The sequence below is a fragment of the Cupressus sempervirens genome, chromosome 10 (genome assembly GCF_028749045.1).
Source record: "Cupressus sempervirens isolate cs-2001-9-10 chromosome 10, ASM2874904v1, whole genome shotgun sequence".
NCBI lineage: Eukaryota > Viridiplantae > Streptophyta > Pinopsida > Cupressales > Cupressaceae > Cupressus > Cupressus sempervirens.
In genome coordinates, this window is record NC_143127.1 from 165,963,223 (window position 1) to 166,035,311 (window position 72,089).

General features: G+C 35.1%; 3 protein-coding genes across 3 annotated transcripts; 2 read left to right on the plus strand and 1 right to left on the minus strand.

Moving 5' to 3' along the window:
* Positions 1–13,830: 13,830 nt before the first annotated feature.
* Positions 13,831–15,054, plus strand: LOC149533122 (uncharacterized). Its single transcript, XM_089805808.1, has 4 exons — positions 13,831–14,245; positions 14,361–14,513; positions 14,655–14,998; positions 15,043–15,054. The coding sequence occupies exons 1-4, from the start codon at positions 14,032–14,034 to the stop codon at positions 15,052–15,054; spliced, it is 723 nt and encodes a 240-aa protein (XP_089661934.1). The 5' UTR covers positions 13,831–14,031.
* A 169-nt stretch (positions 15,055–15,223) lies between these two features.
* LOC149533123 (uncharacterized) lies at positions 15,224–16,409 on the plus strand. The gene is made up of 2 exons (XM_089805253.1): positions 15,224–15,603; positions 15,719–16,409. Exons 1-2 carry the CDS (start codon positions 15,252–15,254, stop codon positions 16,042–16,044), a joined length of 678 nt encoding a protein of 225 aa, XP_089661379.1. The 5' UTR covers positions 15,224–15,251; the 3' UTR covers positions 16,045–16,409.
* Positions 16,410–18,533: 2,124 nt separating this feature from the next.
* LOC149533124 (uncharacterized) lies at positions 18,534–28,784 on the minus strand. Its single transcript, XM_089805809.1, has 17 exons — positions 28,528–28,784; positions 24,872–25,012; positions 24,616–24,757; positions 23,785–24,010; positions 22,734–22,834; positions 22,426–22,470; positions 22,305–22,321; positions 21,524–22,192; positions 21,326–21,432; positions 21,160–21,219; positions 20,709–20,797; positions 20,509–20,577; positions 19,816–20,235; positions 19,641–19,715; positions 19,272–19,342; positions 18,911–19,007; positions 18,534–18,587 (listed from the first exon to the last, which is right to left on the minus strand). The coding sequence occupies exons 1-17, from the start codon at positions 28,782–28,784 to the stop codon at positions 18,534–18,536; spliced, it is 2,640 nt and encodes an 879-aa protein (XP_089661935.1).
* Positions 28,785–72,089: the final 43,305 nt, after the last annotated feature.

Consider the following 72,089-nt stretch of genomic DNA (forward strand, 5'->3'; position numbering starts at 1 on the left):
AAATGCCACCTCGATAAATGGAATAACACCTTTTTTCTATTTTTTCTATTTATGACACCTATGCACTTTGAAAATAGAAATTCCTCTTTTTTTCCTCCTTTTCCCTTTTTTTATTTTTATTATTTCTCCTCTAATTTTGGTCACTTTCTCTCTCCATTTTTTCCTTTTTTAAAAAAATTTCCCATTCAAGGTGCTCCTACATTAGACTCCCCGGGTAGACAGAAGAAGTGTGTCCCACATTTTGATGTCAAAAGAAAGATATACAACCATCTTCATCTTCACCAAAGGTTTCCACCTCAACAGGGACAAGAAAACCAACATGCAAATCTTCCACATCTGCATCCATCTATCAAATACCAGAATATCAACCATCCATTCAACATGCTCACTCCAAAGAACAAAATGAACATAATGCTTCATTAGCAAACCCTCATTCACATCAACAACTAGGGAATCCAAACCAATAGCAACAACCTTCATATTAGCAGCAATATGTAGATTTCCATCAACACAAGCCAAACTCCACCTACCAACAATCTCATTGCTCACAACAAGATGCTCTGCAACATACAATTCATCACCAACAACAACTAGATCATCCTCGACTGAGTGCTCCACAATATCCATGTCAGGCTCAACCAACTGATCATGAAAACCAATCTCCATCCCAACATCAACAAGGTTAGGAATATCTTCGGCAAAGTTGCTCTGCAGGTTCTGAATCAGACTCCACAAACTCATCAACAAAACCAAACTCTTCCTCCTTGACCTTGGTATGCCATCTTCTCTCACGAACAAGTCTCTTAACCGGCCAAACAACTCTCTTCTGGATCGGTAGACTCCAGCTCCACAAACATCTACAGAATGCCTTCCTCATCCTTTCCTTAGCCGAACTAGTTTCAAACTGATCAACCTCCTTCTTAGTTTGATCAGCCAATCTAGCTTCAAACCAAGCAGACATCTTAGAAAAATTCCTCTCCACCACATCACGGAGATTTGCAATCATCTCAGGGTCCAATCTTCTTAGAGCCATCCTCCAAGATCTTCACAAACCCGCTGTAGAAAATCAACCAAATCCAACCTTCGCTTAGATAAATCCACCAACTCACAGTCCTGGTGCAAACTGCCACAACTTTGGCGATCTGTCTATACGCTTAGGAACAACTGTGATTTGATAAACTTCGCCCAACCAAGGTTCTGGTACAAACTGCCTCACACTTTGGCGATCTACTTGTACACTTAGGAACTCCTGCTCTGATACCAATTGATGAAGGGCCACACCACCCTACCAACTCATAATCAAGAATGCAACAATATGGAGACAAAGAGAGATAAAATGCTTCCCAAGCAATTTTATTAAATTCTCCAAATGAAAGAACTCCAAATTCTTACAATATAAGAGAGCTTCCTCACTAATAGCTTCCAACTAACTTGCACACCAAGAGCTCTACAAGAAGAGCTTACACTTCCCGAACATCCACCCAAGAACTTCTACTTCAAGAGCTACACCTTGAGAGCTTGCTTACAAATGTTCATATGGCTTGCTTAAATAGGCACTTCCAACCCAAGACATTAAAAACACAACCAATGTGGGATAAAAGGTAAATACAACTACCTTAAAACAAATATTAAATTCCCACCCAAATACAACTAAGCACCAACATGTGGCCCAGTTATAAAATTACATTTCTTTTGTGGATCACAACAAATATTAAATGCATGATTTAAGGAACTTTCCACAAATTTCTAAAATGCCACCTCGATAAATGGAATAACACCTTTTTTTCTATTTTTTCTATTTATGACACCTATGCACTTTGAAAATAGAAATTCCTCTTTTTTTTTCTCCTTTTCCCTTTTTTTAGTTTTATTATTTCTCTCTCCATTTTTTTTTTAAATTATAAAATTTTCCCATGCAAGATGCTCCTGCATCAGATACAGTGATGGAGTGGATTGTGGGGATGGAAAATCACTTTGAGTGTGAAGGTGTCACGAAGGCACAAAAGGTAAAGGTTGCAAAGTCAAGAGTAAGGGGTTCAACATTGACCTGGTGGAAGTACATGCAAGATGAAAGAGTAAGTATGGGCAAGAAGCCTATAGCTAATTGGGATGCCATGGTGACTAAAGTGAAGGAGAATTATCTACCAGAAGATTATGAAGTGCAATTGCATAGGAAGAGGCAAGGTCTGAAGTAGAAATTCTTAGATGTGGCCTCTTATACAGAGGAATTTTAAAAACTATGCCTAAGGTCCAAGATTCAAGAAGAGGAAACTATTAAAGTGGCAAGGTATTTGGGTGGACTAAAGTGGAACATACAAGAAGAATTAAGCCTATGGACCCCTACCAGTGTTCAGAAATGCCATCAGTTGGCTCTTAAGGTGGAAGAAAATAATAGGAAGAAGGGGGACTATAATTTCAAAGGTAGAGGTAGAGGAAGAGACCAAAGAGGGCATAGAAGTGGATACTAAGGCAAAGGCAATGAAGGTGAGTTTAAACTTGCCGAGCAAGGTAGTGAAACTACTTCAAGAGGGGGTTATACGAGAGGAAGAGGCACTCAAGGAGGCTCAAATAGAGGAAGAGGTACAAGTAGGAGTAACTCATACTTTGCAAGTATGAAGTGTTATACTTGTGGACAGTTGGGTCATGCTAGCTACAGATGTCCTGACGAGCCTACTTCTTCAAGCAATGACAAGAGAGTTGCACATGGTCATGAGGACGCAATGAGTTCCAAGGTATCTGAGGTGGATCATATTGAGTTAGAGAGAGGGGAGAACTTAATGATCAAGAGGATGTTGATTAGACAACCAATCAAGGATGAACCCAAGCGTAGAAGGGCCTTGTTCAGAATTTGGTCCAAGATTTTGGGCAAGATATGTGAAGTCATTGTGGATTCAAGCTCCACAGATAACATCATATCAGAAGAAGCAGTGGAAAAACTCAAGTTGACAAAGATACCTCATGTTCACCTATACAAGGTCACATGGTTGAACAAAGGGCAAAGTGTGTTGGTGAATGAGCAAACTTGGGTTGAGTTTTCAATTGCAAGCTATAAGGACAAATTATTGGGTGATGTATTTCCTGTGGATGCATACCATCTGTTGTTGGGTAGACCTTGGTAATATGACAGAGGAGCTGTCTATGATGGAAAGGAGAATTCCATTTCTTTTAAGAAGAATGGAAGAACTTTCGAGATTCATTCTTTGTTGGAGGAAGATGAATCATAGCCCAAGACTCCTGGTGTATTGTTGAGTAGTGGGAAGGAGTTCATCAATGCCCTTAAGCATGAAGGTAGTGAAGGGTATGCTATTCTTCTTTAGCCTAAGGAAGAAGAGAAAACTAAGCAAGAACCTTTACCGAATGAGATCCAAGAAATGCTTATAAAGTATAAGGATATTGTCAGTGATGGGACTCCTACAACTTTACCTTCAAGAAGAGTAATAAGTCATTAGATTGACTCTGTACTTGGTGCATCATTGCCTAACAAAGCAGCATATAAACTTACTTTAGATCAAAACAAAGAGGTAGCTAGGCAAGTGCAAGAACTTCTAGATTAGGGTTTGATAAAGAAGAGCATCAGCCCTTGTGCAATGTCAGTAGTTTTGGCATCCAAGAAAGGAGGAAAATGGAGGCTTTGTACAGACTTGGGCAGTAAACAGGATCACTATAAGATATAGGTTTTCCATACCTAGAATTGAAGACTTAATGGATTGTCTGGAGGAGCTCAATATTTCACAAAATTGGACCTCAAAAGTGGTCACCATCAGATAAGGATAAAGAAGGGTGATGAGTGGAAGACAGCTTTTAAGACCACAGATGGATTGTATGAATGGCTTGTGATGCCATTTGGACTCTCCAATGCTCCTAGCATATTCATGAGACTCATGAATGAAGTGTTGAAGAACTACACAAGGAGATTTGTGGTGGTATATCTTGATGATATACTCATCTTTGGTAAGACAAGAAAGGAACATCTCAAGCATGTGGAGATGGTGGTAAGGAAGTTGTAGGAAGAGAAGTTGGCAATCAACTTGGAGAAATGTGAGTTTTTGAAGCAAGAACTTGTATACGTGGGATTTGTAGTAGCCAAGGGATCTTTGAAGATAGACCAAGACAAAGTTGTAGCTATCTTAAACTGGCCACCACTCACCACAGCAAAAAAGGTAAGAAGTTTCCACAGGTTAGCTCAATTTTATAGAAAATTCATTGAGAACTTCAGTTGTATTCATGCACCATTGCTAGACACCATTAAGGGTGGGATGAAGACCAAGTTTAGGTGGACTTCTGAACGAGGGAATGCATTTGAAAAATTGAAAGAACAAGTAGCAACACAACCTATCCTTAAACTACGTAATTTTGACAAATTGTTTACCCTAGAGTGTGATGCAAGTGGGATGGCAGTAGGGGGTGTGTTAAACCAAGAAGGTAGGCCAGTAGCCTTCTTCATGAGAAACTAAATGAGGCCAAGAAGAAATATTCTTCTTCTGACATGGAATTGTATGCTTTAGTGCAATCTCTTAGGAAGTGGAGGCATTACCTTCTACCTAAAGAGTTTTTAGTGTTTACTAACAACCAAGCCCTTAGCTACATAAATACCCAAGACAAGTTGAGCAATAGACATTTGAAGTGGATGGAATATCTTCAAGTATTCACATTCACCATCAAGCACAAGAAGGGGCAGCTAAACAAGGTTGTAGATGTACTAAGCAGGAGGATGTTGACCATTCAAGAATTTCATCTACATAGCATTGGTATAGAGAGTTTCAAGGACCTCTACAAGGATGATGAAGATTTTGCTGAAGCCTACAAGGTATGCTCTAAATTTCAGACCATTTTCACGGTTCTTTTGCTGATTATACCTTGCAAAGTGGATTGTTGTTCAAAGGAAACCAGTTATGTGTTCCTAAAGGTTCCATGAGAGAACCTTATTCAAGAAAAATATAATCGAAGCTTAAGTATCAACAAGACCCTTGAGTTAGTTAAAAGTTTCTACTATTGGCCAAAATTGTCAAGAGATGTGACAAGACATGTGGAACAATGTATAGTGTGCATGAAGGAAAAAGGAGGAGCTAGCAATGCAGGTTTGTACCAACCTTTACCAGTCCCTAATAGGTCATGGGAGTGTGTTAGCATGGACTTTATTGTAGAGTTACCTTAAATAAAGTAGGGTTGTGATAGCATCTATGTTGTGGGGACAGATTTAGCAAAAAGGGTCATTTTTAACCTTGCAAAACTATCCATGATGCTAGCCACATTGCACATCTATTCTTTAAAGAGATGGTGAGGATCCATGGACTACCCCTAAACATTGTGTCAAATAGGGATGTCAAGTTTATGAGCCATTTTTGGAAAACCTTATGGGGTAGCTTGGAAACTAACCTATCATTTGGTTCAGCTTACCACCCTCAAACTGATGGCCAAACTGAGGTGGTTAATAGGGAATTGGGTAACTTGTTAAGATGCCTAACCAAAGAGTATGGTTAGACATGGGATGTGGTTATTCCTCAAGCAGAGTATGCATACAATGATAGTGTGAACAGAACCACAAGTAAGAGCCCATTTGAGATTGTTTATGGGATGCATCCAAGGGGTGTGTGTGAGCTTAGAGACCTTGGAGCTATGGAGTATAGGAGGGGACAGGCTGAAGACTTCACTCAAACCATGAAGGAGATTCAAGAACAACTAAAGAAAACTATACAAGAAACTACACAAAGATTAAAGGCTAAAATAGATGAGAAGAGAAAGGATGTATAGTTTGTAGTAGGTGATTATGTCATGATCCATTTGAACAAATCTAGGTTATAAAAAGGAGTACCTACTAAACTACAAATGAAGAGAGTGGGACCTTGTAGGATCCTAGCTAAGTATGGAGCTAATGCATACAAAGTGGATCTACCTAGCGATTTGAACATCTCACCTGTCTTCAATGTGGTAGACATAACCAAGTTTAAGGGGCCTTTAACTGAGATGGATATGAATAGCAAGGAGGTTGACAAGGATGTACAAGCTGATGTCTTACCTCCCAAGATGGAACTAGAGGCAGAGAAAGTGTTGGATTCAAGAGTCAAGAAGACCACTAGACACAAGGTGTACATGGAACACCTCATCAAATAGAAAGTTAAGCCAGAGTCAAAGGCAACATGGGTTGCAGCTACAGACTTCAAGAAGTTAGGAATTACTGATGAAATCTTACCCACAGGAGTGACATGACTTACTTTTGTGGGGAGCATGATGCAGGATCACCTAGGTAAGGCTACACAGTAACCTAGGGTTCCTGGTCAAGTTTTCGCTTGTAGTGGCCTTAGCCAAGCCACTAGTGAAATAAGGGGGGCTAATGAGTCCTAGTGAGTGTCTTAGTTATTAGGAGGTCTAATTAGGTCCTTGGAAGTACTCAATATTACTTGTTTGTCCAAAGTTGTTGGGTAGTGGGCAATTGTTGTCAAAGTTCTCAAATATGACATTTGGGCATTTAGAGGGCTAGATTGGACAAAGGAGGGGTGGAATGATGATTTCATTTCCCAAGGCTTATCGTTAAGCATTTTATAGAGTTTCATGAGGCTTTGACTAAGTTTGGTCTAGATATGCAAACAATTGTCAAGTTGCATGACAACATTGCAAAATTGCAAAAGTTGTCATGACAATTTTTATTGCAAAAGTGCATTTTTTGACCAGTAAGTGAAATAACCACCTCAAGGAGGTTGGAACATGTGTTAGACCTATATAAGGCCTCCCTTGACCTATGAAAAGGGTTGGATGGCATTTTTGTGAAAATTGGTTTATGAACAAACAATTTTGCTGAGCAATTGTACCACATTCATAGCATTTTTGTTTCTTGGGGTCATTGAATGGATTGAAATCTGTATTGTGACTTGTCTATGAGTTAGTAGATGTAAATACCAGGTTCTATGTGTCATTAGATAGTACTTTTAGTCTCATTCCTTTGCATTTTGAAAAATCTTTGTTTTCGTCATTGTCATTGGCCTAAACTAGGCAGTTTTTTAATATGGAGCCATAACTCACCTTTCCACCGTGGCATCTATACAGTCTCTTGGAATGTGTGAGATGACTCCTTGTACTATAGGTGTGCAAGTGCATGGGCCCTAGAAAGCATGTTTGGCATTTCTATGGTGATGCCCTAGGCAAGCCAAATGAGCATGGTTAGGGATCACAATGATTGATACAACATTTGATGGGATTGAGTGCATTAGTTGCTTCAATCCAAGTTGATGGAGAGAAGGATATAAGAGTGGAGAAGTCCTATGCCCACTAGGAAGTTCTGGTGACATGTTTTGTTAGGGATCTGATCAAACCCTTATGAAAACTGTCAGTACATTGGTGAAACCCTTAATTTAAGGCTTGAAAATAGCAACCCATTGTACAGACAGTTTGGGAAAGTGAGACTAGGCGAATTTGAAAGGTCTTCTAAAAGGGTATCAGGATATGAAGTTTATTTATCACCTTTTTAAGCCATTTTCTAAGTTTTGTGCCAAAAGGTGAGTTTGGAGACCTAGTTTCAAGCAAATTCTTGAGATCGATAAAGAATTGAATGTATTTTGGGTTGATGATCAATGTCATGGACCCTATGACCTAGCAGCAAACCTTCCTCTCCTTTGTTGGTTAGTTATGGTCATCTTTGATCATATGATGTGGATGAACCAAGAAGGCATCCATGAAGCATGTTGGGGTTGAGTGGATTTCATGATTGGTGTGGACAAGTTGAAAAGTAGAAGGATTGGGAATAGAGTCCTTCAGAGCTAGGGTTAGAAGAAGAACCCTAATAGGCTAGAGAAGTAGCCTAGAAACCCTAAAAGAAGACAGGACCAGGAAGCAAGACTTGTTGTTACATCAGACTCATGGGTTGAGACAAGGGTGACAATTGTTGTAGATGGGTGGAAGGATTCCAAGAACCGTCCTTTGATCAATGTCCTTGTGGTGTCCCCTAAAGGCGCAATATTTCTAAAAGTAGTGGATTGTATGGGCCAAGTAAAAAATAGGCCATTTATTGCTAATATCCTAATTGAGGCAATTGAACAAGGGGGTGCTAGAAATGTTGTCCAAGTCGTAATAGACAATGCAAAGAATTGTAGAGTTGTTGGTTTGTTAGTTGAAGAGCAATATCAACATATCTTTTGGACACCTTGTGTGGTCCATCACTCAATCTTATGCTACAAAATATTGGGAACCAAATTGAGTGTATCAAAACAGTGAATCAAGAGGCTGAGGACATCCAAATGTTTGTCACTAACCACCACATGACTCATTCTCTTTTTAGAGACCCATTAAAAATTGGAGCTATTGAAGGTAAATGAACTTGAACTCAAGTTAGCAATTTAATCTAAGTTGTCGATTTGGGTTCGGGGACGGATTCAGGTTCAGGGTTCGAGTTTGTGGGTTCGGGCAAAAACAAAATTTCCAATTTGCGTTCATGGGTGGGTTTGTGAGTAAATATATATAATTTATACAAAAATTATATATGCATTATATATACAAAAAAAAAGAGAAACCCGCGAGTCCTCTTGGGTTCACATGGGTCCTCCTGCGTTTGCTATGGGTCCTCCTGGATTCGCCACAGATCCTCCCGGGTCCACTGTAGTTCCGTCTGGATTCACCCAATGCAAACCTAGGTGGACCCACAATCCAAATTAAGGACTCTGCCTAGACCCGTGCAACAAGGTCCAAACCCAGTAACTAAGAATTTAATTTTTAATATTTGAAAATTTCTAATTTTTCATATTTTGCTTGTGTAATGTATATACTTTTCTAAAATATGTATCTGATAGTTGTTTTTTTGCTCTAATTTATGTCACAAGTCGTTGAGACCCATTTTGTATCACATATAATGCTAGAGGTCTAAGTAACAATGCTCTTCATCATTGGTTCAGGAAGAATGCTCATAGTTGGTCGTGCCCCCATGGCAAAAGATTCCAAACATTGCAGCCCCTTAAAATCAAAGTTATATCACAAGTAAGTTTCATTTGAAAAAATTAACTCACTTTATTTTCAAAAGAATCATGATTAGAAAGTAATTTTAATTTTTTTATAAGATTGAATTAATTCTTTTTTAATTGCTTATCGTGTGTTGTCTTCATAGGTTGCTAGTTCTTTTGCATCATAAAGAAATTGAAGCACCTATTCTTTCATCCATTCAGTGAAGCGCAATATGTTGCAATCAAAAAAAGCAAAGAACCTGGTATTTGTGCATTACAACTTGCACCTTCTTTCACACATGAGTAAAGAATACAAAGAAGTGGGATATAGGTGCAGAGATTGCAGACTTAAGTGCTTTCTCTGCTCGGCTTACAATGGATGATTTTGATGACTTTGATGTCAATACTATTGTTGCTTCTATTGCCAATCCCATTGGCCATAGCTCAACTAATACCAAAGAAGATGAAGAAGATGAATATGAAGAAGATGAAGATTGAAGAACTTAGAATATTAATAGATTTTTATTCCATTAGTTCAACAATGATACTTGAATTTGATGCTATGATTTATTTTTTATGTTTTGAATCTTTGATGTTGAACTACATGATGGTATGATCACTATGATTACAATTTTATGCTGTTTTTGTTCTTTAAATGTGTTTATGCTACTATGTTACATTCTAATTTTAACTCATGCTTCATAAATATGTGTCTCTCTCTCTCTCTCTCTCTCTCTCTCTCTCTCTCTCTCTCTCTCTCTCTCTCTCTATATATATATATATATATATATATATATATATATATATATATATATATATATATATATATATATATATATATATATATATATATATATATATATATATATATATATATATTTTACATGTTTTTGTACTAACAAACCCAAACCCCTTCCCAAAATTTTGGCAAACTGGTTTTTGAACTTCAAACTTGGAGCCGAACCCAATTCCAAAAATTTTGGGCTTGTCGCATACTCTTCAAGTCCGAGTCTACAAACTATGGCAAACACATTCAAGTTATGTGTACAAGACTTGTTTTTGCCTCCGGACCAAACCCTTGATTTGGCAAGGAGACTAACATCTAAAGTGCTATTGCAAACAACTCAAATAATCCATATCTTTGACCCATATAAACTAGGAAAAAAGTCATTAAACAAAATCACAGAAACTCCCGCACAAGTGAATGAAAATCAATGAGAAAGAAGGATGGAGGTAAATCCCTCATTGTGTTACATACTGAAGAAGACAAAGAGAGAAGCTATAAATTTCAATAGACTATATTACGAAGTAATTGGTAAAATACTTGCTTGTTATTAACAAAGACCAAGAGGTCTATATATACAAAAGAATAAAGCTAGAGAATTATTTAGAACAAAATTCTCTCCCATTGTCTAACCTAAGATTTCCCAAACTCTTTTTCAACTAAAGGTTTGAACTTCTGAAATGCATCTGATTTCTTTTTAAGAAAATACTCTCACATTTTTCTATTGAAAACATCAACAAACAATAGAAAATACCTGGAACCAAGAACAGGAGTGGCCATAGGGCCACAAATATCAACATGAACAAGCTGAAGTACCTGAGAAGCTCGCCATGAATCGCCATTGGGGAAAGGTGTGCGATGTTGCTTCCCAGCCTGACATGCATCACAAACTCCAAGCTGTTGAGTCTAAATCTTTGGCAAACCGAGGACAAGCTCTTCCTGAGAAAGTTGAGAGAGATAATGCACATTTTAAGTGCCCATACCGCTAATCCCAAAGTGTGCAAATAGAAGACCACCAAGCAGCCATAGCTAAGTCCCAAGAATCACTAGAATCAATTAGTCGGAGAAGACCATGATCCTCACAACCCATTGCAACAATAGATTGAGTCACGCTATCAACGATGGTACACTGTGTGAACTAAAGGTGACATCCAACTGTGGAGAATGTCGCAACAATTCACTGACTGAGAATAGATTTAATTCCATCCCATGAACGTAGTACACATTGAGAAAAATGTGATTCCTCCCAACAGACTGAATTTGAATGTTGCCTTTGCCGACAACAGTGTACTCTTCTCCTCCACCAAAAATAACAAAATCTAAATAAGGCAGGTAGTCAATGAACCAATCCTTGCGGCTGGGTGAAATGATGATAGGCACCTAAATCAATGTACCAGGCAGTCGACTTTACATGATCTACTAGTCTTGTAGCCATGAAGGTGTAAAAAAAAAATTTTGTCTACTTAGTGTGTCATGTCCCCTTCTCAGCACTAGTAATTTGGGTGCCAATTTAATCTATCTCCACATCTGGATAGATTAATGACATTATCTAAGAGGATGCCTACCAGTCACAATGGGAATTTAATTTAATTTACTTTAGAACTTTATTAAAATATGTCGAATTAAGTCATTTTAAAGTTATAAAGCTATTTACTTTATAAAATGGCTTTAAGTGACTACAAGACAAAAATGAAGTTTAATTCCACATTCCTTGCTCCTTGTGTTTTCCCTCACTGCGAGGCTATAAATGAGAGCTTGTACTGGGATTAACGAACACACAAGAATTTATGAAATCTACACACATTCTGATTCTGGTTGCTTTAATGTGATTGGTTTTTGGGATTGTGAGGATGAAACCCCTCAAGTCCGGTGATTCAAGGGAGTTGGACGTCACCCCAATCTTCCTACTTTCAGTATTGCATTGGTAGAGGGCATAAATCGGCAAACTGAAGTAAGTACTTGGTTTATTTATGAAGTGAATGATGGTGTTGGTCTACGAAATAGGAAAATGGGGGTCAAGTTGCTGAAAAGGTGAAGGGAATATGGCAAATAGATATAGAACTACATTTTTGAAGGGAGCATAAGCTAATGCAGACTGAAGGTAATAATATACTGGCAGAGTACAGGGAGGTGTTTTCTATCCAACATCATACGTAGGGAAATATGTCGACATTAAAACGTTTATCCACAAGGTAGCAGAAGGGTTAGCCGTAGTTGGAAGTCAATTGGAGGTACAGTCAGCGTGAGAGTAGAGTGGTCGGGCAAAGTAATAACAGTTGGGTGTTGAACGTAGGTCTGTCACTAACTACCAATAGTCAAAGTTGAGTCGGCTTCAAGCTTCCACATTCAGGCTAGCTGCATCCCCATTTTCCCTATGGCGTGGATGAGTTTGGCATCGATGGCATGTGGATGGAGTCAGGTTTCCTTAACCGACTGAGCTCGTAGTCAATGTGAGCATTCAATATCATTCTGCAAATACACGGGTCGATTTTCCATCTCTACACTATTTAACATATTGTTACGTGGGTGTCTTAAATTGTTCACTATTTTTCTAGCATTTATGTGAGTTACATTTATATTGGTCATTATAGAATCATTTTTTGTCGTCAAGTTCGTGGGCTTTGAATGAATGTGTACGAGCTAGTTTTAATGTATCAGATTTCATAACTTTATTTCGGTAAACAGTAAACTATATTTGTATGGCTAATTCAAATGTGAGAAATTGAGCTCTTATACACTCTAATCAAATACATTGAGTTGTTTGGAATTCTCTATGCACTGAATCAATAAACAACCATACAGCGGTTTTGGGTTTTGTCTCAGAAGGTCTGTGAACTATTTGACAAAATTATATCTTAGCCATAGTTCCAAAAATCGCCATGAAATCACCGAAATCGTGATAAGATTCATGGCTCCCGATTTTTTTGGAATCGGAAATCCCTGGTGGCAATTTTTTCTTTTGAATCGCCTGAATCGCCAAAATCGGCGATTCATGGCAAAAATCGCCAAAATCGCCATCGTGAATCTCTAGAAATCGGCCGCGGCAGCAAGGATAGAAAGTTCAATTTTTTTAAAAAAACACATGTTTTATTTGCTTTCTAAGTTGACTTTCCTCTTTGTTATAACCCTAAAGAGCCTTCTATTTGCTTAGTATGAGTAGAAGAGAGGAAGAGTGAGAGAGAAGAAGAGAAAAGAGAATCCATAGGTTTCCAACCGGCAAAAAGGAAGAGCACCAAAGAGATCAGAAGTCCATTTGGGGATGCCATAAATTGCATTGGGAGCATTAAGGAGTCAATATCAACACTCCTCAACTCATTTGCAAGAGGTAAGTGTTGGTTTTTTTTTTGCATGTTAGTGTAGTATACATTTTTTGTTAAATTTTTTTAGTGTTCATTTGCAAATTTTGAATGTTTTTTATTTTTACTAAATTGCAAACTAGGGTTTGTTGTTTTGTAGTTTTTGTTTATTAGTTGCAAACTTTGATTTTTTACATGAATTTTTTTATTGCAGCAGCCCTTTGCTTTCATTTTCCAATTTCCACAATGGGTAAAAAAGATTAACGCTGGAAATATAATGAAGAGTTTCCTAGGAGAACCAAATATCAAACAAAATGTATATTTTGCAAAGAAAAAATAAATTCGAGAGGTATCTATAGATTGAAATACCACATTGCTAGCATACCTGGCCATGATGTCACAGTTTGCACTCAACAAACAGCTGAGGCAAAATGCTCTTGTTTAGTGGCATTAGAAAAAATTGAACAAGACAAGTTGACTAAGAAAATGCAACTTGAAGGGTTAAGAGGTATTGGCTCCCGTGCTCCCACATCCGCAACCGCATCTACATCTGCAAGTGCATCTGCATCAGCTTCCGCATCCGTAGGTTGTGTTGGAGAGGGTTCTTCTAGGCCTCCTTTTCATCCTAGTGCTAGTGCTCATGTTAGTGTTAGTGGTAGTCGGTCTCATACTGAGACAGAGTCCAACACCAACCTATCGCGGCCTAGAGTGCGAAAAAGCAGAATGGATAGTTACTTTGTGCCCCGCACTACTCCTGGCTCCCAACCCACGCTTGAGGGCATGGGTTTGAACAAGGAGATTCATGATGTTACCAGAAAAGAGATTTGCAAATTCTGGTACTTTTGCAACATTCCATTTATTGCAGCCAGGTAATTGATTCTTTTTTCTTTGTTATCTTCAAAGTTAAAGTTAAAAGTAAAAGTAAAACTTTAATTATATCTACTTGTTTTATGATTTTAGTTTTTGACATCTAAATTTCTAATCAATATCATTATCTATTTGTGACAAGACTCCTTATTGGCAGAACATGATAGATGCAGTTACCATTTGTGGTCCGGGGTTTAAAGCCCCAACTGAGGCTGAGTTGAGTGGATACCTCCTGGAGGAAATGGTTGAGGATATGAGGCATGAGCTTGAGGACAACCGAAAGGAGTGGATCGAAAAGGGTTGCACCATCATGACTGATGGTTGGACAGATAGGAGGGGAAGAACACTCCTCAATTTTCTTGTATCCTATGGAGGTGATTAATCATTCTACTTTCCTACATACATAATTTTGAATCGTGATTGACTATTTCAAATTTTGATTTGTTGATTGCTAATAGTAATTATAATTCGTTGTTTTGTTACTTGTAGGATATACCATGTTCCTCAAATCCATTGATGCTTCTGCTCATGTAAAAAATGCCACATACTTATGTGAGGTTATTGAGGAAGTTATAGCAGAGGTGGGGGAACAACATGTGGTGCAAGTGGTGATGGATAATGCAGCAAGTTATGTTGCTGCAGGTAAACTTTTAACTTTTTAAGTTTTGAAAATAAATTTATTTGAATTTTGAACTTTTTCTAATTCCAACTTAGAATTTCTAAGTTTCCTAAGTTCTAACATGTTTGAAATTTGAATTTCTAATTATCTTAAAATTGTTGTAGGCAAACTTTTGATGGAGAGACACCCCACCATATTTTGGTCCCCTTGTGCAGCACACTGCCTTGACCTCATGTTGGAGGAAATTGGCAAACTTGAGTGGGTCAAGTCATGTGTGGAAAGGGCAAAAAACATATGCAAGTTTATTTATAATCATTCATTTGTCCTTAGCACAATGAGGAAGTACACAGGAGACAAAGAGTTAGCTCATCCAAGGATCACAAGGTTTGCCTCGAATTTCATCACCTTGCAGTCCTTGTTGACATCAAGGGATGATTTGAGGAGCATGTTTGTTGGGCGGGAGTGGATTTCATTTTCCTATGCTACGACCACTACAGGGATAGATGTGGTGGATTGCATATTTGATGATGATGGTTTTTCGAAACCTGCTAGAGAAATCCTTAAGGTAATTTTATTGCAATTTAACATTTAATATTTTACAGTTTACTATGCTAATTGTTTAATGATTTAGTTTTACCTTAAGTTATATTATTGAATTATTCTATGTTTAAGTTTTGACTCAAATTTTTGTTTTACTTTATATGTAGGCCACTGAGCCTCTTGTATCTCTCCTACGAACTGCTAATGGGGAGAAGCCCTCTATGGGCTCCATATATGAGGGCATGGATAGGGCCAAGGAGGCCATTAGAGCTCAGTATGCAGGAGTGCAGGAGAAGTATGCCCCTATTTGGGACATCATTGATAGGAGATGGCAGAATCAGCTCCACAGACCCATCCATGCAACAGCTTACTTTTTGAATTCGGCATTTCGTTTCCGTCCTGACTTCAAGGTGGATGAGGAGGTTCTCACCGGATTATATACAGTGATCCAGAGGTTGAGTACTGATGAGGATAGCAGTGCTGCAATTATTGAGCTTGATAAGTTCAATAATAAAGAAGGGCCACTTTTCTCTAGCAGGGTAGCCATAGATGCTCGGGAAACAATACAGCCAGGTAAAAATTAATGAATCTAGATTCTAAACTTAAAGTTGATTATGTAATTTTAGAGTTAACTTGTAATTTGTAATTTGTAAATGAGACTAATTATTTTTATTTTCCCTTATTTCAGATAGATGGTGGCAAATGTTTGGGGCCACAACCCCAAAACTTCAAAAAATTGCCATTCGTATTCTGAGTCAGCCAAGCAGCGCTTCTGGATGTGAGCGCAGTTGGTCCATGTTCGAGCACATCCACTCGAAGAGGAGAAACAGGTTGACAGTGCAGAGGTTGAATGATCTTGTCTTCGTTCATTACAACCTCCGTCTTAGGATCAGACAGATTTTGGGCACTGACTCCTCTCCGATCATTCTGGAGGAGATTGATCCAGAATCAGAGTGGCTCACAGAGGTTGTAGATCCAGTCTTCACTGAGGAAGACCGTGCGTGGATTGACTAGGTGGATATAGAGGCTGAGGCAGCTAGAGCACGTTCTTCAGGCATTGGTAGACGCACACGTGCACGCACAGACACAGGCCCTAGCGACATTCGTGAGCCCATCTTATATGCGGGAGATATGGCTCGACAGTCGTCTAGGACCTACATTAGACGCCTTGCTACTAGGCAGACTGGATACTCAGAGGCTGAGGCTGAGGCTGTAGCCGAGCTTGAGGATGATGATGACTATGAGCTTGAGGCTTGAGCTGGAGCCTTGTTTTTATATTTTGTTTACAGATATTGATACTGAATCATTGATAGACATATGTTTCAAACTTTCATGGATCTTCATCTTAGATTCTTACATAAATTTATGATTTGATGTCTTATGGATCATCTTACATACATTCTATGATTTAAATCATTATGATCATTTGATTTCTATTTACTTCAGCTAGCCTACAATTTACATTTTAGATAACATAGTTACGTATGTGATGGATTTTATGTTCCATGTTTATGTATGTTAAGTTTTAACTTCTATTTGATGATGTTATAGTGTGCTTAAGTTATATTCAATAAAGGGTGCATGAAATAATTTTTAAGTTGTTAAAATATTTAAATTTAAAGGGTTTTTTCAAATTTGCCGATTCATCGCCGATTCATTGCCAATTCACGATTCGATTCGGCCTTGCCGATTCCGATTCACGTTTCTTTGATCTCAGTTATTCCATTACCTGTTGATATAAGAAAAAAAAAAGGAATAGGTTTCAGAATATTACACAGTGTGCTTTGCACTCTTTGCTTTGGGCTACGAACTTGATTTCTTAGATTGGGCCGCTAAGCGTTTCCGACATTCAACCTTCATGTGACCAAACTTGTGGCAATAGTTGCATTGAATGTTCTTCCGATAGCCTTCTAAATTTGGAGCAGAGGATTTTTGCTAAGACTTGCCTTTATCCTTCTGAAAGGATTTAGCATTAACGGCTTGCTCTATGGAGGTGGAGGTGGCACTGGAACCACTATCAAACTTTTGTTTCCACTGATCTTGTTGAAGCAGAAGTGTGTAGAGATCGGTGAACTTCATATCAACACTAAAAGATGTGATGGTGAGAGTCTCGATAAAATGCTCGTAGGACTTTGATAAACTACGGAGAGTGATAACCACAATATCCTCTTCCTCCATCTTGCGACCAATGGCAAGCAACTGATCATGGATTTCGTGAATCCTATTCAGGTGAGCCTAGAGCGGCATTTGTTCATCCATGATAAAAGAAAACCAAGTGTTCTTCACGAAGAAAGTTCTGCTTTTGTCAGAAGTCTTGTGAAGATTTTTGAGATGTGCCCATATCTCGGCAGTTGTCTTTTCAGATGCAATTTGAGAGAGTTGCTCATCAACTACGGATATTTTGAGAAGCATCACCTCCTCTTGATTGTTCAGATCCCATGTATCCTAATCAATACTAGGGGTGGTTGGACACTGTAACACCCAGAACAATCTTATCGGTATTCTCATATTCAAAAATTGCTATTATCCATTGCACATTGAATTTTGAATTGCTCTCGAGCATAATATTAGTCAATGATGCCATAGCACATTTTTCAATGGAAAAGCGTGAAAATATGTGAAGGTGCGTTCTTCAAGGCAAAAAATGGAAGACCCAAAAAAATGAAGGGGTACCCAAAAGAGAGCTTGAAAAACACAGAAAGAATATGTTGTCAGTTTTTGGATCCACTGACTCAAAAATCGAGGCACCCGGGAAAATCGGACAACCCAGTTGAGCTCTCGAAAAACCCATCAAGAATCTGTATTTTGAAACTTGTTTTGAGTCCAAAAATTAGGGTTTTGAACAAAATAGCCCTGCTGCAAAAAACCACAAAAAATGGTGGAAATGTGCAAAAAAAACAGACGGCAATTGCAGAAAAATGGTTGTAAGAAGCAGATGTCACAGAAAATAATTTCAAAAAATATTGTTCTAATAATTTCAAACAAGAAATTATAATATTTTTTCGAAAAAATTCAAAGATTTGACTCTGATACCATATTAAGAAGTAATTGGTAAAATACTTGCTTGTTATTAACAAAGACTAAGAGGTCTATATATACAAAAGAATAAAGCGATGTTTCCTTAGGAAACAATCGTAAAGAATAGAAATATTCTATTATAGCTAAAAGAAAGCTAAAGAAAGCTAACAGATAACTACAACTAACTAATATTAGAAACATTGTAATATTTACAATAGATTACAAATAGATAACCATTAACTAATAATAGAAGCTTTTCTATTATCATAATAGACTGCACTTGTTATCTCTATGAATGACTATTACTAAATTTATGATAAAAATATATTTATGAAGAAACTGTATTTTTATGATTTACTATTTAAAAATGCATGCTTTAATGTTATAATAAGAAGTGGGTGTGTGTGTGTCTTTGTTTGATTTTGTTTTTTATTTTATTTTGTATACACAAACTCCGAAATATATCCAATCCCTCTAAAAAGACTTTAGTTAGATCCCGGAACCAAACCCACAAATCCAAACCAGAATTCAGACCTTAACTGGAAATTTGGATAGATAAGACATAATGCTAAATGCTATCATCATTGAAGGCATTATATTTAAGTATCACTGGTGGTCCAATTTTTTATAGCTCAGACTGTCATCATTGAGTAAAGCATACATAGAAAAGGCAATAGTCTTCTTTATGAATCCAGAAAAAGAAAATAATAGACATCAAAGTGCTATAAAAGGAACTCTATACAATTTAAAACCATAAATATATGCATAGGTTATGCTGAAAGAAAGGCATAAATCTCTTGAACTGATTTGCATTTAACAGACTTATATCTAATAATAAATCATAATATTAATTGACGCTTACCATGTGCCTATTATATGTTGATTCCAATAGCTTGTTCATGGCAAGAATTTCACGCTCTCTAAACACATCATCAACAAAACAGAAAATATTAGGCACTCTAGAAAAACATGAAACCAACCAAAAAATTCCTTATGATTGAGATACCATAAATTTAATTCAATGCCGTGTTAAAAATACAGAAAGTAGAGGCATTGCAAAGCATATTTTCACACCAAATGAAAGCCTAAATATCCATTATTGCAGAGTACTGCTTAGCCAAGCAAAAATTGAACTGATGAAGTGAAGAACATCAAGATTCTTCAAATACCATGTTTTTTAATAAACATCTGGTGCTAGCAAACAAAATTTTTAATCAAGGTACCTTTCTTCAACTTTCTGTCTTTTGCAGACAGCCTTCTCCAGTTTGTGAAGATGATGTTTGTTCTTGGATACCTACAGTCACAACAAAGCATTGGTAAGACACTTGTTTTGACATTCGCCAAGTATAATAATACATACCATACTCAAATGGAAAATATCCAATGGTACCTCTCTTGACTAAGATCATATTAAAGAAAACCAAAAATCACTTAATGTATAGGATAATGCAGATCCTATGATTTCTTGTGGATCTATCAAATATAGGCACTTTGCCATCAGTCTTTCTGAATTGGCAAGACATTTCAACTTTTAGTAAATCAAGAAATGAGAAAAATATTGATGTACTGCAAGGGATATTTTGAGAAATTACTTGTTGCTGGAGCTCATGCTTAAGCTTACAAATCTCCATTTTTATTTCCTCATCTTCCCTGTATGATATATCTGGCTGAAAATGGGAAACTGAAGAATATTACAAGAAAATTGACAAAGAAACTAAAAATCTTCAATACACAATGATAGAGAAATTATCAGAGTAAGAAAACTACCACTGCTTCTGTAAATAATCCAATGCTTTTGAGTTCCAATAAAATTCGTTGGTCCAAGTCCAACTCTTCTGATTGGATGTCATATGCATTTTCACTATCATTTTCAATCTGAGTACAATTACTACAAGGAGAATCCTCGGTTGTGCAATGAAGACAGTCATCTTGTGGTTCATCATGCGATTTTCTATTCGTTTCCTCAGAATATTCTTCAACAATTAAGGCTGAAAGAAGTCTTTGAGAAAGTGGAATCATCCTGTCAAAACATCTGAAATTACCAGGTCTCTTGATGTCCTCTTTAGCATTCAACTTGCTAGAAGGCTTCAAGGACTCATTATCATCACACACATTCCCCAAACTTCTTTGATTACACAAAATAACTGGACAAGAGTCTATTGGCAGCTTACTACGGATAAGATCCACCTGTCAAGAGAGAAACTATTTATCAAAAGTTACCAATAACAAAAATTATGGAAAAAAACCTGATAATAAAATCAATACTAACGGGCCAAGGCAAATGCAAACCATCAAAACCTCTACATTTTAGAACAACATTGAGCATAAGCCCTACATGTTTAGCAGATATAATTTAATACAGTAAATGAGCCATTTTAGAGACTCTAAAAGGTCAGTTAAACTTGTAATCTCATGTAACATATAAACTGAGATATTAAATGAATGAAAATAGTCTTGCACCTCTCCAGTTTGATTACTGCTGGAATTTATCAGAATTGTGTCTTCATTCTCTACCTCTCTGACCTGCATCTACCAACCCACATTTATCAAACACATAAGCTCAAACAAGAATCCAATTGAAGAAAATGATCTAATAATTTTCCAGAATGGAATCCTTGAATATATTTGCTGGCAGCAGTCATGCATGGTAAAACTGTTACCTGGTGCTTGAGAAAATCAAGGTCGGCTTGAGTGAGAGATGCAAAAAATGGTTCCATTTGCTTCCAAAAATGCCCTGAGCATGCAACATCTGCAACAAGTACTTCCAGGTCAATCTACCAAGTTTTGAACATAATTCTTCTATGCAGCAGAGACTATTTTCAAAAACATTGGCAAACGTATAAAACTCTATTCACCTTAATTAAAATCTTACGGAAACGAAAGGAAACTTCCTCGATATTTTCAATCAGACAAACTCTATTTCAAAAAATTAGGAATTGAAATAGAATCATCATGTCCAACTTTTATTTTTCTCAAGGAAAATTGAAATTCACCAAAATGATGAAACATAGTATACTATTAGCATTTCCAACATCAGGTCTGACTATGTATCAATATCCTGGATTATTGCTGATTTGCTGATCCTTAATCAAGTATGAATTGAAACCATACCACTTGCATTATTAGAAGCATTTACGGCTGATATGAGTTCTTCAGTATTGTCCAAATCCCCTACAAAGATCACCATCCAAATATATTAACATTATATGATAACATAGAACTGTGATTCAAAAGTTACATAGAAACACTCAATTTTTGAAGTACAACAACATCATGCCTGTAAAATCTGACAACCCATTATTCATTTGACACCTTGACCATGTAACTGGCTTTCGGTCCAATGAAGTTTTCTTGCTTGGAGGTTGGCCTGTCTTACTGAACAAACTAACATGCATATATAACAGCCAATACTTTTCAATGAATCTTGAGTATTTAATCATGGAAATATATTATGCTATAAATATAGCCTACTCACCTTGCTACTTTATTAGTATCAAGCCTTGTACTTCTTAGTGGCTTGTTTGTTACAAGATTTTCAAGTTTTCCACTTAAAGAAGCATTCATTCTAAGAGGAGTGCTATCTCTCCCACTCCTTTGCCTTCCTGACCTAAGTGCAATTTTTCTATCAGCATCTCCTTGTTTCCTCATCTTGTTCTTGCACTTGTTACTAGCTCCTGATTCCTCGCACTCAGATAAAGAAGCTAAACAAGAATTACTTTTAGTTTGTAATCTGCTCTGTTCAAAAGCACAATTATTGGAAGAGTATCTTAGAATACCTTGGCCTCTGCATTCAGCTGAATCAGATTTAGCAACAGACTCAGGATTTGAAGACCCTTCCATCAAATTTGATAGATCATCTTGATTTAAAACTGGACACGCCAATTTTTTTCTTTTTGCATGTTGATGTTTTGGTGGCTTTTGCTTAGACCACCGGATGGCAAGATTTTTCGAAGATCCTGTTGAAAATGGACACCTGCTATTGTTTAAGCCACCAGTGATCTGACATCTAATTGGAATTGAAGTTTGTTCCTGGCTATCAAATATTGGAGAGGTTTGTGAAACATTTAAAGATGATTTCACAAATGCATGAGAACCCTTTCCTTTTGTGGGGCTCGCTGCATAAATTTTGCTGCGGATATTTGACCTGAACGTAATATAAAGATATTAGATGATAATAAAAAAATTTTAAATAAATTTAGGAAGAATTTTTGGCATTGACAAGAGAAATGGTGAGGCAAATATTCATATTTCCACACCTTACCAAAATCGGATACTGTACAGAATCAGAATCCAGATCCAGCGTCAAAATTGGCAGATTCAGTAATTTAGATGATTAAGTAAAAGTCAATATTGATACTTCTAAATTCATGAGGATACAAGGATAATTCTTTCTGTTAAGTTATTAACAATGACTGTAAAAACCTGTGTTTTTATACCCATTTCAATGTAATTTAGCGTTATGCAAAAAAAATGTATCCGACTTTCTAGCAATTATTTGAAATGCAACCTCACTATGAATTCTTATTTAACAAATATCATCTCAAAATCAATATCAGATTCATATCATTTACACAATCTTTGGAATTGGTGTGGTAGAAATTCCTCCACAAAGCAAAGATGAATGTATTTGTTGATACAAGTTATGCAGAAAACAAATAAGTTAGATAACAACCAAATTTGATTACCAGATTGTAAGCACTATAAAACCACTTGTTTTCACCGTGCGACCAAAGTAGGTATAATACAGTAAGTATTGCTTTGTTTTTCTGATCAAACTCTTTAAGAACTGTACCATTCCAAAAACTTAGAACTCATTTCCATGTCCATACTCAAAACATCATTTACTTGACCTCCTATCAATGACATGAACAAAAAGTGCCAATAGTGAAACTTGAAAATTGTTGACCAATCTATGTTAGAATTTTAGCAACAACACTAGTCATGGATTGATGCACTAATGACTTCTTCACTTATCTAAAATTCGCTTTCCACTTCATTAATATTCACCTTCAACTCTTTAATTTGCAAAAATTATGCCATAGCATATAATTTCCCTAAAGTTTCCATGCCATTCAATAGTAGTTTTCATTCCCCTACCATTTGCTAGCAATTGCACATACATACTTTTTATCCAACAAGATAATTGTCTCCCTTCTTTTACCAGTGAAATAAATAATTTCCAGGATACTTTTCTTTGCTGTTTCTTAATTTCTAAAATACAAAGCTTTTTTGAAAACTTTTACATTCTATATGAAATAATCAATAAACTCTTCTAATGTGACTAGATGCAGCAAGCACCCATAGTAAATATGTATATTATCATACATGCATGACCAAAGTTTTGCAGTACCTGAAGAATTCAAAATAAACAATAATAATCTACTAATATAATATTCAGAAAATTAATAAGAGTGCTAAAAAACATTAAACTAGATTACCTAGGAAACTCTGAATGTACTAACTTGAATAAATAATTATTAAAATAACTTTTGTACTTCAGAGGCAGTTCAACTAATAGCCTCAAACTTCTCAGCACAAGATCTTTAGATACCATAGAAAATCTTCTTTTCTTATCTTTCGCAACAACACACTACTATGTTAAACCTCTGAGAACATCAATATTTATAATGTTATGTTATATTGACCCATTAACATTGAATGTAAACATTTTGGAACAAATAAATAACCATCTTGAATAAAAGAGATCAAAATTAGTCAATCACAAGTCATACCTACAGGCATGGCTTTCACATTGTCTCATGTGGCTCTCAGTGCTGAGCATTTGCTGCATACCCAGTTTATAATCTATATCTGCATCCAGCATTCTATTTCCTACTGTCTTGACAGAAACATCTGATTTCATTCCACAACATCTTCCTGTCATTTTTGCCTTTCCCCAACTTTCACATCCAGCTGGTAACATTTGATCCTTTTGCTTTAACTGGCGTGCAGCCTTCCAGAGCTGAATATACCTTTTTCCCTATCTGTCATTGCAGACAGTCTAGGCATATTGTTAGAGTGACCATTCATAATGTATCGAGCAACAGATCAGATTATGCATATTGTGTTTACTAAAGTCCTTCCATCCATAGCATCATGGACCAGATCAAAATACTATTAAGATTTAAGAACAATGCTGATCTAGAAAAGTTCGTTGATATAATGTGAGATTCAAATATAGCAAACTAGTAAGCACTTCAAATAACTTCTGCTTTCACACAAAAAAAAAGAGGAACAAATTATAAACCCTAGAGATTTTATCTAAACATTTATCTGTCTTTCTCTTTTTGCAACTCACAAGCAGAAGTGCTTGCAAAATACGAACTTCTAGAAAAGAAAAACATCTACAGCATGAAGAAAAGAACGAAGCAGAAAATTTGAAATTTGAAAACCAAGTCAATCAAAACAGTTGTTTACTGAATTTTCTCATCCTTCTTACCAATCAACAAATAAAGTAAAACTAGCAGAAGATGAATGAGGAAAAAGCAATAAAAATTGAAAATGCAATAAAACAGAAAATGCAAGGATAAAAAATTATACTTCTGGAGAAACATTTCTGATACAAACCCGCATATTCATCATGGAGGTGTGAACTTTTTTATTTGGAACAGGTGCCAATTGTTCTATTTGAGATCTCTTTCTCAGCTTCATTGGTCTATAATATATATCTAATTTGTATATAGCTTCACTCAAAAAAATTATCAGCTCTCTGCACCACAAAAGCTTCACATTGACTACTATAAACAAAATGCAGACCAATCAAATTGACATTCAAACCATAATCAACATTCTGCATAGCATCCCAGACTGAAAAAAATCTTACTTGCCAGATTTTGGATCCGAATTTGGGCTTGGATCCTTGAGGATCTGAGCTGGATCCTTGATTCTGCCAATGGATCCTTCAGGATCCACGGCAGATCCTAACAGATCCATAGGCAGAATCCTCAAGGATCTAAGCCATGGCCTGAGGATCCATAGGCAGAATCAAGGATCCAAGCCACAAGTTGAGGATCCCCAAGGATCATACTTCCATTTTGTAATTCAATAATTATCAAGTATACTAGATTCATAGATCCATTCTAGAATCATAGATTCATACTACAAAATGGTTTAGTTTCATAATTATTTATATTTCTCTTATTTCAAAGTGTGTGTGTGTGTGTGTGTGTGTGTGTGTGTGTGTGTGTATGTTCCAAGACTCTACGAGTCAAAGGCAGAGGTGGCCTTTCTAAGGCAAATGTCCCCTAGACTCGGACTCGGCTGAGTCCTAGCAGAGTCCATGTGGACTCGTTGAGTCCCGAGCCTAGGACTGTCCCGAAAAAAGAAAAAAAGTTTCGAATTTGTGAGCTAATAGATATAGAGATTTCTGGAAGGTGTTTTTTTTCCAATGTATATTAATTCTGAAAATGATGTTGTGGTATGTTACGAATTTATCAAGGATTGAATCTTAAACAATTCCTTGACCAATCTTAGATTATGGAGACAACAAGATATAATGTTCTCATTTCAGTCTTTTGGGTGTGTAAAAAATTATGTAGAAAGAATGCCAACTGTCTAACAATATGCCTTATGCAGTTTGAATGCTTGAACTTGATTTTGACAAGCTTATTCTTAGGAAATTGTCCTTTCCCAATTTGCCCTTGTGTATAGGACTTGACACCTTTGGAGTGGGATTATCATGGTACTAGTGCAATAGTACCTAGTCAAGCAAGTAATGATGTTTTTCAAAACTACTCTGGAACTATATCCTTGCATTACAAAAGTCAATGTTCTCCTACAGATTTTAGGAGAATAGTTATAAACCAATATAGTCAGCTCCCAGTCTGAAAATATGAACAATATCTGTCATATTATAGGAAATTTAATATTTAAATCTTCAAATGTCATTAACTAGGTTATAGAAAATTACACAACTGAATACATAGACATACTTGAGAGCCCTGTTGGTGTCTACAACGCAAACATAAGTTGTAGCAAACATATTTCTCAATATTTGAGTCTTCCATGACTTATCTTAGGTGTATTCTTCAGAGGGCATAGGCTACTATGAACCTTAGTCTTCTACACTCTAGTTGATATTTTGATATATGTTTTGAACTTTTGATTCCATGGATTTCATTTATTGTAGACATTTGACAGTGACACTATGTTTAACTTTATATTATATTATTCAGTTTTTTTCCTTCAGAAATTCGCTTTTATACTTATGTGATCTATGCAAAATTGTGTATGAGTGTTAAGTAGCTTCTATTTATCTCAATTATTGTGTATTTGATGTTAATTGACTAAATGATGCATGAAAAAATCTTTAAATCCTTAAAAATCTTTGAATTTCACCAGTTTTTCGATTTTTCCAGTCCTTGCCAAGTACGGTCGCCGAGTCCAAGTTCAAGCCCAATTTTGACTTCCCGAGTTAGAGGCGAGTCTGAGTCCCATAGCACTGATATATATATACACATACTTATATTGTTACATCCCAATTTTTGACTCAATTTTAAAATGTTCATATAGCTATTGAGACTTCATGTGAAGTAAATTGACAAGTAAAAATAGTTATGTTCATGTTAAATGGTAAGATGGTTAATGTCTATAATTTCGTATTAAGATAACATGTTAGTTAATCGTTATGATGTTATTATATTGTTATCTTGAAATATTGGGAAGTTGGTTATTCATCATGGGATGTGAAATAGTGCATAGCCGTTATGATGGTCTATAAATAATGACTTGTTATGGTAATTGTGATTATATTAAGGAATATGATATAATTGTGGAGAATTTCCTTTCTTTGTAGGAGCACATCGAAGGGGGGGAAGCATTGCCAGAAAGGAATTGGGCATGGGGGACACCATCATCACTTGGCAAATAGGTACGAGTTGTAAAACCCCTATGGCTAAGGAAAAAGTGGCTAGACGAGCAAGAGAGTAAATTGGATGACCATAAGCTAATCAGTTGAACTATATGTATACCACTTAATAATAAAAGAAATCACTACGCATAAATTGAACTATAAACAAGTTGGTACCTTTATAATTGTGTTATTTGGTTGGAGCCTCCTAGAGTTTAAAGCATGTCCTAACATATCGAGACCATGATATCTAAATATCTATACATGTACATACATAGATGTATATATACATAAACAAATTATATATATAAGGACATATACACATACTTGATATTTGGCATATACATAAAAAATATATTGTTGCGGTTTACACATCTACACGTATATACATATATAGGTATCTTAGATACCATGATGTTATATATTAAGACAATATTATTGTTTCTTTCATCCTTGGCCAAAGTCTTATTTTATTTTTGCCTTGAGTGGCCACCTTGCTAATTGATTCTTTGGACTTTGTCATTTTGGTGACCTTTTATATATTTAAATATTTGCCACATGTTCGATGGCTCTTTGATTTCTTTATAACTCCTTCACCACCACCTTTCTTCTTCTTCTTTATTGGAGCATGAGACAATTTATGAATTTTGATGAGTCTATTACCTTTGGGCGGAAGAGAGGATTTTGATGAGGCAATTTATTGGAGCTCTATTGATGGCAAGCATCTCAATCGTATTTTATTCAGTGATATAAGTTTCCCATAGTCGTATAAGCTTTGTATCTATTCCCAACTTCAATCTTTTAGCAAGATCGCAGTTTGATACCAAAGTTGTTTGACCGCAGCTACCATTCCCCTATTTATTTGAACAAGAAACATTGTTAACTAGAAGTGAATTCATTGTCTGCAAGGGTCGTGAATCTCCACAGTTGGGTGTTTATTGTTTGCAAGTGCAAGGAATCCTCTTGCACAGCCAAGAGGTGGTGATTATGTTCAGGTCATGCATTCTTTTCCATTTGATATAAGAAGTTTACATTCTTAAATAGAAAGAGAGGAAATCTCTAAAGAAAGAAGCATCTTTTGTTTTCTTCATGAAGACTGTACATTAGCTTAAGCATACAAAATCATTCAATTAGCATCAAAATATTGATTTCATATTAGAACACTGATCCATATCAGAATATTAGTTTTATATCAGAATATTGAATCGATATTAGAATCTTGATCCCATTATTTGAATACTGATTTGTAAGTGTCATATATGGTAGTGTACTAGGTGGTAATGTACTGGATGGCAGCATACTAGATGGCAATGTACTAGTTACTAGCAAAGACTACTACGAAGGTAACCAGCCATAGAAACCAGCATACCATGAAGATAACAACATAAGATTAGCAAAATATAACTTTATTGATTGACTCCAAAGTCTACATTACCAGAAGTATATTGCTCCTACCATATCCCCCATCCTTACCTCCTCCCAACTATATAGTGCTTCAGGTTGGTTGTGCAAACCAATTGACACAACTATTCATTACATAACAACTTCATTACTAATTTCTTCATTTACTACTGCCTACATTTACGGCCCCCCCCACCACCCCAAAAATAACACTAGTTGTCCCCAACTACTGTTTGTTGAGTTCTAGATCATTCTCTGTGGCCCTTTGCTTAGTGTGTGCACCCTTCAACAGCCGCATGGCAGCCATCAAATCCTTCTCCATCGTGCCTAGCTTTGTCTCCTTCTCACCTCTAACAGCTTGTTCCTCTATGAGTTTGATCTGTAGTTTATTTGTTCTCCCAAGAGTGCCCATTCCCTGACTTCCTGAGCATTCTCCTAGATTTTCTTTTCTAACTCCATGAAAGGTGGCCGAAAATATTTCTTCCATTTGTGCGAGAATCCCTAGGATCCCTCTTTGTCCGACCTGAACTACCTTTGGTGTCTTTCACAGCTTCCAGTGGTGGCCATCTCTCTGCAACCAACTACTGGAGCTCTAAATGACGTCCCTCCTGCATGAAGGTGAGGAGTGCCTTAGCTACTCTAGCTGTCCATCTATCAAATTCTTCTACTCTGTCCATGATACAACGCGTAGTACCTGTGATGGCCTCTAGTTTGAGTAAGAATCTCCTCATAGGCTCACCAAAGCTTGGAACCCCACTCTCTCCTATCTGTGGTCTGAAAGTTGCATTCCCTTCTGTGTATGCCTCATGAATTTTTCCTGGCATAGCGTGAGTTTCAATCTCGGTATCTCCTACTTTGGTTGTTCCTCCTGCCATCTCTAGGGGTTGGAGGTCCTCCATACTGACCGAGTACTTGGCTAACAAGCTCTCTGTCTCAGCATCCATTTCTATCTGTGTCTCCACTACTAGGCTAGAGGTTACTATTGTAGAAGTTGGTACCGTTGGTGCTACGACCAAGGCAATTGGTGTTGTTGTGATGCCCTAAGGTGTGGCAAATTTGATTGTATGCCTTGTAGTCTTATGGTGGCAAAGATCCAATATTCTTGTATTTGGCATCTGTCCTAATGAGAGAAAATTAGGTATGAATGACAGTTGAGAGGGGGTGATGTTTATCCTTTTCGCACCCCATTGAGGGAGGACTCCTTCCTCCACCTATCTGCCAAAACTACCAAATCCAAGAAATTCACCTAGGTTACTACCTTGTGTGTTATTGTCTGATTAGTCTACTCGCCTGGACATGGCCCATCTCCACTTCCTATAATACCCATCGTAGTATGTACGGGTAGAGCGGTATGTGGTACCTGCCTTGTTGGTCCAGTACTTTCTGCATTAGCAAGACTCACTTTTTCGTCCAAATCTGGTAGAGGACCGTCAAATATTGGCACACTTTCAACATCCTTGGACATCTCTTGTGTCCCCTCATTTCCACTGCTCACTATCTATGTATTCGAAGCCTCGGCATTACTTTCTTCTTCCTCACTTGTGTCTTCTTCTTCCACTATTTCCTCTTCTTCTTCACTACTACTTTTTGTCGGCAAGCTTATGGCCTTTCAAGGCCTCTTCTTTCTGAGTTCTATACTATCCTCTGCCAAGGCGTCCAAATGTAGCCAATAGTGCATTTTTGGTTTGTAAGGCTCTACTCTGTTAACTGTGTGAGTGTCCCCCAAGACTCTTGTGCCACCTATGTGCTCAAGGCATCCAAAAAGCGAACTATGGTATGATGGGGCATATAGAAAGTTTTATGCCACAGCTGCAAAAATTCTCTTATCCTGTTGGACAAGGCTTCTGTCCAATTGTAGCGTTCCCCACAGCTTAGCCCTTCACCAACAGAAGCATCTAAGCTGCAGTGTCAGAAGTCCTGCTTCCACCTATGAGCTTGCTTTTGATTAGATCCACAATGCACCTCTATTCCATACTGCCAATGAATATTTTTTTCAAGCCCTCACTGCTTCTCCAGATTTCGTTTCTTGTTGTTTTTTCAAGTCCTTCCTGCAAATTAAGTCTATTAATTTTTCCTTTTCCATTGCTTCCATTCTCTTTGAGGGTTTCAAAATCTGTTGTCCTTTGTCCGGCACCCCAAATACTTTGTCAAACTCTCTCGGCAGAAATGATATTACCAGTAGTTGATTCATATACTAAATCATGGACGTGTGGTCTCAACCATCATACCCATGGATTATTGACCAAAGAACTGATTTAAAAAAATGTAGATCAAAGATCGACATGAATACAATCATGTCTACTTGTGCTTTCCTCAACGCCATCTTTAGGTGATGTTTGTCATCGTCAGTATTTTGCCACCAGTTCTTGCTATACTTTCAAATGCAATATTGTCAACTGATGTTCTGGCATTTGTGTCCTTACCATTTCTTTTCTTGGGAGCCATTCTTGGCTGCAAATTGATATCATTGATATAGTCTATAATCTTATTGAATATGTGAATATGTATTGGTGAAATTACAAGTTATCGAATGTTTTAATTTTGTATATTTCTTTCTTTTCTTTGCATATGCATAGTTACACACACACACACATATATATTTGAAATATATATATATATATATATATATATATATATATATATATATATATGCATCCGCATCCCCAAAAAAAAATTCGCACATCCATGCACCCGCTTTCCGCATCCGCTTCCGGATCCGCATCCAAATCAATAACTTAGCATAAGAAAATAAATAAAAATAAACCAATCATTAAAAAGGAAATACAAATATGTTTAGAGGGTAGAACTGAATTTTCATACCCGTACACACGTCTCTTGGTGTTTATATTAATCTATTATATGGCCATAACCTCATTCATTTACTCATATACCTTAATTTGAATGTTGTAGCTGTCCACATCACAGTTCACATAGCCCAAATCTCCAGCTATTATGCAATTAGCTGATTTAACAATTATGTTCAAAGATGAAAAGAATGGGTGCTAAGTTGTAAAACAAAATTCAAACTCATTACAAAGTAACTGCAGCTATCAGCATAAACACAATTAAGCACAAAACACACTTTATCAAAACTACATGCTCCAACAACCACTAACAGCCGTAGACAGCAGACAAATCAAAAGAATGAAAAAAATCTGATTGGCAACTTCTCTTTCTAATATGCTAAAGTTGAAAGAATTTCAAACGATATGAAAATAGAACAATTATCAACAATTGACTAATACTGCTGATTGTCTGAGAAGATGAAACAATGATTACAATTAAAGTCATAGACCAAGACTTCAACCTCATCCAAATTAGAGAGTGACTAAAAGATAAGCAACAACACATATATAACGAACACAAATGACCCTCACTCTAAACGACGAGCTCCATCAGCCACTGAAAGCTATAAGAGGTAGTAAAGTTCAACGAAAGAAAACAACAGCTGACTAAATAATTTGGGCATTCTTAAATCAGCAAGTTGTCTTTTAAAACCTCGAAAACAAGATAATTGGAATCACAAAATAAAGGACATATTGTAACTTTATTGTTCATAATCCTAGATTTAATAGAACAAATTTTGTATTTCTTATGCAGACTAGAAATTAAACAGGTGACAGGCGTGCATTGATATCAGAACAAGGTTGGAGGGGAAGGATAATACGTTATATCTCTTATAAAGACTAAGCATTGAACAGATGAACTGATAAGTTATTTCATCTATGTAAGTACATTTGAGATGAGTGGAATGATAGCTTCATTCAACACTTTCTAATTATCTAGTTTCCTGCACATTGTGTTTTGCCAATTTTCTTTGCATTTCATTCCGAAGCCTATATTGATATCAGATAAAAAAGAATGAGAAGATCAAATTTATATTTTTAAGCATATTTATTCTTATTTTGAATTTCAGTAAAGATTTCAATGTGCGATTTCTAATTTTATTGTGAAGCAAAGCGCATTTCCAGTATATTTCAGATCAATTTAAAATAGAACGGAATTCATGTAATCGTCCTTTTCCACAGATGCCAGCGTCTTGGTGCCATTCGTTCCCATCACAACATCGTTATGTCGTTCTGTGTAAACAAACTAGGGAATAAGATCTCTGTCCACTTTTTGTTTTTGCCTTAAGACTTCCTAATTCTTGAACAATTCATTGCAACTGTTCCATCATTGAGTCTCTGACAGTATTTTTCGCTCTCTCAACATAATAAGCAGCTAAAAAGTCGGCATATACAAATGCCAGGAAGAAGCACCATTGTTTGCTTGTAAAGTCGCAGATGCTCATTATGTTGAAAGGGCAAATTGTATCAGTCATGTTGAATACTTCGACTCGGGCCATTGCATTAGCCAAATGCACACCTGCCTTCAATAACCACGCAAGACCTGCAACAATCTGTGTGCCCTAACCAACAAATTTATTGGATTTTCGCGGCATTCTGTAATCCTGGCCTTAAAGGGCAGTGTGCCCTAGTGCGAACAGCGAATATCGTGCCCTTTTTTCCAAAATACAAATAAACAGTACCTAGTCACTTTTCTAACAAGAGCTCTTTAGGAGCCTATTGAGTGGACGAATAAATAAAAAGCGATAAGCAACATACAACTAGCAGTTGCATGCTTTTGTGCATGCAACGATGAGCCAATAGGAAAGAAAAACATTAATTTTTCTAATTGAGCTCTTTTAATCTTTCAAATGCTACAATTAAGTGTTCCAAATAGAGTTAGCACATAATGGAAGTGTAACCATTGATCATGGAAATATGATTTTCTTTCCCTAATCTAATTTGTGTTGGTTGTTCCTATTGATCATGTCCATTGGTGCATTTGGAAGCCATAGAAAACCATGCATATCGAGTGGACGAAGAAATAAAAAGCAATAAGCAACATACAATAAACATTGTAATTGCACAAGATCTTTAATTTGAAAATTATCAATTCAAATAATTTTTATTTCCAATTTTATGTCTTCAGCAAATTTGGAAAAACAATATGAGGATGACATTCTTATATTTATATTTCAAATGACATTCTTATATTTATATTTCAAAAAATTTCAATATTTATTTAATGATTAAGTGCTTAAATCGCAGCAGATGCTTTTACTATGAGCTATAATTGCCAAGAATGTGAGGTAGAAGGAGAAGAGAAGAATGTGAGAGTGGGTTTGGGGAAATTGCACAAAGGTGGATTAAATCCATGGGAGTTCATCTATGGTGATCATTGTCTTTATGTGCTTAATTTGTATAATATGTAGTTATGTGAACTTAATGAAAAAAAAATTAGAAACTTAATTTTTTAAAATGTGAAGCATTTATCTATATAGTTACATTTTATTTATTAATTTTCTATTTTTAAATAATATTTTTCCTTGATATTAATGATAAGATTTTATTTGGGATAAAAAACAAATTCTTATCAATGCAAATTTTGAAAGAGAAAAAAATTAATAGAAATTAGAAATAATGTTTTTAAAGTATATTCTTTTTTTTATGTGAGACATGACAATCACATGTTATAAAGTCAAGGAGACATTTATTTGTGTCCTTGAGACAATAACTTGTGAATGGACTCATTAAACCTATTATCATGAGAAGATAATTAAAATCATCATGTTGGAAGGCAACTCATGTTTAATACTGCCTTAGAAAACATTCACATCCAAATATTATAAGTTCATGTGGAACAAATTTTAAATTCTCACTAAGTCCATACATAAATCACTTCAATTAAAATTTGCAAACATCTATAAGATTTGCATGAGACTTCAAAGATAGGTATATCCTTCTTTCCAAATATTGTGTTATTTTTATTATAATATATGCAAAAGAATTTATGCATGAGCATTTATTCAAGATAAAGAACAGTGGAGACAATTGCTAGGCATTAATAAAAATAGAGATGATGTGATGGACGTGGTGGAAATCATGATAGAAAGCTTACCATGTTTTCATCAGCATTAAATAAAGACTCTTAATATCATTGTGAATTTTAAATTGTAACCCTATTTTAAACTCCTAAATAACCCAACCACAAGCCTAGAATCTACAAACAAATCAACAACACTAATAGAGTTCTAATTCAAATGCATCATTGTACAGTAATCCAATAAATAACCTTCACACATATTATTAAATTTGGCTCCATTGTTTGTCATGTTGATGTTTAAGGTAGCTACAAGAGAGCTCCTTCATAACTATGTTTGTTTTCCTCAACAAATTTATATTGTGAGTTGCATATGTAACATCATGAGTTAGAGGCTTCATGTCTAATACATGTCATGTTACTTGGCATCATGCTTCATTATGTCATGGTTACTTGGTATCAAGATCACTTGGCACTATTGTTAGCTGACAACATCCACATCATCTTTAGTGTTGTGCTCTTCTTTCATGTTTTCTTATGTATCATAAATGTATTGTAAAGGTCATTGTTTGTGCTTCATTTTTAACTCTTACCATTATCAAGAGGTGCCTAGCATTCTAGAGAAGAATTGTGTGTTAGTCTTGAATTTTATGTAGTTAATTCATGCCATAATATTGAAAATAGTGAATAATGTCTGCTTTTAGATATATGTTTCTCTTGATGAATAGTTTAATTCTATAAACAATGACTAATCTTTGTAAAAATGATTCTAGGATGGATCAAGAAGCAACAACATGATAAGACATCACATGCGAAGTCTTGTAGGCTATACAAATGAAAATTAGAGTTTTCTTTGTAGTCATGCGACTAAATTGGTGGCATGTAACTTCATTAAAGAGGAAGATCCTATGTAGACTATCATTGTGATTAGTTTCTTTGAAGAAGAAGAAATGACATTTAGAGAGAGACCATTTAGTTCCATAAATTAGATTCAGATGGAGCTTAAGTGGCAAATGTAGAATGTCAAGTCCTTTGAAGAGGATCATTAATCTTGTGTAGTAGTGTGACTATTAAGGCTCCTTGCTTGGTCACCTTGGAATCAACTTTTTGTGATAATCTAAAATGAGTATATTGTCCCTATTGAGGGAGTCTTGGCAAAGAGGGACTCTTAACATTTAGATGATCTTTTATGTTTTGATGAGTTCTTCTCTAAGAGAGAAATGTTTGAGGTGCAATCCCTTGTTAATGAGTTCTTCTCTATGAAAGAAGTTCAAGGTGTAATCCCTTGTTAATGAGTTCTCCTCTATGAGAGAAGTTCAAGGTGAAATCCCTTGTTAATGTGTTCTTCTCTATGAGAGAATTTCATGGTGAAATCCCTTCTTAATATGTTCTTCTCTATGAGAGGACTTCAAGGTGAAATCCCTTGTTCTACTCTCTAGGAGCAGCCGTGGTGAAAATTATGTGTATTTTTTACTCACACTCTAGAAGTATATATGGTGAATATAGTTATGTTGAGACAAAAATTTATATTGAGAAAATTTGTGATGAGATTTTTCTATAGACACTTTTGGGTTGGAACTTCATTGTGTTTGTCAAATTGAGACACTCTATGACATAGAATGATCTCTCTCTTGCTAAGTGAGAATGTAAATGTTTAAGGTAGTTGTGAGATAGCTACTTCATAACTATGTTGGTTATCTTCAACAAATTTATGATGTGAGTTGCATATGCGACATCATGAGCCAGAGGCTTCATGTCTAATAGCTAGCATGTTACTTGGCATTGTGCTTCTTGGAATCATGGTTACTTGGCACCATTGCTAGCTAGCAACATCCACATTATCTTTTTTTGTCATACTTTTCCTTCATGGTGTCAATTCATATTTTCTTATGTATCATAAATGTATTGTAATAGTTATTATTTGTGCTTCATTTTTACCTCTTAATATTATTAGGAAGTTCTTACAATTGTAGAAAAGACTTTTGAGCTAGCCTTGGATTATTCTCAATGTCATGATTAGATTTCTATATGTGTAGCAAATTACTGAGAGACTACTCTATGTGTGAGAAAAAATCATTATTATTTTGTGTATTTATATTGCAAGAAAAGAGAGGTATGTGATTATCCTCTAAGCATGTATGTTGTTATGTTCAATCAGCAATTGCATTTCTTCTTCTCAATGAAGTCTAAAGTGCTTGCTTGTTAGTATGTATTGTCATCTATCAAAGCATTTGTAATTGATATTACTTTTGCAGTTTTCAAAGATCAAAGCTTATGATTGTAGGAAGTCTCATATCTACATTTTATAATCTTTATATCGATTGTGATCAAAGGGTAGATATATTGTAATTGATTTTTTCAAAAGTTGAATGTTGGCCCCCCTCCTAAGTTGTCCTATTCTTCTTTAGGTTCTTTTATTCCACTTTCTTGATCCTTGAAATGCTCGAAGTAAAGTGTATTGACTTGGTTGTTAGCACCTCCTTCTTGGATTCACAACATGGGTTAACTGCCTCTTGTGGATCTAGGTAAGTTTGGTGTTTGTGATGTTTGTTGATAGCTCAAGCTTTTTGTGCAATGGTAAGCATACCAATAATTGGTATCAAAGCCTTGGGTCATGGTTTCAAATCTTGGGAGCTCTCCTTAATTAGGATCTAGGTCTCATTTTTTAAGCTATATCAAACCAGTCAAATTAATGTGTCAACCTCACTTTAGTTATTTGAATTATGGAGCATGGTCTTCAATTTGCACATACTTTGACAACATTTAACCAAGATAAACCACGTTCTACCAAGTTCAAGGGAGTATTGATGACATATCATTCCACCTGAAAGGAAAATATAACTGATGAAGGGATAGGGAGGGATGTTATTTGATGGGACCCACATGTGATTTTGAAGATAATAATATAAAATGAGCTATTAAAAAGGGAAGTAATCATGATTAAATAAGGTTGTACAGTGATGTGACAAGTAATTAATATTTACACTCCTAAAGTTCTTTTCACCATTATTTCACATGGGTAGTGGACTTGGCAATTAATTCTTCAAGATTGGGCATGAGGTTTAAGTTATTTTAAGATAAGCCTTAGCAACTTTATGTTCTCAATTATTAAGTGGCAAGTAGCAAAATATAGGCAATTTTTATAGGTTGTCATGTTGGAGTATTACAATGTGTTTAGTCAACAAAGTAACTCCCAAAACATTTCATTATTGATGAATTATGATTTAAGGTTGCATTCCTTGTCTATTAATCAAGGTAGAACAAGTAAAATGAGGTCATAAATTTTTAATAATGCCCAATATTTATTCTATCTATCGCCAATATATGGAGATACTTCCTTGACTAATTTTAACATAGAGGATTTCAAAAGGAGACTTAGGAATTCACTAGGCAAACCTTTTACCCAAGAAATTATTGAGAGTGGTCTCGTAAAAGCCACAACATTCTCGTAAGCAATTGCATGTCCAAATTTGATAAGGGAATGTGTCAACATGTATGATGCAAAGCATCAATGTATCTACAGAGATTATGGGGAAATATTGTTGTCCATTAATAGGAAAATAAGCATATATATTTTGAAGATTCTAGAGCAAGAGGTATACTCATATTACACCCCCATAGTGTATACTCACAAATATGAGAAGGAAGAGTCTACTTGTAAAAATATCATAGCTCTTAGTTGGTTTCTTAAATTCCAAAAGGGAGGTTCCAAATTATGAATACCGCTCACTGCAAACCATATGAAACCTTGTGTATGGGACTTGGTAGTGTTGTTGCATAGGGTTAAAGGGTTAGATTGTGATGAAGTCTTTACCTTGGGTGGATGATTTCATTATTTAGATAATTTTATAAGGAAAGAAACAAATTGATTAGGGAGAAGTGATCACTGAGGCCATGGAAAAAACAATTAAATTTAGCTTGTCTCACTTCAAGAGACTTTTACATGTCATCTTACTTGATTTATCATCTTTCTTGTACTAGGGAGTGGGTAGGTCTACCTTATTGAGTTGTGGTCTCGAGGAATTCATATCTATGAATATTATGTATTGATGGAAAGGGATACAGTTGTGGGAAACTATAGAAGACTTAATCATGTCTTCATAGGGAGGTTGTTATTTGAAATCGCATGCTTGGTGGTCAAAAGGATTATAGATGAAGCAAATAAATTCATAAATGTTTATGGAATTTACTATATCTAATTCCCACACTTCACCTGTATCTATGTAGGAGGGTATGAGGGAAAACCTACCATGTTTCCAAGGTGTGCTATGGATTATTTCATGTTTGCAGGCAACTAGCAATGATGATCAAGTACATACCTAAAAAGGAACATGATACTCCTTTCCCTTTAGAACTAGGATTTTGTTCCTACAAGACTTTCTTAGATGTTGTGAGTATTGGGTATGATTTGAATAGATATAATTTCAAGTATTACTAAGTAAGGAAAGGCTTTGATAACAAGGGATACACTCACTAACATTTAGACCCCGATGATCAATTTAAGCATATGAGTCAACTGGAAGACTATTGGAAGGATTTCATGGATGAACTTGATGTTAGGAGGAGACATCGGAGTAGGTTCAACTTACAACATATAAAAAGCATAGGGTTAGAATTGGATGTTTCCCACATATAGAGTGATAGTCAATAAGCAATTGATCCTAAGTTTGAAGAAGTAAAGAATCATCCCATCCCCCAAATTAATTGGGCTAAAGATGAAAAAGATAATATTGACATAAAGACATTTGGTTTTATGTATAAGAGCGAACAATGGCTTAAACATAATAAAGTGAAGGAAAACAAATATTATAGAAAATCAAGTCCCATAAAAAAAACCAAGTCTCTTTAGTTGACTATATTTTCTGATGCTAATGTTAAATCTTTTGATGCAGGTAAGATCAAGTATCAACCAAATGGATCCTCAAGCAATAAAGAACCAATGTGACATGTTACTATGAGATCCCCTACTTGGTTAACTAGGTCAAGATCAAAAGCTTGCAAGAAGAAAGGACCGGGAGCTGAAGCAATGATAGACCTAGATTTGAGGGAAGAGCATGAACATTGGCCTCAACCCATGGATTTCATAATTACCCCTCTGGATTCATATGCAATAGCTACATGGTTAGTACTGCCCCTATAACCTAACACTACCACATAATCAGTTGAAGGTGCTCCCACTTAGTTAACCACCAATATTAATAAGAAAAGGAGCATAGTCTTTGTGTCAATTCTAGTTGGGGATATGGTGAGAAAGTACACCAACAAGGAATAAAACACCAAAGAAATTAAAGACTAAGTCAAAATTTGATGTTGACTCAAAGACATGGAATTGGATGGTTGAAGTGGCTAGGAAATTTATACAAAAGAAGAAGTTTTAGATCCTTCCATTAATGACTTCACAATAGAAAAAGTTGATCTTGGAAAAGCTAATAGAGAATCATAAAGCCATTACTTTGAACTTTTTGCTAAAAATATGTTGACTAGATCCTAGAAGGATGGTAAACAAAAGAAAGAAATGAAGCAGACAATTAGTGCCTTGGCCACCTACATTGATTCCATCAATAGCTTGAATCCTCATCCAATCTCCCACACACCACAGTCCTTTGATCCAACTTCACCTATTAACAAAAATATTCTCAATCAGATATAGAAGGGCAAAGTGGTAGAAAATTTCTTTAATGAATGGGTGAATGATATAATCAAAGACGATGAGAAATTCATTCTTGACTCTAGGGTTTTATATAATAATTTTACAAAGATACTACTCAAGTTCAAACTCAGATGTTAACTTGGGAAAATTAAGAAGAAAAATGGATTGAGGTTGCTTTGCAGATCCATGAAGTGCAAAGATATGGTGTAAACAAATTCCTATCTAAGAAACCCCTAAAGTAAGTGGTTGAAAGATGGTTATCCATCTACAATAAAGACATAGACTGGAGGAATATTGTGATTAAGACTAGACACCAAGACTTTTGAAGATGGAGAAGGAGTTACAAAATTTAGCTAAGCATCTAAACACTGATATGAAATTTATCACTGTCACCTATATTTGGCACAATATCATTGTGGAGCATGATATGAATGTATTGGTCAAGGCATTCAAGAGAATAATTGATAAGATGAGAAAGGAAAGGACCCATATGGTGAATCACTTCACAACGCTAGCAAAGATTGAGTATAAGCTCTTCCTATTTGATGAATAGTTATTGACAATGCACATAGGCTTGTGGAGATGAAATGGGAGAAAGATATCTAGAAATAAAGGATTCCATCCATCAAAATCCTAAGCCATTCCTTTGCACAAAATTTCATGAATGCCTATAGGGAATGGGATTCAAAATGTATTGCGGCAATGAAACCCAAGAGTGGAAAACAAGAAGTCACTATGTGTGGCTTAGAAATATTTTTTCCTATTTTTAAAGGTCTTTTTCTAAAATTGGGGATGTTTATCCATTAGTCATCAAGTGTTAGTTTTTAAAACTAGTTTATTTTGACATGTCATTCTTCTGAAAGCACAGGTAATTTTAAAGTTAGTTATGGTTAAAGCTATGATATAATACTAGGATGAGTTGATGTTAAAGGTCTAGAATTTTGGATTTGTGAAAGTCTATTAGTAATACAATATAAGTGTCTTTATGTTATTTGGGCATAGCCTAGGAAATATTTTTTAATTAATCAAAAGTAATATAAATTAGTGTGTTTATATATTGGTTTTACCTTTCGATGTAATGGATAAATCCTGTTCATAAATTTGACTATTACCTAGTTTATATAAATGAATGTAAGTCTTTCTTTAGTATTATTGGTTGAGGATCAATTAATTTTTTATTGGTGAGATGAATGTTTATATAAAATTGTGATTTCTTGTATAATTTAGATTATTAATTTTACTTTTCATGTATTCAAAACATATTGATGGTTCACATGGGTTAGATGGGCTCCCCATGTCTATATTTGAAAATGTGTGGCACATTATTGGTATGGATATCGATCATCCTATTAGTGCTCAAAGCCTTCTTTAGGAGATTAATTCCACATTCTTGGTTCTGATCCCTAAAAATTTGGGTGTTGTTTATGTTGATCAATTAAGGTAAATAAGTCTTTTCAAATCTTTATGTAAGATCATTTGAAAAGTGCTCACCCTTCGGTTATTGAAAATCTTCCTAGTTTGATTTCTTTCCAAAAAAATGGTTTGTGCCTAGGAGGAAAATTTTGGACTCTATCATTATGGTTCATGAAAATGTGCATTCCTTAGTCAAAACAAAGAAGCAAGGGTTTCTTATGAAGCTTGATTTATCCAAGGCTTATGACATAGTGGATTGGGTGTTCCTCTTGAAGAAACTAAAGGCTTTTTGTTTTGGCAACAAGTGTATCCAACTTATCTCCTTGTTGATTTCCACTCCTTTAAAAAATTAGTCTTCCAAAGGAATGAGGGAAAGATACCTCATTTATCCTATTTTATTTGCTATCCTTGTTGACGTTTTGGGAAGATACTTCTCTAAGCTTGGTTTTGAAGGTTCTATTCATGGTCTCAACCCTTCTTCACATCCTCAATCTTGCACTCATGAACAATTTGGGGATGACAATATCATCATGGGGGAGGCTTCTATCAGGGAAGCTAGAAATATGAAGGTTGCTTTAAATACATATTCTTTTTCCATGGGCCAATTGGTGAACTGAAATAAATGCTCTATTTTTTTCTTGAATAATCAAGATGCCATATAGTAGAGAATATCTAGAATCTTAGGGTGCTCTATAGACTCTCTTCTTGGGTCCTTATTGGGTCTCTCTCTTTGCCTTAATCCTTCAAATTCCTTTTGGAATAGCATTAATGAAAAATTTAATTAGAAGCTTTCTAGTTGGAAAGGGAATCTTGCTAGTCAAGAAAAAAAGGGATTGTTCTCAAAAGTTGTCTTCAAAATATCCAGATGTATGGTTTAAGTCTCTTCAAAATTCCAAGAAAATATATAGATATGTTAGAAATGATTCAAAAGAACTTCTTATGGTCAGGTGTGGAAGAAAGGAAATTGATATCTCTTATTGCTTGGGACCAAATTTGTAGGTCGAAAGTTGTAGGGAGTTGGCAATCAGACCCATCAAAAGGCTTAATAAGGCTTTACTAACTAAAAATAATTAGAGAGCGTATTTTGAGAATAGGGAATGGAATTTAATTTGGAAAGGAAAATATTTATATGATTTTTCCACAATAGGGCATTTTTTTTATGCACATACGGTTGGAGATGGTTCTCATATTTGGAGATCTTCAAGAATGCAAGCAAGTGGCTCAAAAGGGTATAAAGTGGAAGCTTGGAGATGGTTTAAAGATGGTGATGGATTATCCTTTGAGGTATATAATTGAGGATCGAGATACCATTGATCAATGCAAACATGCCTATGGTAATACATTACTTTTATATTTTATGTATTTAAAACATAAACATGATTACTAATTATTTTATTCTTAAGGAAATAATTAAGGAGGACATGATACATTGTGTTAGTGATAATATAAAAAATATGATGTCTATGATAGGAAAGTATTAAGATCATTTCAAGTTGAGATGATGGAGTCACGCCTTGCAGAGCATTGACGAGTGGCAAATTTTGTGGGTGTTTTGGTTGTTTTTGTTATTTACAATAACTAGAGAAACACTTGGATTTGAAGGTTTGTGTGCATATCTTTCAAACAAGTTGTAGAGACATCAGGGAGAACCAAAGAGGCATGAGCTTAAATCTTGTGATTAATGGAGAGATATTCTACAAGTTTGGGACCAACTCAACAATGGAGGAATCATCACTTATCTTGAGAGACTTCGTGGAAAATCTTGAGGCTATGTTGGAGTTCTTCAAAGGGTTGAAGGAGAGTAATATTATTGTATATGACATTTCTTTCCCTCTCTATATTGACCTTATCTTTGAGATTTTTGGGTTTTTGTTTGATGGTTTGAATTTCTTCAAGGATAGAAAGTTCATTGAGGAAGGTATAGAAAAATTTCCCAAGGATGATGAAGAAGAGGAGGCGCTTGTTTAGGTGGGTTATTATTCTTCAAATAAATAGATAAAGCCTAATTGGAGGCATGTTCTTAATTGTGTTAGAGCTTATTTTGGTTTAGATGGTAGGAAACAAAGAGTCCATCGCTTTAACTTTGTTTTTGTGTATCACTTTCGATACAAGGATAAAATATCTTTTCCATTCTACATTCATAACTCTCTAAATTTGAGTATGATTAAACACAAAAAGAATCTATCGTTTCTCATCCTTCATGAAGGTCTCATCCTTCTATCATTATCTTCCATAGCATAAGATAATACACATATCAATACTAGTTGTGAAGTGGTGTGGTTATTCCAAGTTTTGGGTGATTTTTAACTTTTATAGATTATAGTGACTATGGTCTCTTCTTGACAAAGAATATTCCATTATTATGCTCACACCACTAATATGGAAATTTATCATCTTCATCATGTCACTACATTGAGCGATACTAAACCTATATGTTATGTGCTTTGTCATATTTAGGGCAAAATTGAACCTGGCCTAGTTTAGTCATTAAGGGGTATTAGATATGATGTAATGTTACACACTATAATAGAATACTATAAGTAATTTCATACATTGCTTAAGTAATTTGAAATTATTTCAAATTTTAAATCTAAACTGATTTTTTTGAATTTAACATTAAATTGTTGCTTCATTGGTATCATTTGAAAATAAAGAAAAGTATGTTCTAACTCATAGATGGATAAACAATACGAAAAAATAATTGATTCTAATAAAAACTATATTTACCAAAAAAAATTTTAAAAAAGAAAAAAACAACTTAACTTGAAGAACTTATAAATCTTATGCTAACTTCGTACTAGACCTTAGATCTTGAATTCTAGTTGACCAATTGTTAGAATTCCTACTACTTTAAGTCCAACTAATACCTTGATAATGCATATTATTTCAATAACTTACATATTTACTTTAAAATTCTATTTTTAAATATTTCATATTTTAAAGGGTAAACCTAAATTGATTTAATCTACTCATTTAAGATCCGTATTACTTTAAAGCAAACAAACATAAATGTGAAAATATAGAGAGCCTTCATAAAATAATAATAATAATACTGGGGAAAAAAAGAAAAGGAAAGAAGCCTACATGAACAACTTGTAAACCCTAATCAACCTGCCGTTGGTAAGCTTTCAACTGGCCTTGAAATTGTTGGCTTCCCTTTCGACTCCTAATTAACTCGGATCAAAATTACGCTGCAAAAGATCGATTTGAAATTTGCCAAATTTAAATGCACACAACAATTTTGCTTCAAATAATTTATTTTGAATTCCATTTAGTAATGGCTTAGATGGGAGTGGTGGAAGAATTGGCAGGTTACAGAAGACAGTTGTCTGTGCAGCGAAGATTTCTGAGCTATAATGATAGTTATTGTGTGTAATGTTTGGTGAAAATAAAGGAAGAAACGATCAGAGAAGAAGAAATGATCAATTTTTAAAAAAAATTGTAATAAAAATAATTTCAAGAAATAATGTGAGCTCATCTTACACTCCAAAATATTTCTATTTCAAGATAAAGAGAGTTATACAGTTATTGACTAGTAAAAATAGCATCAAGAAGACGGTAAACCAAGTAAAGAAAATTTCATTTCATTGTCTAAAATATCTCCAGTAGAAGAAACAAATCTGGATCTAGCACAAGTTTATTTAATAATATCATATTTAAAACACGCAATAAATAATAAAATGCATGCTTTTAATATATAACAAGAATTTTGTGTTAAATTGAATCAAATACAATAAAAATAAAACTCATTGAACAATTGCACATGACTTACCTCAAGTTTCTGCACAGAATTTGTCATGTTGTTAAAAATGCGATGAGAAAGGAAAATGAAATTTTGCAGCAAAATATTGTTGTTGACTTAAAAATATCTTTCAGGCCGGTGGTGAAGAATGTTCAACTACGTGAAGAACTATTTTCTCTGGCATAAAGCTTTACAAAGTATAGCTTATAACAATCTGTATGAGAAAATGAAAATAGTTCTAAATTTTGTCGTATCATTCCATTTAAGCGTGGTCTATAAATGTTATTCTAAATTCCATTTAGAATTTTTCGTAAATCTTCTCATTTAAGAATTGCATGTAAATCTTGCTATCAAAAATCATCTTTAAATCTTCTCCATTCGCTCTATTTTGGAGATGTTTCTAAATTTTTCATTCAAGAATTGCCTGCAAATCCTTTACTGCATGCATTCTATTTAAAACTTGTTTCTAAATCTTTCATTCAAAAATTGCCTGTAAATCTTCTAATACATTCTATGTGAGAATTATTTCAAAATCTTGTATTTAGTAATTGCTCGTAAATCTTCCACTTTCAAAGGGGTTGTAAATCTTGTCATAAAATTTGGTTGTAAGAGCGTCTTTAAATCTTCCATTCAAAAATCCTTGCTGCCTCAGCACTTTGATCGACATGCCTAGTGACAAGTGGTGCCATAAATTGGTTTGATTTCAAATTAACAATTAATGATATGTTCGCAGAACTAAATAGGTCATTGAATGAAATTGAATAATCCACATTAATACATTTGATTTAATTACTAGCTTATATATATTTATATATATATATAAAAGTCGAGAGTTATCCTTCTCGAGGCGCCTATTGCATTGAGGCAATTTATGAAAATAGGTGCCTCGAGAAGGATAACTCTTGGCTTTTATATATATATATATAAATATATAAGCTAGTAGCACTTGCGATGAACAAATGAAAGACATTATAGTCATTAATGTAAAAGAATAAATAATTATTATTAAACATATTAAATTTTATGATACATTATAGATTTTATATGTTCACTTCAAAATATACTTAATACAATAGATTTCCTTTGGAAAAAAAATCACCACCAAGATAATAATTAATATGATCAAATTTTATTTATTTATTTAAGTAATTAAAATTAACCTTTGGATAGAAATTAGAGTTTTCATTTGCATTAGTGCTAGCATAAGTTTTATCCTTTAAGCTAGATTATTATTTGCAATTGAGAAAAGGTTGTAGTGGGACTTCTTTAAAGAAATCAAGAGTTAAAGAGTTATTAAGGCTTCAAATTTTATAATACATGGTGTGTTTATTAATCATTAAATTAAAGTCTCAACAACTCTCTCATCTTTCTTTATCTCTCATCCTTCACATTATGTCTAGCTCGTGACTCTCTCTCTCTCTCCCTCTCCCTCTCCCCATCACCAAATCCATCCATTTGATTCCCTATCTCATCTCTTCCCCCTCTTTTGTCTTTCTCTTTTTTCCCACACGCTCCTACCATTTTTTCAACCAATTAGTATTAATCTCTACATCATGTCTTTCACCCTCTCCCTCTTCTCTCCCTCTCTTTTTCTCCCTAACTATAGTCTTTAACTCTCTCCCCTCACTCCCCTCACAATATCATCCCCCTAGCCTATTCACCTTCTATATCTATTGCATGTCTCTCACCCTCTCTCACTCACATGGCTCTTTACCTCTCACAATGTCTTCCCTATAATTACCCTCTTACACTCTCTCCTCTAGGTAAACACACACACACACACACACACACACATCTCCCCTCCTTCATGCCTCTTTATCTCTACACTTATATCTATATGTCTAACTTATGTTTCTCACCCTCTCCCTCTTATCTCCCTCCCTCACCCTCTCTCTCATTCCATCCTACTATTACCATCTATTGTCATTGTCTCATGTACCTTTACCTCTCACCATATCTCTTGATGTTTACTTCATGTCTCACCCTAATTTTATTGTCTTATTTTCTTTGACATATCTTCTCATATAATAATCTCTCTCTCTCTCTCTCTCTCTCTCTCTCTCTCTCTCTCTCTCTCTCTCTCACACACACACACACACACACACACACACACACACACACACACACACACACATTATTTTTATCTTCTCATCATCATCTCCATCTATATTGGACCCTAGTTATCCTCTCTCTCTCTCTCTCACACACACACACACACACACACACTCAAATATCTATTTTAGATAGTAGCTATATTTTCTCTTCCTCTTCCTCATCACCATCTCTCTATCCACTACTCCTCCACATTGTTTCCCTCCCATGTTTTATAATCTCTTATACTCTCTCTTTATGTTAACCTCATGTCACTCTCCATATATGCCCTTGCCTCAGTCTCTCTCACATGTTCCATGTCCTCTCCCTCGAGCCTCTATATCACTAGCATTCTCTTTGTATGACTATCTCACGTCTCTCACCCTCTCCCCTTTCTCTATATCTCTCATCCCCTCCTATTATTATCACTAACTCTCATTTTCTCCTGCATCTTTACCTCTCATCGTCTCTCTTGGTGTCTACTTCATGTCTCACCTCATCTCCTATTTTATTTTCTTTGACATGCCTCTCTCTCTCTCTCTCTCTCTATATATATATATATATATATTTGACTATATCTCTCTATGTATACCTCATGTTTCTTTCCCTCTCCCCCTTGTCTCACTCTTTCTCTCTATGATGTCACCTCATGTGATTTATCTCCCTCTCTCTCTCCCCCTCCCCACCATCTCCATCTCCATCTATTTTGGACCCTTGCTATCCTTTTTCTCTCTATATCTCATCTCTCCCCCTCTCCTCTTTTCCTTCTCCCCACTCTAACCATACCTTCCCCCTAATCTCTCTCTCTCTCTCTCTCTCTCTCTCTCTCTCTCTCTCTCTCTCTCTCTCTCTCTCTCTCTCTCTAATTATGCTCTAATTATTTCTTTCTCTCTGACTCATATCTTCCCCATGTATGTTGTCTATTTCTACGTGATATCTTCCCCCTCTTCTCTCTTTCTAACTAAATTATATAATTAGTTTTAATGCATCAATCCAATAGATTAGTATAATATATAGTATTTGCAAACACAAGAATGAATGAACATGTTATTATTTTAGCCTAGACATATTGAAACTCATTTCTCTTATAATTTAAAACAATATATATTTAAAAAGTTTAACTTTTTTTCCTATGAAATGTCATAGTATACTTTTTTCCATAGTTCTTCTAAAATATAAATTAATTTTATTTTTTCAATGCAAATTTTCAACAGTAAGCATACAAATGCTCAACTATGAAATCAACCACATCTAATGCAACAATTCTATATTTTTTAAATCATTTTTACGTGAATGAAATTGCAAGAATAAAAAAGAATTATAATAGGATGGAAATAAATCTAAGATGACTTATAATATTATTTTTATTAAATAGAAACTAAACTATATTATAGAAAAAATTCAAAAAATAAAGAAAATTTGAGATTGTAATAAGAAAAAATTAATTACTTTTGTTTAAAATATAAAATATGTAAATTTTAGTAAGTTTCTAAATTAATTTTGATTTTTTATAAAGTTTCTTGTTTCAATTTAGAACTTACTAAACTTTCTCAATTTTTTTTAAATTTTTTTTTAATATGAATTATACAATATATTAAAAAATAGACCATTAAAATCTTGATTTGATAGAAATCAATAATACAAATGTATGTCAATTGATGCAAATTTAGATCTGATTGTTTATTTAAATTAAAATTTGGAAAAATTATGGCATAAATTCAATCCAAAGAGTGAAAGGCCTATACAACCTCTTTACAAACTCCTATAGTAGCTCGAAAAAAGCGAAAGGCCTATACAACCTCTTGCAATTGTGATCATCATCTACAACCTCAGATGGAGCCCATATTTCCTTCTCCTCAAGGAAGTTAATAAAAAGAGCCACTTATATTCAATCTTTCCATCCACTATGAACAACTTGATGCTCTGCACTCTGGTATCTGCCATTGCTCCATATCTGCAGTACACTCCATATTATTCTCTCCAATATAGTTAATCAAATCTCCATGTTCTATCAATTCAAATCATAAACATTGTTAAGAGGCATTCAATATACCTTCAAATCATAAACATTGTTATGAGGCATTCAATATACCTTGAGATAGTCACCAAAAAAGACAACAAAGGAATTCGATAAGGCTTCACAATCAACCATTTCCCTTCATTTGATCTAATATGGAGACCCTCTTGGTCGGCCTGGTAAAGGATTGTAAAGTAGCACAGATCCATATGTGGAGGCAATGTTGCCCTATCCAAAGATATTCTTCCCTCACATGAATAGTGGTTTATAGCCAGATTACCTATGTTTTTCTCGAATTCAGAATGGTAGAACTTCTCCACGTCCAAACCCAAGCTCGCAAGAATGATTTTGTTGGTCGTCTTGGCAATTTCTAAAATGGCAGTAGCATACGTTTCAATTGTCTGGTGGCTACAGAAAAAGGAATAACACAATTAATTTAACCCATTCTTTACATTGCATGCAGCGGCTCTTTCTTAAGCTTCTTTTGGTGTAGAAAATAATTGATGAGAAACAAACTCCACTTTCTGTAGCAGGACTTGTGGAATGTTGTGGTTTATAAGGCGGAACATTCTCCATTCTTTGCAAGCTTCCTTACTCTTGCAACACTTTCATGATGGCTAAATGCTACAAGTGTTTGCATGAATATAATCAAATGTTAGTTATGTCTCTTCGTTTCTACCCATCTCTTTATTTGTACATGTGCTTGTAAAATCATGGCAGCTGCCTGTCAATTTTTAAAAAAAAATTGGATTGTTTACAACGAAGGATGCTCCCATTGTAGAATCCTCTCGACTTAAAAATCATGGTAGTTGCCTGTCAATTTTTTTTAAAATTCTGGATTGTTTACAATGAAGGATGCTCCCATTATAGAAGCCTCTCAGCTTAATTAAATTTTAAAAATGTCTTGCCAACAAGCTTCCATTGAATGTTCTAATCAAGGGAAATGCATTGAAGAAAAGAGTGAAATTCATTTCTCTAGCTAGCAAAGAGTATTTTCAACTCTAAATTTTGATGGTAGATAATATAATGCAAAAAAGAGGGTGTTTTGTATTGAGCATCCAATCAACCATTTGTGTAGACTTTTCCAAGGAAAGCAACCTTGTTCATAGCTTATTCAAGATGGATTGGAGTATCCATTGCCTCCAAGACTCCATGTGTTAATTGCTTTGACCACTAAATGATGACTCAATACTGTAGACACCTAAAAACCTTTAGAAAATAAATTATTTTTATTTTTTGAAAAATTCCTGATGACATCATTATTAATTAATTAATTAATTATTTAATTAATTAATTTATTTTTATGCCATTAAATTCCTTTATCTTAATTAAAAATATTTAATTAAGGAATCCCTCCCAAAAATGTTTAAATCTTATTTAAACATTATTTCCTTATTTATTAATTATTTAATTAATAAATTGACCAAAAAACCCAAAATAAATAAATAAATTATTTTTTGCCCAAAACTTGGCCAATTTCCTTAAGACCACTAATCTCTTCCAAAATCTTCTAATACTTCTTTAATTTTGATTAAAGGCTAATCCCATCATTTCCTACCCCTAATCCCAACTTAAAATATTTAATTAAGATTAAATATTAATCCTCATGTTTATTAAAAAAGTTTTAATAAATATCTCCTCAACCCAAACCCTTGAAATAAATAAAACTTTATTTATTTCCTAAAAATCTAATTTATCCTCATCCTAAGAAATTCTAAACTCTTCTAGAAAGTCTTCATCCTCATCCTAGGAAGTTCTAGACTATTCTAGAAAGTCTTTATCCTCATCCAAAGTCTAGACTCTTCTAGAAGATGTCTTTAAACCTAATCCTAATCCCCTCCTAACCTTGTCACATTCCCTAAACATGGGTTAAAACTTACTAACCCAAGCCAAAGTTAACAAATATCTCCTCCTTCACCCACCCTCATTAAATGCCATCCACTTTCCTATCCCTAAGCTAATCCTAAACCATCCTAATCCATCCTCTAATCATTTGCACAATCCTAAGCAAGCTTAAAACCCTCCTAATCAAGCCCAAGTCGAAATTTCTCTCATCTCCCTCAAAATATCTCAACCATAAAACTTTATGAAGCCCACTAGGCCATGACTCTTCTAAGCCCTTTTATTGCTCTTACAAGTCATTATGAGGGTCTTTATGAAGATTTTATCGCTTGAGCCTCCTTTGTTGACTCATCCTTCCCCTTTCCTCCATCCTCTCACCCTATGACATGTGTCATTCCATGATTGGATGTAAGCAAGCACAATCCATGTGCTCTCCTCTCATGCAATCTGAGCCCTCCATGAGCTTTTTCCCATCCTTGCATCTTAGCCCTCAATCCCTCAAGCCTCTTGCCTATAAATTTGATCCTTCCCCTTTGCAAAACAACACAATCCATGAAGTAAAGCCATAATGCCATTTTAAGAAGCCATTTTACATCAAAACCATACACTCACACCCAAATTCCAACTCCATTTGAAGCCCTTTTTGAAGCATAAGCTTGAGCATACATCCTATCTATTTAGACAAAGCCACTCAACAAGAGAGCTTCTCATTGAGAGAGTCCATTAATGGCTCATATTCTCAATTGAGAGTTCATCTTAGTCTATCTTAAAGTTTATGAATTTGGTTTAGTTTGTAGAAGCTTTATTTAAATTTGGTTTCTATTAGCATACTAATATTGCTCATATACATTTTGGCACACCTGGTGGGACCCCGCATGGGTCATCTTCATTAGCTTTTTTAATCAAGTTTTGTATGTCATTTGCTAATTTTGGCTAATTTTTCTTATTTTTGTGATTGGTAGGATTGTATAAATTAGTTTTTTAGGTCCACATGAGCATGAAGAAGACAAAGGAACTCATAGTCTATCTCATAGTATTTGCAGATTTTTCAAGCTTATAGGTGGACAAAGCACTTGGAATTCTTCTTTCTCTTCTTGTCTATATTCTTCTTATTCCATCTACTTCTTCTTCTTCTTCTTGTGGGAGATCTTGGCCATTTTTTTTTTTAAGGAAGCAAAATCATACACACTTCTTTTTAGTGCTTAAAATGAACCCCCAAATCATACTTAAATCCATTAAAAACTAAAAATTTGCAAAAAAAAAAAATCTTTTAACAAGTGAAACTAAACCAATCCAATCATTTGCATCCTTGCAACATCAAGGTTTTAGATGCATTCATGAAAAGTTAGGAACACTTCATTTTTGGAAATTTAAAAAGAACTTCAAGTTTCCATTTCAAAAGGTTCAAAATCAACATTAAGTGCACACTAAAATCTAAATCAAACTCAAAGCATCAATCAAGGATAAAATGAACCTCATTTGCAAATATTTTTAGGTTCTTTTAAAAATCTCATGAAAACTAAGAGTCCTAAATGGTTGCCAAAAATTGTCCTAAAAGCTTTGTTATTTGTTCCAAACAAATGTCTTGTTGCAAAATCTTGAATGTTGCTTAGGTTTTTCATGCATCAAAACAACCTAGGAATATCATTTTTGGGCTTAAAATATGCAAACTAGAACAAAAAATCTTGAATGAAAACCAAATTCCAAAGAGTCATTTTCACTTTTGAGTCCAAAACAATCTTGAATGATCTAAGGTTAAAACAAAGCACTTCAAAGTTCTTAAAATAACACACAAAATCTCAATCTTGAATGCTCAAAGGAAAAAACTTGAATGTTTAATAACTTGTCTTTGAATGCATGTTGCTAAAATCACTCTTGAGTGCCATGGATTAAAATCAAGTTTGTTTTTTTTATGAATGCATGATTAAAACAACAAATCCAATCTTGAATGCCATAGATCAAATAATCATCTTTTGGGGCATAAAAAGAATCCACATTTTTGAAATCTTCTAAGTTATAAAAACTAATAAAGATGCTTTGAGTAAGTTTGTAGTTGGACTCACCCTCTTTAATCACCCATCAATTTAACCATTGGTTGCAATCTTAGCGCCATCTATGGGGATGGGTCTACCTAAGAGGGTGTTAAGTGCTCCACAAAGATTAAACTCCACTCACTTGGGTCTATAGTGGTTTTTCTAAGTTAGAAAATTTCTTGAATGCGCATTAATCTCGCTCACACTTTATTTGGGCATAAAAATGGACAAATCTTGACGTGGAGGGCCTCCGGGCACATGCTTGAAAATTGAGTTTCACACATCTTTGTTTTGGGCTTAAAACAAAATCACACCAAATCTTGAATGCTTTAAAGGAAAATAATCGATACTTGACGTGGAGGGCCTCCGGGCGCGCGGGTTTACTTTTTTGTTGACCCTAACTCTTCTTCTTGTATTCATTCTTTGATCGATTTTGCTTTGTTGGCGCATTTCAAAGTTGGAATTGAACATCGTCTCTTAAACATGAGTGCTTGCAAAATCTAGATCAACACACATAAGAGTCAGTTGGTAAAAGAACAAGCGTGTTTTTTAGCCCAAGGTCATCCAAGTCTTCTCTCCCCTTGTCGTCTTTCGAGGCCATCTTGGGTGCATAAGATTAGGATCCAAAACCTTGTTTCTCTTTTTAGGAGGCCTGCTTGGGGATTTCATCACCCCTTGGGACGACCTCAACTCCAGCGTTTCGGCAGAGTATAAAAATCGGGAGGTGAATCCAAAGACACCTCTCTTGGAATCAAGATTTTGTCACTCGGGCTAAGCCTCAAGGAACTTTATACCCTTGAGAAGTGAAAGAGGAGAAGTGGGTTACCGTTCCTCTCAGCTGTGTGACATCTTTTTGGTTTCATCTATGGATTTGGGCCTCACGTACCTTGCATATATTGAGGACTCCCTAGCTATAATAAATTTCATCCTTGTAGAAAGCTTCCTAGAATGTTGGTGTGTTTGACGTGCTTGATCCAAAAAATTTTGTGCTTTTTTTTTTATAGCTTTTGAATGAATGTTTTCCAACTTTGGTCAAAATCTCAAAAAAGCAAAAATCTCCTAGCTCAAGGCATACTTAGCGTAGTCACTGCCTCATCAGAAAATCATCCAAGCTCCCCCGCTGCAACCGAATCTATCTAGTTCCTTGCTTTAGAAAAATCCCAAATCCAAAGTCTCTCCAAATCATCCCCCCTAGCCAGCTAGCAACCCAATCCAAAATCACACCCAAGCCTTTAGAGAGTTGTTGTCATTCTGCTAGAATTTGCTATCCAATCAATCTGACCAATCGACTAGCCTCACCAAGGTTATCCCTTTGACAGAGCTTTGTCTAGGGTAATCTAGCTTTGCCACTTATTATACCTCATCACCTTGAGCCAAAGGTTGGGATCCACAAGTGGTCAATCTCGTGTCATGCCCATAGGATCATTAGTCTATCCTTAAGTTGACACAATCTCCACCAATCCAGCGCATAGGAAAGCAAAACTCTCCCTTTTTGATAGCATGCCCTTGAAGTCTTCCATCCATAGGAAAGCCAAAAATCTCTAGCCAATCCTCCTTAGGTCTGTCATACAGCTTTGACTCTCCCTAGGAAATCCTTCATCAACCAATCCAAAATCTGCCTTAGTCCAAATCCAACCATGAGCTTCCGTGTTCATCCATATGCAAGACCCCATCCCCATCTAACTCATCATCAAAACATGAAATCCCAAACCTATCATGATGTGTTCGACCGTATTGTCCTTGCTCCCACCACCTCCTATTCCAATGATGATGAAAATCTTGTTGACTATGACGGGTATATTGAAAGCCTTAGAAACATTCCCCCAAGCATCCCACAAAATCCATGCATTCTTCCAAACTATCTAGTCATGCCATCTGATATCCCAACTTCTCCTCCATCATGCAATCAACCAAGCTTCCAATCTTCCACCCCCATCACACTAGCTATTCCTGTCAATCCACCTCCACCTCTGACACACGAGTCTCCAAGGAATCTCCTAGAGGAAATACAAGAAAAGTCACCTCCAGCAGTCGATATGCCATGTCATCTAATCCAACCATGTGAAGTAGTTAGTAATGAAGCTTCCCCATCTATAATATCACCTCCATATCCCATAGCTGTCATCCCCATACCATCCATCAAATTGCTTAAAATCCTTCCACTTCCCGCAAGCACCAAAATCCCACCATCTGTCAAAACCCTCCAAATCCTATCCACATCACCTCCAAGAATTTCCCAAATCTCCCATAATGACCCTTATGCATCCATCTTCTACTCACCCATCTCCACTACTGAATCTCCTATCTATCCATCTGCTGCCTTTGAAGAGTCCATCCCTTCACCTCCTATCGTACCATCCACTCCAAACCAGTCCTATCAAGATCCTGCCCAAAAGCATGTTGACATCCCCCAAAGCATAAATGAAGATATCATCGTACCATGTCTTGCATCCATAGTGCAGTCACTATCCCCTCCATCTCCAAAACCTCAAGCCATACCTCCTCTACTATAGGATATCTTTTCATCCCATCAGCTAAATCAAGATCCTATCCTACCATCTCCTCCACTCCATGCTTCCATCTTACCACCTATCCAAGCTATTTCACCATCTATAATATACCCTCTTGGTTCACTTACATTTATCCATAGTGGCCTCATCTCAATAGAAGAATTAAGAATAGTATCTCCCTATTGCAATACATCTGATAAAGCACTTCCACCATTTTTTGCAAGCAAAAAGTATCCTTAGCTAGTTCAAATGCTCAATCGATGGCATTATCAAGGTCAAGGTTTAGGACCACAAGAGCAAGGAATCAGAAAGCCTATTATTGCACAAAAAAATCTAAGATTTCATGGTCTTGGATATGTATCCAAAGGCTCACCATCTAAAGGTGTTGGTACACCACACCCCCAAACCAAGCCTATCTCCAAACCCCCCATGCCAGCCTCCCATCACTCCTTCAAGAAATATTATGTCATCCCCACTCCACCATCTTTGCAACCTAAAACAACCTACCATATCCCCCCTTCATCTGCTAAATCCATTTTGGGTCCCTATGTCCCAAAATCTACAATCCTCCATCCTCCTATCAGCCATCATTCAAATCCTATTCCCTCCATTCCTATGCAAGATCAGCAAAGGCACATATCGAGGCACATCATCCATCATCATCCCCCTACATGCTCTCCCATATCCTCTCCATCTCACAAAGCTTCTCCTAACCATCTTCCCAAAGCTTACTACAACAATGTAAATGCCAACTTCAAAATGCATAAAGCTAAAAATCCACATCCTAGGAAATCATATGTCTATTCTAAAAGACATACTCCAAAAAGGAAAAATCCAATCAAAGAATTCCAAACAATGCAAAAGCATATGAAAAGAAAATCCAAAACCATGTGGATCCCAAAGAAAAAAGTTGAAACCCAATGCATAATGGCATCCCCCATTGCTAATCCCCCATCCAGTGACTCATGTCCCCCATCTCCTAAGTCCATCTTGGGTGCCTATATCCCCAAGCATGCTTCCACAAATCCTCCATCACGCCCGCATCTACCATCTATCCCCCATATGCTCTTTTCACACCCATCCCAACATGTGCCAATGTTTCTCTTGCAAGCATCCCCATCTCATGCTCCTTTCCAACCTTTTCATCCCTCCATCTCCTACCATCAATCCCATCTAATCTAATCTATTTCATAAATCACACATCCAGTGTACCAACAGCTAGCAACAAAATTGAACATTCCAACAGCTAGTGAAAAATCCCAAAAAAGCCAAAATAGTTGAAGAAAGCCAAAATCATTCCAGCTAAGTCCAAAGTCAAAAAGTCAAAAAAAATAAAGAAAAATAAAGTGTCCACTGGTGAAAACTTGGAAATTCAAGCACCTTGGACAAGTACCATGATGAAAACTTGGCAAACAAGCGTCATGTGTAATCCCGCCATCCCCAACTTAGCCTATCACCCTCATGCTTTTGGTCATCTCTTGACATCCAACTCCATATTACAATCTATCCACCTATCCTCCATCCACTGATCTTCTGCAGCTTCAGCCAATCATCCGAGCTATCATCCATCTCCCTAGCGCCTTTCACTTTTCCATCCTAGCTTGAATCCTATCACATCCATCATAAGACCTCCTTCCACATGTCATATTTTTACTGGGGGCACTGTATTCCTTGGAGATCTTGTCTTGTCCATCCTCCCTTGTCATTAGTATCTGGCTCTAGGCTATCCTCATGCAAATCCAATGTCATCCTCTCATTAGCCATTCACTCTAGCGCCATCTATCCGTTCAGCTACCACCAACCTTAGCATTGTCCCCATCATCATCATTGGATGCATCTTGTCAAATCTATATCTTTCATTATCACCTCATCCTTAGCTTTTTCCTCTTGCACCAACTTGAGCCATCCCGCTATCCTCTCATCTTGAGATTTTTATCCATCTGTATCATACCTATCATTGGTTCGTTAGCTTCTACCATATCTTGATTAACTCGCTTGTAAATATCTTGGTCCGTCAGCTTGTACATCCTCTTTAGCTTAGTACCATTGTATCTATCCAGCTTCTGTGTTAGTTCCTCCTTGATCAACATCTTGCACACATCGCACAACCCTTGGTTAGCTATTCCAATGCATCCTTTAGGTAGATTTCCTGTCACCAAAGTGTTATCCTTCTTAGTTCAGCTTGCCAAATGCATCACTCATCTAGATCCATTAGCTTAGGTGCTCTCCAATAGATCCTTGCAGGATATAGCTTTCCTCATGTCTGATCTTGGTCTGTTAGTACCTTTTCCTACCCATCTCGTTGGAAAATAGTTCTCTTTTGGATTTTCACTTTCTTTCGATTTGGAATCTTTTGTTTTGGGTCTTGAAGTATCTTTTCTAAGAAATCCTTTTGTTCCCTCCTCAAGGTTGCCATGATCTTCCATATCATGGTATACTACGAATGGGGCAATCTAAGCGTAAGGTCTGGATCAGGTCTTTGGTTTGTTTTTCTTTTCTGCTTGTGGGTTACCCCGTGTCGGTTCCACTCTGATTCTTTTGAGATTCATGTGTGATGCTGGGGCAATCCTTGCATGTTTTTTTTGAGTTAGTTCATCAGTCCTCTGGATGGTTGGTGACACGGCCTTGATGTTCTTGGTAACCTTGGCAATTAACCAATAGTCCTATAGAAAATCTAGTGCTCAACTACATGGTGGTACTTCTCTTTGAAGTATCCCCCTACTCAAAAAAGCTTCAATGGTTTTCCTTCATCTCCATTATCCCCCATCCATATCCAGCATCCGTCTCTCCTACCCCAGCTTATGCATCAGTATCTCTTTGAGTCACTCCTCACCTTTAGCTTTAGGGATCCGCAATCCTAGTCTTAGGGATCCACCAATCCAAATCAATCCACCAAGCCTCATCTTTCGAGATCCACAATCCTAGTCCTAGGGATCTCTGAAACCCATCTTCCACCAATATGACTCTTTGAAATCCTATTGCATCAGCTTTTTAATCCCCTCATCCATCTCCCCATCCTGGATTCCTTTTATAGCGCTCTACTCCTTCATCCTCTGCAATCCGTGAGAACTTAAGCTTGCTTTCTCTTGTGTCTCTGATTCTCCCTTTATCATTCTCCCGTAGTGAGAGTTTGAGCTAGCTAAACCTCTTCTCTTAAGCCAATCTGAGTCTTCTTGCTCATCTCGGATTCTTGTACTTTTCAAGAAGTTGTCGAGCCTTGCTTTCTCTCCCCGCCGCCTTCTTGAGGGGGCATCTTGCAGTCCATTCTCTCCTCTTCTGCTCTAGCCTTGGGCATCTTATTTTCTTATCATTGATGCCATGCCACTTGTGGCATCACATCAAAGAGGGGCAAAATGTAGACACCTAAAAACCTTTAGAAAATAAAGTATTTTTATTTTTTGAAAAATTCTTGATGACATCATCATTAATTAATTTATTTATTTTTATGCCATTAAATTCCTTTATCTTAATTAAAAATATTTAATTAAGGAATCCCTCCCAAAAATGTTTAAATCTTATTTAAACATTATTTCCTTATTTATTAATTATTTAATTAATAAATCGACCAAAAAACCCAAAATAAATAAAAAATTTATTTTTTGCCCAAAACTTGGCCAATTTCCTTAGGACCACTAACCTCTTCCAAAATTTTCTAATCCTTCTTTAATTTTGATTAAAGGCTAATCCCATCATTTCCTACCCCTAATCCCAACTCAAAATATTTAATTAAGATTAAATATTAATCCTCACGTTTATTAAAAAAGTTTTAATAAATATCTCCTCAACCCAAACCCTTGAAATAAATAAAACTTTATTTATTTCCTAAAAATCTAATTTATCCTCATCCTAAGAAATTCTAGACTCTTCTAGAAAGTCTTCATCCTCATCCTAGGAAGTTCTAGACTATTCTAGAAAGTCTTTATCCTCATCCAAAGTCTAGACTCTTCTAGAAGATGTCTTTAAACCTAATCCTAATCCCCTCCTAACCTTGTCACATTCTCTAAACATGGGTTAAAACTTACTAACCCAAGCCAAAGTTAACAAATATCTCCTCCTTCACCCACACTCATTAAATGCCATCCACTTGCCTATCCCTAAGCTAATCCTAAACCATCCTAATCCATCCTCTAATCATTTGCACAATCCTAAGCAAGCTTAAAACCCTCCTAATCAAGCCCAAGTCGAAATTGCTCTCATCTCCCTTAAAATATCTCAACCATAAAACTTTATGAAGCCCACTAGGCCATAAATGACTCTTCCAAGCCCTTTTATTGCTCTTACAAGCCATTATGAGGGTCTTTATGAAGATTTTATCCCTTGAGCCTCCTTTGTTGACTCATCCTTCCCCTTTCCTCCATCTTCTCACCCTATGACATGTGTCACTCCCTGATTGGCTGTAAGGAAGCACAATCCATGTGCTCTCCTCTCATGCAATCTGAGCCCTCCATGAGCTTTTTGCCATCCTTGCATCTTAGCCCTCAATCCCTCAAGCCTCTTGCCTATAAATTGGATCCTTCCCCTTTGCAAAACAACACAATCCATGAAGTAAAGTCATAATGCCATTTTAAGAAGCCATTTTACATCAAAACCATACACTCACGCCCAAATTCTAACTCCATTTGAAGCCCTTTTTGAAGCATAAGCTTGAGCATACATCCTATCTATTTAGACAAAGCCACTCAACAAGAGAGCTTCTCATTGAGAGAGTCCATTAATGTCTCATATTCTCAATTGAGAGTTCATCTTAGTCTATCTTGAAGTTTATGAATTTTGTTTAGTTTGTAGAAGCTTTATTTAAATTTGGTTTCTATTAGCATACTAACATTGCTCATATACAAATACTAACTACCAAATGATGACTCAAGAGTCAATACTAATCAATACAATTGTTTTATAGGGTGTTGGCTAATCTCCAAACAAAATGTACCAAAGAATAAAAAAATGAAATGCAATTCTTTTTTAGATTTATGAAAATAGAGCCAAATTGTCTCAATAAAATTTTTGATCACAAAATATACAGATCATGAAGATCAAATGTTGAAAATTTCATTGTGCTTTTTATTTTTTTGAAATTTAGTCAATGGTAAAATTTGTAGGTGTTATAATTCTTTAGAATAACTTAGAGGGGAGGGGGGGGGGGGGGGTTGAATCAATTATTCAAGGTCCAAATGCCCTATTAATACTTTTTTACTACTTTTAATAATTCCATTCACTTTTCATCCATCCAAACTTAAATCAATCATATAAGCAAGATACAGTAAATCAACATGCAAAGATAAAACATGCAAGATCAACACTTGACACAGTGATTTACGTGGAAACCCAATTTGGGAAAAACCACCAGTAACATGCTACTTGATTCTCACTCTTCTGAAGTGATGCCCTGTTAAAGGCCTGCCCTATTAAAGGCTTACAACACACTGTTAAATGTGACCTTGTTAGAGGATTTCACCAAACTGTTAGGAATGGGCCTGGTTAAAGGTCTTTAGAACATTCTCTTGGAATGTCACCCTATTAAAGGATTTATCTTATGGCTATTAAACCAACCTAAGTCCATAGGATTTAAACTTACTGTTACAATTGCTAGAAAGTAACGATAATGGTCTTTTGATTTGATATAACTTACAACATACTTTGCAGATTTCAGATCACACTCTTAGTTCAATCCTTATGCTTGGCTTCAATCACTTCAGCCTTGTTTGCTTGTCTTCCTCTCAAGCTTCGTCTCCTTGAGTCTTCTTACTCATTCTACCAATGCAATCATCCTTGTGGTCATCTATCTAAACATAATTCTTGTGTTGTCTTTTTCCTTTAGCACCTTCTTCAATACTTCATGCTTTTATATTTGACCACCTCTCTCTCTCTTTTATTAACTTGTGTCTTCTTAGATAGAAATCTGATTTGCCTTTGCCGCTCAATTCTCCCTCTCAATTTTAGGGTTTCAAAATGGATTAGGTAGGATACAATGTATCTACCCCATATCTTGTTCTCTTCTAAAAACTTCGCCAATTATATCCTTAAAAATGTTCTACATGGTGTTCTGTGCCACCAGCTCATCATTCTTATCTTCCTTTTTAATTCACAAATTTTTAGATAACAACCTTGTCAGCTTAAATCTGGTGAATCTTCAATTTCTAAAATAATGCAGCAACTTGACATTATTGAGTTACTGATGCTCGACTTCTCTGTGTTACTCGACACCTATACCTACTCGACACTTGGTTTTGCTCGGCACTTGGTTCTGCTCGGCACTTGGTTCTGCTTGGCACTTGGTTCTGCTCAGCACCTAAAGTTTACTTGGCATCTAAAGTTTACTCGGCATTAACTAGGAATTTGCTCGGCTCTTACTAGCTTGCTCGGCTCCTTCACTCTAATGAACTTAGTTGAGCTTTACAAAAGACTTAGCTAAAGCCTTAAATTTTTGATATGTTTCAGTGTGCCCATTCTTTGTATCTTATAGTATGTCATCAAATATACTTTTTCATCAATGGCTTAGCTGATCCTTGTACTTCGTTACAATATCATAACTTCAACCTTTCTCTAGGTGTTCTAGTTACATCTTATTGATTGCCTCCTCCTTGACAATCAACTAATTGATAATATTTGGATCACTAAAGCAATTGTCATTCCTGCAAGTAGCAAGTTTGACATCAATGACAAAACAATGATTGAGGACATTCTTTACCAGTTCCATATATTATTCCAACAACTTTACTTATGATCATTTCAATCATTTTCAACAGTAGGGAGGATAGCCGTGTCTGTTTTATAGGGAGGATAGTCGCGTCCATTTTATAGTCCCTCATTAATTGACAAAGGACGATGGATCTTAGTTCCTAATCTCTCTACAAAAATTTTCCATAAATGGGGTGGCTTTTGTGGCATCTTACCACTTTATGATCTAGCTTTCCAAAAGGCTTCCATGTACAATTATGACTTTAAGTGGCAATGAATTTCAATTAAATAGGGTTAGGCAATTTGATTTAAAAAATTAAACAATTTATCAACCTTATATCAAAAAGATGTTAGAAGAGGATCTCTAGAAAATTGAATGTAATTTATGTATTATTGTTTTTTGAAAAAATATATGTTTCGTGATAAATTGAAATTTGATTACAGTGGCATACAAATTTTAGAAAAAAGATAAGAGCTAATGTAATCACAATCAAACAATAATTTTGTTTATAAGATTCTAAGTATAAGTAGAAGACTTATATCTCAATGTGACACATGTTTTTGCAAGAAAAAGATTCTAAATAAATAATCAATTAAGATATTTTCACACAATATTTTTTAAATAAAAAAATACTCTATGTCTGATACCTTAACTTGGTCAAAACTTAATATATTTTAATTTATTTTCTCATATAATGCAAAACATAGAATGTGATTCATGTTTTGGATTTGAAAATGATATACATTTGATTATTGGTGTTTTTCAATTAACCTATCAATAATGATTTAGACATAATTCAATTAGAAAATAAATAATAATTACTTATTTAACTCAAAACTTGATAGAATTTACATTGATGAGAAGCTAAGAAACTACTTAAGATGTCATCTGTGTTTCATCAATTTTAGATTAAAAATGGTGTCAACTATAGTGTTAAAGTGCAAAAACATAGGGGGATTCTAAAAACACATTTTTTGGGTTGAATTTCCAAGTTTGGCATTCTAAAGACAAACCTAAGGCATATTTGTGGTTTGGTGATTTCTATCAGAGATATCTAATATTGAATATAAGTCTGATATTAGATGTTGAAAAGATAGAATTGCAAAAGGCGCCAACCAAAATATATTTACATTTAGCACCAACTTTTTTTTAAGTATTTGATATCGTGTGTGTGTGTGTGTGTGTGTGTGTGTGTGTGTGTGTGTGTACCATCTTAAAAAGTGTACACTTTTTCTGTGAGACCTTTTAGCTAACTTAGTGTGGTTTGGCACATTAGGATCTCTTATTGCACTTAATAACTTAAATCAAGCTCCTTTTTCTTTGTCAAGTCTCGCTCAAAACTCTAGGTTGACATTAATTTCTATGCATGGCTTCCCATTTTTTCCTCCAATTATGAAAATCATGTTTTAAATGCATCTTTTACCATTTTTTTTTCATATCTCATCATACTTCCTCTAATCTTGTAATATTTCTTAGATTAGGGAACTTTTTCTGAAAGTCAACACCTTGGGGTTAAGGTTGAAGTCAACCTCAACCCTACAGGAATTTTTGATTAGTTCCCAAGCCTGATGCAAAATATTGTCATTTTCTCACCTTATGCAATCAATCCTTTCAATTTTGATCCTTAAATCAACATTAAAGGAGACCTTCTCACTTCATTTGGTAATACACAAGTTCTATAAGCAATCCACACACAAGAAACAAAGTAAGTGCATTCAAGAGATCACAAGAAAGAAATTAAGGCATCCATTTCCATGCTTTAAGAATTCAAGACTTTCATTTTCCATCATGCATTTATTCTTCTAGATCAAGCTTCTTTCTTCCTTGGAGATAGTGGAGTTTGAATATTCAAGAGGAGCTCTACTTTCATGGTCCTTCAAACATTCATCTTTGATACAAAGTTGTGAACATCCACATACATGAGATTTTGCTTTAAATTATTTACTTTTGTTTTATATGTTAAGTCAAGGCTAGTGCATTAACATATTTCATCGTGCATATTCAACATAATTGCATTCACATTTCATGATATTTTACACTATTACATCTATTTCTACTTAATGTTAGCATTCTTTCATTTATATCTATTTTATTATAAGGTTGACTCTTCAATTAGAGCTTGATTGAGGCAATCCCCTCCCCACCAAAAAAATTTCTTGTTCTCTTATGTGTAGCAAATTTATAGGTTTTCAAAATAGTGAATTTGAATATTAAAACTAGGGTTGTAGGTTTCTATCAAACTTTTTGAAGATCTTATATTCTTTTATGAGAAGATTGAGGTCGACCTTGACCTTAATCAAAGTTTCCCTTAATCCAAGTTTCCCTTGACCCAAAGTTGACCTTAACCCTCTATACATCCTTTACTAATAGCTCCTTGACACTATAATTCTTAGAGACCAATTCTAGATTTGTACCTAGGTTGAGGTCGAAGTCAGCATGGACTGGTTGAGGTCGAAGTTAGCATGGAATCTCCATTTTGACCAAGACCTTCCATCACAACCCTTACCTAGAGCACCAAATGCTTACAATTCATGGATCTTAGCTTCTTTATTCTAGGTCCATCTTTCTTTCAATTTTTGATGTAGTTTGATGGTCAATTTTTAGATCTAAGGTGACATCCCCTGCTAGCCCTCAAGGTGAGCATATTCCCCTCTTTGTCACTTCATACTTTTGGTCCTAAGTGATTAGATTACTAAGAGGGGGGTCAATTAGTAATATGAAAATCAAACAACCTTTTCACCTTTCAAACCACTAATCGATAATCAACTTAGAGTATCAAAAAAATCCATCCAACACATAAAAGCATTCACAAATTTGACATAGACACTTTTTCTATGCAAAAATCTAAATTGGATAAAAATCATAGTGGGATTTAGTACCTATAAAATAATTTTTACTCTTGTAAAGTATGCCCTATTAGGAACTTAACTCTATTAGGAGTTTACAAAGACACAACTAACTGCCACCTTGTTATGGGCTTTACCTCTATCCATGTTAAGAGCTTTACCTTGTTAGGAGCAACCTTGTCAAAAGACTTTAAAAATAGCTAATGTTCCATCATGTTAAAGGATTTATAATAAGGACCTATTAGTATCCAATCGATTAAGAGATTTCACTTATTGTTACTGTTAGGAAACAACAAAAAGATTGATCTACAAAATAACACTACCTCTACCTGAATAGACCCTCTTAAGCCCTCAAACTCTTCACAACTCACTTCTATTCTTCCTAGATGGAACACACTTTCCACTTCTTCACACACAAATTGGACCATGGTCAACAACATCAAACATGCCATTTGTTCACCTATATATATATATTGGTTTTTGTTGCTTCCATCAATTTAACCAAACCCTAAATGTATTACAATTGGGAAATTCAAATATCCCACTTAGATCCAACCATCATAACATTTTATCTTACATTAAAAATCACTCTACATGACCACACCAACTAATTCATATTATTATGTGTCAGAGGTCAAACACATTTTGACCTACCATGAGCTTCCTTTAGAATCTTCTCCATAAATACAATATTTACCATTGTGATGCCAGATCATCACCTCCACATGTACAACCATGTCACTATATTACAAGAAAATCACCCTAAGTCATTGAAACCATGTCACCTGTCATTATTTCTAGTTAACTAATCATCACTCAAGAACTCATTCTTTGTTAACATGGTTATCAAAGCTTTACTTATCTTATTTCAAACTATCTCACCTATCACATTTCCATCCTGGGAATAGTTTAATTTTCATGATAGCGTGCTTCTATCATGACTAAATTAGCTACAATGTCTAGTGAACATCATCTTGTTCATCATTATGTGATTTCTCTATTCTATTCACCATGGATTTGATAAACCAATCAAATTTCATGTCATTTTTCACTAATTGTTCTTGTAATTGCATTGTTACCTCACCAATCATCTTATTCTTCTCTTCACTAACAATATCATACCAACATCAATTATACTTAGCAACATACTAAGAACACTAAGTCAATATTTGAAATCAATGACAACACAATAAATGATCACCATGCAATCAAATCATCGCTCTACTCTTCACATCATTATCATAAAATAAGTTATGCCAACAATCTCCCCATCTTTTATTGATGGGAACACATGTAATACTTTTCTTAACCTCATACAAAAACTTATTCAATAATAATAACTAGAAAATATTTCCACTTTTGTCTTTTTTCTCTACCTTAACTTGTTCAATCTCCTTATAGATTCCTCCCCCCTTCATTGCACTTCCATGCACAACTTTATTCATATAGGTATTCTCCTTTGTCTACACTTATGAAGTCATTCTTCTTCATTCTCTTCTTTCTATTCTCTCTTCTCTTCTTATGAATTCATCTTTTCATTCTCTCCCCTTACTTATCCCCCCCCATTCGACAACAATTTCAAAGGTGTTAGTGCCTATCTATTATCTTATTTTCATTCTTTTCTTCTTCAATATGAACCCCCCCCCCCCTACCCCCTCGCCTGCCCAAGGGAGTAGCCTCTAAACATCAATTCAAATCATATCATAATTATTCTCGATAATGACACTCAAAATGATGTAATCTACATATTCTTCTAGTTCAACACATGTGAGAGAGTTACCCCTAACCTACCCTCCAGACACTCAAACATATTCTTTGATAGCGACTTTGTGAATTTATTTCTTCTACTTGTTCCTTATTTGGCACATACTCCAACTTTACTTCATTTTCTTGAACCTATTCTCTAAGATAATGATACTTGATGCCTATATCTTGAGATGTGTAACTTTACTAATGAAGCTAGAACTGGTTAACTTCCCAAGATGACACTCTTTGCACATTACATTGTCTAGTTTCTCTAGATTAGGCAATTTTCTTACTATTTTCATCATACTAACTTTGGCAAAGCTATTAGAGTTGACTTGACATAACCTTTTAAGCCAAAATCAAAATCCTCAAGCTTAGCAACTAGACAAGTTTTAATAGTAGAATTCAATTAGAATAAGTTATCTCTTATCTATTCATCAGTACTTGTCATATCTCCTTCCCAATGATCCTTCACATTCCTTTCTACAATTCCAATATGTGTCCTTTTTTATTTAGCTAATAAACACTCAACATAGTATATTTTAGTCCTTCAATAAAGTAGACATCTTCATAATGTGTTTTATCATTCAAAACAATACTACATTTTCCTTTCACAACAAAGGGACTGTTGTAACCAAGATTTCTCAATCCTCCATCACAATCTTTTATTTTGATGAACTTTATTTTATCATCAACCCTATGATGTGAACAACCACTATCAATTATCTGCTCCTTATTATTTTTCATGTTTGATATCAAATTCTTCTCACCACCTTCAATAGGATCTTCTATAACTGCAACTAATACAAAATCTTGTTTTTTCCATCAAACTCCTCATTGGTAATTAATACCTTCTTTTGCAATGTAGTATGTCTTTTTTTCTTGGATATGTTTTCCTTATCTTCTTTCCTTTTTCAAGGCATTTGAAAGAGAGATGTCTAATCTTCTTGCAATTAAAGAACTTCAAAGGTATTGTACTTACTACTTCCTCTAGGAAACCTCCTAGAATGTAGCACCTCTAGCTCTTTGTGTTCTTCTTTAGTTAAAATAGAATCATAACCATAAATACATGAACTAATTGAACCATCTCTTCCTTTTCTTGCAAAATAAAGATTCATAGATGCATTTAAAGTGGTTTCTATCTTATGCATATTATTATTAAATAATTTACTTAGCTCAAAATTTTTTAGCTTACCTATCAATAGATCAAAATAAATTGCACCAGTACCTACAAATCTAACCTCTTAAATAGATGAGACTCTAATAACATATTTGGGCAATACAGTTCTAAGGATTTTTCTTACCACATCATCTTCTACAAGTGTTTCACTGGCACCTTTAATAACTACAACAACATCATTGATCTTTTGGTTGTAAGGTTAAATGTTCTCATTCTCATCACATCATACTTTCCTTTCAAGATGACCAAATTTTCCTTTTGCACATGAGCATCACCACCATGGATTTTCTTTAGTTTCTCCCAAATATCATGGGTTGTGTGTAGTTCTTGGACATTAATGTATTTTGCATTTGATAGAGAGCTTACAATGGAATCCATTGTAGTTGTGTGTTATTGTTGCATCTTCAATTGATCTACATTAAGGTTTCTCAAAAGAGTAATCTATCTTGTGACCACATGATTCTAGTACTGCTCTCCCATATCTCTAAGGTAGATATTTATCCTTCCACAATATACTAGGTAGTTTCCTTTTGAGAGTTTAGTAGCCTTGCTTACCATCTTGGATATTTACCTCAAGATGTTAATATTTCCCCACAATTGAGGATCTAAGCCCTAATACCAATTGTTGTTCCTAAGTGATTAGATTATCGAGAGAGGAGTGAATCAATAAAGTGCCAAATAAACATATCCAAGACATTAAATCTTTCATGCATTTGAAACACATATTTTGGTACACAAAAATTCAAATTAGATGAAAGCCATAGTGAGGATTAGTACTCATAAATAATTTGTACTCTTCTAAAGTACACCATGTTGCCTGAGCTTAACCATATTAAGAGTTTATAGAAACAAGATTAAGTATCACCTTGTTAGGGGATTTACCTCTAGCCCTATTAAGAAATTTACCCTTTAGGATTAGCTTTGTTAGAGGACTTTAAACACTATGTAAAGTGCCACCTTGTTAAAGAATTTAAAATAAGGACTTGTTAGGATTCACCAAATCATGGGATTTCACCTATCCTAACTATTAGGTAACAACATAAAGATTGACCTATAAAATAGCACTACTTGTACTTGATCAAATCCACTTAATCTCTCTACATCTCTAGAAATTTGTTCTCTTCTTCCTAGATAGACCAAACTTTCCATTTCTTCACACATATAATGGACCATGATCAACAACATCAAACCTACCCATATATATATATATGAAATTTTTTGTCACTTTCATCAACTTAACAAAACCATAAATGTATTACAATTAGGAAATCCAAATATCCCACTTAGATCGAGCTGCCATAAGAGGTTATCTCACATTAAAAATCACTTTACATGACCACACCAACTAATTCATAGTATTTTGCGTCATAGGTCAAACACATTTTGACCTATCATGAGCTTCCTCTAGAATCTTCTAAATAAATACAATCTTGACCATTGTGTTGTTAGATTAGTACCTCCACATATGCATCTGTGTTACTAGAATACAACTAACTCACCCCAAGTCATTGCAACCTTGTTATCCATCATTGATTCTAGTTAATATATTGTCACTCAAGAACTCATTATTTGTTAACATGTTTGTCACTTCTTTAATTTTTTTGTTACAACTTCACTTGTCTCGCTTATAACTATCTCACCTATCACCTTTCCATTCTGCTAGAAATGGTTTACCTATCATGATAATGAGTTGCAATTGCAATTTAATTAAATTCACCATCTAGTGAGCATCATATTGCTCATCATTTTTTAAATTGCTCCACTCCATTCACCATGGATTTGATAAGCCAATCAAATCACCTATTATTTTTCACTAATTGTTCTTGTAGCTACACTATTACCTCAATAATCATCTTATTTTTCTCTTCACTAGCAATGGCATACAACTTATTCTCTCTTCAAAAATCAATTATACTTGTAAACATACTAAGACCACTAGGTCGATAGTTGACATCAATGAAAATACAATACATCGTCATCATGTAATAAAATCATCACCCTTAACATCATCATCACATTATTGGTTATGCCAACAATCTCATCACACCATTAGTTATTCCAACACATATAACTTATTCTAATATATTATATCTCATTGCATTACGCTTCCTTCTCTTAGGGAAAGGAGGAAAAAATCCCAAGGGGCTTTTACATTGAGAAGACCTTGTATTGGTAGTTTATTTTGTACTATTTGAATTTCCTTTGCATTAGAAACTTGGTATTCCTTCTATATTTGTGTGTGTCCTTTTTTACACATTATCAGATTTTTGTGTTCACCTATCATAATAATTCAACTTTTGATTTTTGTTTTAGATCTCCTTTATTTGCATTTAAAATTAATTTTTATGCATTTTTATGATCATTACCTCGTAACATTTTATGCATCTAAAATCTCTCTTTTCATTTATATTTATTGCATTATTTCATTCAATAAAATTGCATTGTGAAAAATACAAAACAATTGCAGCCTACATCTACTTCATTCTTAGATTGCATTTCATTTTGTCTAAAATACAAAAACACAAAAAAAAATCATGGTCATTGAATTTCATTTACAATGGAGTATTTATCTTCATTTTCTTGTTCTATTTCAATTTTATTCAAGATTTTCCATTTCATTCATATGATGAAACTTTAGTTTTTTGTTTCATTAATTCGTATAATGTTCACCCTCTCAACATCACTCCCACCTATGGAAATATTTTAACACAAGAAGAGTCCATTCCTTCAAATCACCCCCCTCCAAAGGGTGAGGTTTTAAAGAATGATGTTGATCCTTCTAATAAAACATATTTCCCTCATGAAGCCATTTTTAGTCAAGCTTATTCATGTCCTAAAGTGCCCCTTTTTAACACAATATTTATTTCTTTGATGATTGTCCTATTTGCGATAAAACCTTGGATAAGGACATGGATTATTCACTTCATCATGATCTACCTTTTCTTATAAACTTCATTGATATTCCTTCTATAGATGAGGCCTTGATGAGTTATATTTGTCATTCTCCTAAAAGTACCTTATAAATGGAGTGTCACATCCTTGAGGGTGTTTCATTTTCCCTTTCAAGATACATATCAAATCAAATTAGATATTGTTAAAAAGGTGACCATGATGAAATTATTTTCACAAATCCAAACTTAGAACATAAATTTCTTAAGGACATTGACTCTGTTCAATCTTCCTTTATTTATCTCACTTTTTAACCAACTCTTCAAGATGGATGGGGAACTTTGGATTTCCTACCAACATTCTATATCATGACCAAGATCATTGAATTTGAGAACAAAATTCCTCCATTTGATGAGTATGAATATTGAATGGCTCTCATTAAATCCCCTTCTACCTAAAGCATATTATTATATGTCCAATCTTCCAAATAAACATCTATGTTTGCAACCCTCTAAACAACACAATTGTTCCATTTATATGTTTTTATCAAATTCATAGCAATAAGTATGAGAATCAAGGATACCTAATTCCATCGACAAGGAGATATCCTTAAACAATAATGTATATCACAATCTTAGCTAAGAGTGTGAACTCTTATAAGCTAAGAGAATAGATAATCATGAAGGGATATTTGTTTTTGTTTTTGTTGTTAGGATTTGATTCTTGATGGGTGTAAGTGGACCTTGTCCATCTCTGAGATGCACATTTACATACACTTATGTCCAAAGATAATGACCCATTTTCCATCCATAAAGACCACAAAAATATGTGGTTTATATGGTATCATACAAATCAATCCATAAGGTGTACAAGAAAACATTTCTTCGTGGATAATAGAGACCAATCCATTTATGTGGAGCACACATATGCATACATTTAAAGCACATCTAAGGTGAAAACTTTTTAGAGGATTAACTTCTAGGAATACAAACCTACTAGACTATTTAGTCCTATATTTTTGTGATTCATAGTAAGATACACAAATCTTACTAGGTGAGGAAATTACGTGATAAATGGTACTCCCCTTATTAATATGAACATGAATAATATAATAGAGAAATAACAATAATTTTCAAAAAAAAAAAAAGGCTTCTTATTATTAAATAGAATTACAATTATTAGAAATAGTAGTGCAAATCCACATGGGCATTTCCTTACAATATGTTGTATTCTAGAGCCACCATATCTATTGGATAACTAAGAGGGTGGGGCACAGGGGGCGGGGTGGATCA

Coding starts and splice junctions, on each gene's coding strand:
- LOC149533122 (XM_089805808.1), top strand. CDS start 14,032: ATGATAGATGCAGTTACCATTTGTGGTCCGGGGTTTAAAGCCCCAACT. Junction 14,246..14,360: donor TTTTCTTGTATCCTATGGAG/GTGATTAATCAT, acceptor TGTTACTTGTAG/GATATACCATGTTCCTCAAA. Junction 14,514..14,654: donor AGCAAGTTATGTTGCTGCAG/GTAAACTTTTAA, acceptor AAATTGTTGTAG/GCAAACTTTTGATGGAGAGA.
- LOC149533123 (XM_089805253.1), top strand. CDS start 15,252: ATGGGCTCCATATATGAGGGCATGGATAGGGCCAAGGAGGCCATTAGA. Junction 15,604..15,718: donor TCGGGAAACAATACAGCCAG/GTAAAAATTAAT, acceptor CCCTTATTTCAG/ATAGATGGTGGCAAATGTTT.
- LOC149533124 (XM_089805809.1), bottom strand. CDS start 28,784: ATGGAAGAAATATTTTCGGCCACCTTTCATGGAGTTAGAAAAGAAAAT. Junction 21,433..21,523: donor GATACTAATAAAGTAGCAAG/GTGAGTAGGCTA, acceptor TATGCATGTTAG/TTTGTTCAGTAAGACAGGCC. Junction 19,716..19,815: donor GATTATTTACAGAAGCAGTG/GTAGTTTTCTTA, acceptor TCCCATTTTCAG/CCAGATATATCATACAGGGA.